This window comes from Homalodisca vitripennis, unplaced genomic scaffold, assembly GCF_021130785.1.
Source record: "Homalodisca vitripennis isolate AUS2020 unplaced genomic scaffold, UT_GWSS_2.1 ScUCBcl_5812;HRSCAF=12722, whole genome shotgun sequence".
Lineage (NCBI taxonomy): Eukaryota > Metazoa > Arthropoda > Insecta > Hemiptera > Cicadellidae > Homalodisca > Homalodisca vitripennis.
This window is the reverse complement of record NW_025782286.1, coordinates 1-70,218: the sequence shown is the minus strand read 5'-3', so window position 1 is coordinate 70,218 and position 70,218 is coordinate 1. Positions and strand designations below refer to the sequence as shown.

Here is a 70,218-nt window from a genome sequence, read left to right as displayed (position 1 = left end):
GTTGGGGTAATGTTTATATTTTTGGAGGATATCTGCTCCTTCATTAAAAACTTCTGCAATTACAATCAAGAATATAATATTGCAACAACAAATAATATATTCTCGTGATTCCTTTTAAATAAAAATTATTATTGGATGTGTCTAGCTTGTGCTGTACGGAGGTGAAATACTCTGAGGAAAGCAAAACGTTGTGAGAGTGCAAATTTAATGAAACCCTTTGTTAATAACTAATGCGGCAAGCTGGTGTTGTTTGTTGCCAGAACATGCACCAGACTTTACGTGTGGCCAGTTACATTTTAAATTACTTCTAAAATAATTACTGCTTTTACGGGATGTACAAATATGTTTCCATTTTAGTAAAATTATGTTCGAGATTATGTATTTATCATTAAGCTTTTTTTTATAGTTTTTGAAATCTTCACCACGGGTATTATTAACAATTCTTAGCTATTGACTTGATTGAACAATAAATCGATTTGAAACAGCCAATCGAACCAAATAGCAAGAATCAAAGATAAAATTATCAGTAAGAATTATATAGAGTTGACCGTATACTACCTAACAATACTTATCATCGTCTCCATGAAAACCGAAACAAGATTTTAAAATTTAGTTGAGTAGCTTAGTGTAACGTAAATTTTTAATTGGAATGCTGTCAAAGAGAGGATACAGCTAGTGGAAATTTAATCAGTCTTTAACTACAATCTGGATTTCTCAACGCTTCTTTAAACCTGGGACTCTGAACAAAGGTACTTCAGGTTCAAGCTAAACTATTCAAACTAGTTAATCAAATTCATATAATTATTGCCTCAGTCTTAGCAATAGTTTATTTATGGTAAAAATACTGTATAACATTGAGCTGCAAAGTAGGAAGAGTGTTGATCTGTGTATTGCAAATGACTATCAATCCACGTAAAACAAGTACTGTGGATAGTCCACAAGAAACTAGAAATTATAAGTGCTAACATGTGAATTATGCTATGATCATCTTAGCATTACTTCTTACTTATTTAAATTAATGACTTTAAAATAAAAAAATAAAAATATTAGTGATTAATATATAAACTTTTATCTTTCTGCAGTGCGTTAAAAAGCATAGCAAGATACGATTATCAGTTTTTGATACAGTAAAACTCGGTGTATATTATGATATTATACAGTACGGAACTCTAAAAGTGTTAACACAATAAATTGCTGAATACGACTATTATATCATTAATGAAAATTACTAATTAAATTTTGATTTATTCCAGGTATATTTTTATCAAAAAACTGTAAATGACAATGAAAAATTATCAAAATTTGTCAGTGATACATCTCATTCTGGATTTAAACGAGAACGAGGTTCTTACCCAGCTGTGGGAGGATCTGAACGTATTCTCATTTCAACTCACCCCCCCCATGATTAGCAACTTTATAGCGGTAATACTCCTAAAGTAATACAGAATCCATAAAACTTTTCACGAAGATTTACGGATGGTATTAACTTAGATACGAAATGTACTAAAAGTACGCATTTGAGATTTACTGGAGTTTAGTTAAGGATAAATATACACTAAAACGTAGAATGAGGAGATGTCCGATGAGCTAGAAAAATTTACACTAATTGTAAATCTGTACTTTATTAAAATATTTCTGTAAGTATAATGGTTTTTGCAAATCTTATAATTTACATCATAAGAAAATTTAAAATTGTATGTTGTTTTCCTAAATTGTTACAGGGTGATTCAATTGCAGGTCGCTCCACTCACATTAATATACACACACAACACATACACTACTGTAAGTAACACACTGCTTAGTGTGAAAGTCAATTTGGCTACAATAGCTATTTTAGAATAGCACGCTAATATTATTTGGTTAACTATACGTTTATATGAGAATAGCTTATAATCTTAATGTAATTACAATTAATCATGGCAATTATTAGTTCATGAGTTGTATTAATAGTATCTTTTCATCTTAATAGTTCATTTCCTTAGATAGCTATGACGTTTAGTATTGTACTTCTTTAAAAAAATGTGGTGACTGCTACAATATATTATGACGACATGTAAAGTAATAGTAAAATTACAGTGTTCCCAGTTTGTAAACAATTGTTATGAAATAAACTAAGAAGTTTAGATCTCTAAAACACGCGTTTAATCCATAACCTTGTTCGGACTATCGTCATATCTAAGTATTATAAAGGGTCGATAAATCTCATAACTGAGTGACAGAACACATCTTTTATAATTTTTACGCTTTCTTGTTGCTTTTGATCAGCACCGTCAAATATTCTATCAAGGTCAGTATTATTTACGGATATACATACTAAAGATCTGACAAAATATACTTTGTACCTAAAGATACTATTTATTCGGAGATACTAACTTACTAAAGCTCTGATCAAATATCTAAGTTTGAGTAAGTATATAGTATATATATATATATATAGTAAGTATATATATAGTAAGTTAGAGAAGAAAATATTCCAAAAGGAGTCAGATGTTATATATAGTAAAATTAAAGTTTGTTGTATGGTTGGTTCGAATGATTCCTGGACTTAAACAGTGAAATAAATATGATCTCATATTGAACTGTAATTTTAACTGAATATAGCTTTGCCTATCAATCAGGAGGATATTCCGAGAACAAATTAAGCTAGTGGCTTGTAGTTCGTGTCCTTAAGTGTACATCGTTCTCTCCTCAAAGAATTCTGTTACGGAAAAAATAATTATAATTTAAGTATATGTAATAATGTATATGTATATGTATAAGTAATATGTTTTCTATAATAATTTATAATTATTTTCTCAGGCAATACCTATTGTAATAATGTAAAAGTGACTATTTGTGACTAATCTATTTGTGACAAAATACTGCAAAAACACTTGGCCATTTAATGGACAAAAGTTCAATGAACTGTTTTGCAACAAATTCTGTGCTTTATAAAGTGTAGTGGTCTAGCTAATCCAAGAGAAAGTCCTCTTTAATACCGCATGAATTTATTGCATAGTAGTATTATTATTAGTTACTCCTAACGCATTAAATAATCAATAAAATACTAGAAATTATTCAAAAATAATGCTTCAATACTTTTTAGTTTGAAAAAATGTATTAATTTTAATTAATTCGTCATGTCAAGCACACTAATAATAATATCACTAGCAGAAAAATATAAGCCGTACTCTGCGTTGCACAAAGCCTGCACAAATACAAACAATGATTATGTATTAGTAGATATAACATATTGTCACCTAAAAAATACGGATTAATATACCGGGACCAGAAGTCACGTTTGAAGGACACATCACAGAAGCAGTAACAAATATGAGGAAGCCTATTATCAAGGATTATCTTAATGTTATTAAAACATGTGAACTTGTCAATCAGGATGTTTTGTCCAAGTCTATTTGTATTATATTTTAATGGCCTTCTTTTTATCAGATTAATCACCCAGAATTTTACTTTGTTTATGAATCTTTTATAATATTATCTTCCTAAATTATGAGCTAACTATGAAACTTTCAAGGATTTAAGTCTTACACCTAACTGAACTTTAGATAAATAAACCGCTGTTAAACAAAAAGTAATGCTATAGTATTATATGTAAGTTATGATTGACTGACAGTAACAAAGATAAACAATTCTAATCACATCCTGTACAATTCTCTGTGATTGTCACTGTGTGTGAGGTTACAAACTGAGTTAATAATATACAGCTCCTTAGTGTATATATTGACTCGACCTGGACTGAATGATTAATATAGAATACTTGTTTCAAAACCTAGAGGAATAAAATATATTTTACCAATACCTAACAATGTAATAAAATATTTAACAGTAGATGCAATAGATTTATAGATACCATTATCAAAATTAGTGGTTTATTACTAAACCAATAATGACACTTTTTATTACCCTTCAGCAATGAAACTAGTGAGTGTCGCTTATTTATTTGTTACCATTTACTTTTAAAATCTTCATTTCTATTTATACGAGTATAACAGTATGTGTTTCTTTACTTCCTTAGAAATAGTTTGGATATTAGGTTTAACGGCTGTATATAATACCTTGTGAGTAAGACATTCGCAATAGTTGTATAAGTTATAAATATCTATAACAATCAATTACGTTTGTAACCAAACAAATAAAATTATAAATGTCAAATAATTTGCAATATATTACGAAGTTTAAAGTGAAATATATTTTAAGTATCATACGATTTGTATGATACCTCAATCGAGAATTTTCAAAGGCGCCATTCGTAATACAATTTAAATTGTTACTTTGTCCTTTATATCTGCATTACATTACTTACCTTGCACTTTATTGCTCTTAATAGCACTCTAATTGACATACAGTATTACAATATTATGTAATACAGCCTTTAGCACTACATCCCTTAGTATGTAAAACATTGAGCTTACAACAGTACAAAACCTATGTTACGTGACATGTGGTGTAGCATACTCCTAACTTAAAAAACAATTTTAATGCAGAGGATTTTCTAAATTAACATATAGTCCTTTCAATAATGTCTTCGAATTCAAGTATATGGAACAAAATAAATTATCTACCAATATTTATCACAGTTCGCTTATGCCCAAGTTTAATAGTATGTTATGCAATTTTGAGTTGCACTACACATTCAGATCGTCTACAGCTGGATAATATCTTTGTTATTTTTCAATTCAAAACTTTGACCAGATCATACTATGATAGACTAGTTCAGTAAGTTTATCTGGCTTAATTTTACAATGTAAATTTTTATATAAATGTCGTACAACTCATATAAAAACATACGTGGTAGACCATAAATTAATTACATTGTTCAAAATCATATAGGCAGATCCACACTGCGTTTTTTAAATAAATTTAAAAAATAAAATTCAAAAAAGCAGTTTTGAAAAAGAATCTGGTTTACCATTGGATACAGTCCTTTTGGTTTTAGGCGTCAATAGCTTAGTTTCTGTAGAGAAAAAAAGAATTATTACATTGAAATTGTATTGTTTTCTCAGCAAACCCTAAAAAAGCAACGGTGCTGAAAGTAATTAATTGTGCCATCGTTTATTTTGGAATTATCCAAATCTAGACTTAATCTCGGTCCATTTTCCTACTATTAATTACTCTACATACAAATTTTGATTTTTATGTTCTATGATAATAATAAACGGGAAACATTTTAAAAAGGGAATTTATTTAAAAGAGATAGATAGTATGTTTCACATGGTACCTAGCAGTACTTCCAGAATAATGAGTACACGATTGTGAAATTAATAAAGACACAAGAGTACAGAATAATTCAATGGTACTGAGTCACTAAATGGTATTTGCTATGAATCCTTCACAAAGGAAAACTAGCAAATCTAATATATAAAAACCATATTAATTATATTAAGTAACTATAAAAAACGTAATTACGGAATTTAAGGTATAAATATTTTATATCAAGTTCCATTATAAACAATATTTTGCGGAGATTTAAAACTATTACTATTGTTTCTTATAGCATGTTGTGGTATATGTGCTATGTAGTGGTGTTTAATTTGTGGACCTTTCTCTCTCAGTATAGATTTTCTTGGATACATATTGAACAAATATGATGTATTCATAATTTCAGAGGATTTCTTCCTTATTTTACCAAGTATGAGTGCCTTATTATGTACATGAACAAAATTCTGAATCGGCTTCAAGATTATTATACGCTGTGCTATCACAAAATAGTATTGTTTGTGGTGTTTCTGTAAATAATCTGAAATCTTTGATACAGGAAAGGCCATTGTTATCTTCAATGCTAATGAAACCATGACAAATCTGGTCATGATGATGCCGACGCGATGGTCCATTTATTATAATTTCAAACATTTTCAAAATTTCTAGGTTATGGCTAGAATAGTAAATATTTTAAAGAACACATATTATGTGAATAGCGATCAACTCTATAGAATACGTTACCATGAATACGAAGTGACATTTATACAGAACGCTTAATAAATATTTTAATAATTTATAGTATATATTTTAATTATACACTAGAATAACGTTAGATTTGTAAAGTAACGGCTGAAAACAATAAATGATAAACAAATATTTAATATAAATACTGGTGTTTAACGTCCATTAAGGATGACGGCAAGTCCAAAATTATGGTAGTACTGTATCCATCTGCATTTCGTTGGAAATCTGGATTGCTGTCTACCCAGACGTTCCCCATCGAATGTGAAGACATTTTGACAGACATTTCATAGGAGCGGCCCAAAACGGGTGAGTAGAAGTCATATTCCAAGTTAAGTTCTTGTAGATAAAAACTTAATTTGTGACATACTCTGTCCCTGTCCTTGGTATTTAAGGGAAGTAAGATCAAGACATTTTACACATCTTCAAAATTATTATTATCAAAAAAATTATACAAGACATAAACTGTTGTCAAACACAGAGTACAATCATAATACAATCAATCGTCTTATTTTAAATGCAATAGCTAATGATTTTGAATTATTATGCAAATTAACACATAGCATTTTAACTCAGATAAGTAGGTACTAAAACGTTTCAGAATAAGATTAAATACTATTATAAATTAATGGTTCAATATTATGGATAATTTAATTAGCGATTATATTCTATTTTATAACACGTTATGTCTGAGAAGATGTCCAATAACAAGAAATGGGCACTGAAGAGGGAAATTAATTTTTTTTTTTTTGCGACTCTCCACATTGTTACCTCACCCAGGAAACAATATGGTGGCTAGCTCAGAAATGGGTCGGGGTCGGTGGTCCTAGAGGGTCTAGCACTTATACGGGAATGGTCTTTAGGGCGCCACCTCATTTGCAAGATACACACACAGGGGGAGAATGAGGAAACTATCCCTGACGCCGGAAGAAGATGAAATGTCCTTAGAGTTAGAGAAGTAAAGGAATATTATTCTCGGTCCGCTGTTGGGTCGGGAGGGTAAGGCCGGCTTTTACACAGTACTACTAAGATCAGGTCTAGGTCGACCCCATGGACCCTACCTACTGTATAACTTATAATCAATACTAGAGTTAAAACTGCCCAGTACACAACTAGTCTCAGCTCTTCATTAACATTGAAAGATTATTAATAATATCGATTGCTTGGATTAAAATGATCGAATGTTAATATATACAATCTGTGGTGCAAGTCAACACAATTCTGGTAACTGACGAGCAGAGAGGATTAATCAATGAGGCACCTGTTTCGATAATTTGAGCTTAATTTAATGCCAAGGCCATAGAAAGTAAAAGCCGCTCAATAAATACACACAAAAGAAATCACATGCATCAGGGGTTCATGCCCTAATAGACATAAACACAATATATATATATATATATATATATATATATATATATATATATATTATATATATATATATATCTATTGTTCATGCAAAATAAAAGTAAACCTTGCTAAATTAATGAGAACAGTTCGCTCAAGCAAAACAGAGCTATACCCTAATAATGAAGCTATAAATAAATATATTTTTCAAACAAATAGGCTCTAACTATGTTAAATGATAGGAGGTACTAGTTTGTTCAAGCAAAATAAATCTAGCCAATACATAGATAATTAGCGGTGGCCACCGAAAAATAATAAATAGGACACATATATCTTAAACAGAGAATAAATAGAACAATTATTAATACATGTTTAAAATGACAATATTATAGAATATGGAAAACAGCCAATATACTATTCAGCTTAGTTCATATAACTTCACTCTTAAAGTGGCAAATACTGAGTCTGTTTCTGTGTTCCACACAAATGAATAGTGGTCACCGATACGGTCGAAAGCTGTAATTAAGAGTTAGACTTATCGGTTGAAGTCTGATAAAGTCCGTCCTGGGCGATAATGGCGTGTCAAGGTAATCCAGGTGTGGAGACGATGCCGGCCGACCGGGATGCACGGGAACACGTCACAGCCAAACTTGTGTCGTCGACCAGAACCCTTAAACATTAATTCCTCATTCCTAATTAAACTATACCATTTAAGGACAACAATTAATCCTGAATTCAGTAATAACATAATTTGTTTGCCAGAAATAATGCAGGTACTACATTGGTAAGGCTTTAAAGCACCGTGCCAAGGACACTTAATCGTGAAACAGTAATATATTGAACATCGTGAAACAGGTTTATATACATAATATAAGTCAAGTTAATAATAAAATGGACTATTACTTGTTGAAATCTCTAAATTTGTAATACATAAGATTGAACATAAATTAATTTTCCTATACCAGTCGGCCTTAGTCCTGAATGTAATGAAGTTTGACATCAGGTTAATCGGTTGATTGCAAGATAACTATCGGGATAATTGATTCCTTAGATGTGGCAAAATTTATATATTGCACTGTTCTTACCTCAGAGTCCAAGAAAATCCTCGAAATAATTACAAGACGACGAGAAGACCTGAGGGTGGCAAACGATGATCCTCGAACTTCAACTTTTCTTCACAACGTGGTCCTTGCTCGTTAACGACTGTTGCGTACATCACGGTTGATAATAGCGCCATCTAGGTCAAGCTTGGCTACTGGGTCAATCTACGGATTTTTAGATTCGCCGGTAAGTGGAGAGCGGCAATATCCGACCATTTTCGCTAATCATTACCTTACGGTGTCGGACAATTACGGGCGCGCACCGCAACTGATTAGTTCTAAACGGGGTGATCAGTCCCGTTTCCGAGTGCAGATAAGGCCTATGATTGCGAAACGTAACATCATTCTTAGCAGAGTCTTCCTGGCCCCAGACAAACTGTTTTATTGTTTTACCAATCCAGGATCACTGTAATAGTTCCACTTCTGTCACGTTTCCCTAAGCTTTCTGAACTTGTCTAAACGCTTTTCCATATTTTACTGATTAACCTCGACTGAGTAAAACAATTGCTTTGCATTTATTACAAAAACTGTTTTATCGGTGGACCTATTTTGTTACTGTCCCTGGTAATTTAGATTCATAACACGATATTTGTTTGTATCATATGAATTTGTAATTCATATTTTTATGTATCTATATTCCCTAATTCTTCCTTAATCTAACTTTAAACTTTACACACACACACACACACACACACGCAATGTATATATTATACAGTTATATAAAACATAAAAATTAGTTATACAGACGTGCGCGGATGATTTAGTTAAAATTTAAATTTTGCTTCCTTATAATACTCATAATAATCTTGTGTGTTGTTTGTTATCATGTTGGCAACACGTGTTGAAATGTATAATTACTTCCGTCTGTAGGTGGAATTATTTTCGTCAACTAACTGATATCGGTTTTATCTTTCATTTGGGTTCTTTTTTTGATTTTTTTGCTGTGATATAAGTTACTTATGATTGTAATTTATGTGAATCTAGAACTTATATTTACTGAACATAACTATTTAGATAACTATTCTATAACAGGTCAAATGAGAAAGTAGGTACTAGGTATAAACTGTGCTTGTATTAAATCTATTTTTAAAAATTTCCACGGCATTGGACAGTTCAGCAATAAAAATTGTTCCACAAGGTAGAAAATGTGGCCATCGCTGTCCATTTGTGTTTTGCTTTTTACCTCTAAGGTGAACTATGTAGGTCACGAACATTTTGTTAAATAATAATTCAAACTACTCATGAAGTCCATCGGGGATCATACCTTGGGCCTTGGGTCATGGTATACGTGAACAGATTGAATAATGTTACTAAATAGAAAGGCTTTATTCAGTATGCTGACAATACAATATTTTTGTTACAAAAATAGCACAAGAGTTCGAAAGGAAATAATTCTTTCTTTTAGTATTGTACTGATATTACTTTTAAAAGTAACTATTAGAAATTCGATACTATCACTTATAGATGAAGGAAAGTAAAAGATTCAGTAGCTGTTATAGTTGATGATGTCCCCCCCCCCTACATCTCTCTCACTCACTCACTCTCTCTCTCTCTCTCTCTCTCGCCATTTCTTTTTTGTTGTGTATTTAGGCCTTGCAATAATATACTCACTCTCGTAAAAAATCAATTTTGCTTTCCGTCAAATATTCTGTTATTAATTGATACAACACTATACGTTTTTGTTTGTCTGATAAAGTTTCTTTGTTTACATTTATCGAAATACGAACTCAGATAGATTTTGTATTATTAAAAATATTTATAATAATAGGCATATTTTCTATATCATGCAAAAATAATTAGATTAAATGTTGTACAAGATGTAAATATATAAATACATTTATGATCGTGCGTTTTACATATATGTACGCAAAGTTTACGTACATATATCATTATTAATCAAAATAAATTTACTATTAAAACCCCAAATTATTAATCTATTTCTACTTTAAAAATTAACCGTGTTATAATGACAAAAACTATTTCTAAATAAAAATACTTAAAAATTCTATAAAATGTTGCAACATGACGGCCACACGAATCATTGCACCTAAATATCTATGAATGAGATATCTTGGTATCTGTGACCCTGAGACCACGGTTGAGCCTCTTATTTTGACTGTAAAATGTTTCAAAAGGGTAAGTCAATATATCACAATGTCTGAATGTTTATGTTTAACAGCAGCAATTCCTAAAGTTTAGACTGTATCAACTCATAGGTTAGTCGTATTACCTGTATGAGAGCAGATAAATACTATAACAATTATTGTATCGTATATTTATGTACATGTAATTACTGTATGGACTCCGGCCACTATTTTTAGTACTGTATTTCAATTTGTATTTAATCTCAGACTCTTTTGAATAGGAAGTTCTAAAAATCACATTACACCGATTCGGATTCAAGTTCCAAGTAACATGATTATGAAGTTCTATTTTCAATTATTTAGTTCATGTGAAATTCATAGGGCTGATGTTTGCTTGCAACAAGAAAGAAGCCCGCGTCATACAGACAGTTGAACCAAAGAAAACTTGTGACATCATTAGAATGTCAGTGTAGTTATCGAGTTTTTTTGTAGGAAATTATTGACACCACTCATTCGATTATTTAATTTCTTATTAGAATCAGGAATTTTTCCAGCTCACTTCTTGAAATATCAGGTTAGTTTTTTAAAAGAGCATGTGTGGTTAACCGGAAAACTATCGTTCCACTTTAATTCTACTTGTGTTTTCAGCAAAATGTTGAAAAGGCATATACCAAATACCATAGGCCTGCTTGAAAACCTTACATTCTTTAAACCACAACAGTGTTTATTTAAGTTACATCTAATTGATACAATTAATAACCTTGTTGATTTTTTAAAATAATTTGTAAAAATGTAAACATGTTTCAATTATTTATCTAGAAATTTTTAAGGCATTTGACTGTGTGGAGCAATAAAAACAAGTTGTAAAAATTAAGCTATAGCGTTCAATCACGTGGCTTGCTTTTACAACCAAAATGAAGCATGTTTACTAAATAAAACTGTCTAGTTTACAAACTTTCGTTAAATATACATTAAAATTACATTTAGAGTCCCTCAGGAATCAATTCTTAGGCCTTTACCATTCAAGGTAAACGACAACTGATTGCATGATGTTGTCTAAACTGAACACTTTATTTTTTATGCCGATAATGCTATACTTTTCTTTTAGTATTAAACTCAAACTAACTATTGAAAATCCAATAATATCATTTATTGCTTTAAGAGAATTAGGAATTTTAAGCACCTGCTTTATTTTAAGGTGTTCCCTCTGCACATTTATAGGGATGTACCTTGATTGAAGGCTGAGCTGAGACAGGTCATATTGATGATGTTTCCTTAGTGATATAATAGACATGAATAAACCACATAATCTCTAAAAATTTTCCTCAAAATTAAACTTTAAAATGTCATATTAAGGCGTTAACCATCCAAACTTAGCACTCAGATACTAGGAACCTTTGCAAAACACAAAATGGTAAGAGTCAATTTAACCTTAGAGCGTCATAAAAAGATCTTTCAGGGAGATTAGAATACTGATATTGCGCTGCCATTTTATTCCACACGTATCCTTCGTATTGTGGTGAAACTGACATATTACGATATTGTAGGCACAATTGACAGTTTTATTTATATCTTTTCAATTAATAATACAACATCCGTGTCTCTTTCTTGCCTTTATTCACGAGCTCCTTTCTTCTTAATGGCTTAAATGTGTCCCTTTGACCCCTTCTAATGACCAATTCTTTGTTTTTGTAAATAAGGTCTTCCAATAATCTGCTTTCTATTTCAACATAGCAAATATGCCATGCATAACTAATATTTTTAACATCAAAAATATTAGTTATTATATAACTAATAATATAACTATATACCATTATTATATTTTAACAACAACAAAAAATGTTATTCTATATTTATCCATTATTCCATTTTTCCATTTATTTATTTTTTAATATATTTTTTTCTTTATATTTTTTTGTTACTCCAATAAATTCTCATGTATATATGATATAGTTTATTTACTTATTGGAGGAAATAAGACGTTGGTTCGACATATACTTACAAAATCAACACGAAAAGTCAAATTGATTATCTGTCGTGGAAAAGCTCTGCATTAACAGGCATAATTGCTATATCACGAAATAAGAACATTTTTAAATGTTGTACATGATGTAAATATTTTCAGGCATATGTCATTATGTTTGAAAATATGGGTTGAATCCACATTAACAACCCACTACTTACTTCCGCAAGAATTTCACCCGTAATTAAATCGAATCCATGACGTTTTTTCAAACTATCATTTTCTTGTTTTGACTGTAGATGATCCAACAGAAATTTTAAAACCACAACAATATTATCTATACTAAGTATTATTTTAATAATTATTGACTTATTACTTTTTGATTTCTAATTTGAAAATATGTTGCAGCATACTATATTACCTATCTTCAATTCGAGATGACACAGTAACGTAAGTATTTGGGACATTTAAGGTGTAAATTTAATGCTATTCTGAAACTACAGTTTTAGTCGAATATAAAAACTATTACTACCCTCTTTTATAAGGTATTATAAATAAATCAGCATACTAATTTATGTCATATTTGTGATTCGAGAGTTTTGTTCTGATTATTTTCAGGTGGCTTCGGCCTGCGATGGCTTGACGTCCCCTCTTTGACATTTATTTATTATTTATTTATTTATTTATTTCATTTACGGCAATACACCATTTTACAAAATATCAATAATTAGCTCAGAAGAGGACTAGTAACTTAGAAGCAGCGTGCAACAATAATATATACGATAATAAATTAATAACAGTACATAACAATATAAATAACTAGGATAATAACAATGGACATAAACTATATAATACATTGTAACAATAACATAAATAATAAAATATAGATAACAGATAGATAACAGTAACGATAGCAAATATATAACATCGCAGCACTATGTGGACCCTTATTAAGTTGCTATCACAGCCAATATTCGTGCATAAAGCACGATGTGGCCCTTTAAAGGCACCACCCAGGCACTTATCACTTAGAACACACTGTCGATTTTCAGGCTCCAGTTGGTGAAGTTATAGCTGCCAGTACGTTTCTCCTGAAGTGACGAAAAGACGGATCAAAGAAGTCCACGTCAGAACACATACTGTTGCCCATTCTCATCAGCCTCGGGATCGTACCGTGGTAAAGGTAGTTGGTATGATGGTGACGTCTGGTGAACAGTTGGGAGCTCCGTGCTTGACTACGAGGTATATGAAGGTCTATTGCCTGAAGAATGGCTGGACATTCGATCATCCCATTCAAGATCTTAAAAAGGAAAACCATGTCCATTAAGGTTCTGCAAACTGACAGCGGTGGAAGGTGAAGAAAATTAGACATTGTCTCCAAATCGACATCGAGATACTGGTAACCTAGCTTCACACCAACAGTTCTGAACACACGCTTTTGAACAGATTCAAGCATTGAGATGTGTCCAACCTGGTAGGGGGACCAGACCACAGAAGAAAATTCGAGGACCGGACGGACCAGAACAGCATACAGGGTCCCGACTACAGTAGCAGAGAAACCACGACGACAGGTGCCATTATCACACAGGTGACATTATCACGTAACACTACTCCACGTGTGTTGGAAAATACACAAAGTTCGACTGATGATTGAATGGAAAAGTGTGAAAGTTTTCGTGCGTGTAGAACTAAATTTAACTAGAACAATAATTCCCTACCACACAACATATTAAGGTAACTAAATTTAACTGCTAATATTAGACTCATGTTTACATATTCCATGAATATACCCAATATTAAAAATATTTTATTTAATTAAGGTATATTTCTGTAATTACATTGGTTTTGGATACTCTATGATTTATTATGACACACTATTACAAGCTGTCTTTTCTGATTGGTACAGGGTGATGCGGCCAATGCGGCAGGAGGTCGCCCCACTCACACTAATACACACACGACACACACTAGGTAATGTATTGTTCTACTTAAAATATTTAAATCAATTTGGTTAAAACTCTTGTTTCAGAATGGCACACATGTATTAATTTGTTTAGTATATTCGTATAATTAAGATTATACTCATGTCGGTAGTAATAAATTGGGTAATTAGATTGTAATATAAATGTGAATCACTACCAAATATGAAACACATTGTATTCCATACTTCACTTATAAAAAATTAACCTGGTTGGTATATACTATTCCCTATTAATTTATTAAAGATGAAGGTATTGTAAAACTGCATTGATTAAATTTGAAGGTTTATCTAATTTCTATCTTACAGTAAAGATATTTACGTAATTTACTTTTAAAAAATTTGAACGGTCGCGATCTTTAAATTTGAAGGGATCACAAAACATAAATGGGTATATGTTGGAAAATATTGTTATTAGAAATATTGGCAAAAATGAGAATTTCCGCCATTTTAAAATGTTTAATTATTAACTCACTAACACTATGTGATACTGTGTTTGCAACATATTCAATCTGGATCTAATTACAAATACGGTACTTATTAGCTCTCGTTATATTGCATTTTTCTCAATTATATTCCATCCAGATGTGGATTTTAATAAATATGTGTATATGGAATCTACCTAACTGGTAACACAATTCAAACGTAATAATATTTAAAGCTAAGAAATAGTTTCTTCTGTTTATAAGAGTTCTTCCTGAATATCGAACTTATGGTTGTGACATTTTATTAAAATGAAACATAATAGGACTAAATTAAATTACACGAAAAACATAAAACCAGTATTTAAGACTTTTATTGTATCATGAGGCCTTTCGATAGTGAGGGTATCTTCTTCAGACACATCACAAAAGTAATAGTACTAGATACATTAATATTTCTTAGTCACAAAATCGTCCTCCTTACGTATCCTTGAGAAAGTATTTAAGGTCTCAAGTTAACCTTCAAAGTTAGGATGTTAATATGGCATTCTCTCTTAGGCTACATCAAAGTACAGTATGTGGATATAAGATATGCTCCGAGTACATAAAAATACTCGAATAGCAATATTTGTACATATTAACTTTCTAGGTTTGGACGAGTGGTTAAGGACAATGGCGCTGTTTATACATGGTGAGTATTTTTAATTATTACATAACATAATAAAATTGGTTTTTAGCGTCATTATTGGGAAAATATCAAGATATAACATAATTTCTGATATATAAATAATTATCTTCAATAGAATTTTAAAATAGAGTACATTGTAATAGGTTGCTATTTAACATGTTTGGCTTTTCGCATATTTTTATTTACGAAATTTTTTATGATTTTGATAAATTGATAGTTTTATTTTCATACAAAGTTTGTTCTAAGTATTGTATTGTGCTCATAATATTATATTAATTCATAAAAATACGAAGTATTTTTTATTATTCAGTTGAATATCATATATTTCAACAAAATATAAAACAAAATAAAGTCCAATGAAAAAATACATGATAAAATAACTACAAACAGTTATTATGTGATACACTTTTATTCTATTTTATATAAAGCTAAAGTGAATTATACATATTTATTTTTCAAATTGGTTTTATCGATATATTTTATACCGTACGGTTGACGGAGAGTTTTAAATGGGAAGGCACTCTCACTATTTGTTTATTTTTAAAACTAATTTTAAAAACTAGAAATAATAAAAATTAAATTAGAAAATCTGAAATGAGTAAATCATAAGTAAAGCCTCAACCATGTAATTTATAACCACGAAGTTATTCAGAAACACTGTTGTAAACGTCAAACTCTCATTAAGACATTTTTACTTATATGTTTAAGAAGTTTATTGATTTTGAGATTATACGGCCAAAGGACGTACATCTGTCTGTTTGTCCGCCCGTACGCCTGTTTGTAACAACTTTTGATATACAGCTGTATGTAGATTCCTTGTGCGTAGATTATTCGTTATCCAAGGAAGGACCTTATTGGTTATTGACATTCAGGTCAAAAGATCAAATAGTCCGTCTATCCGTTTATCTCTCTGTTTACCCGTCTGCATAACAACACAGAAAGTTCATAGAGACTTTAAAATAAAGACACGGGTTACTCTTCTCTTGAGAGAATCAAAAGGGAAAGGGCAGTGCGCGTGCACGATTGTTAGTTCTGAACACACTGTTATATGATTTAGCTCGGTTTCATTCTAGTTACTTCTAAACTAATACAAATTCACTAAGTATCAATAACACTTTTATAATACTATTGAAACGATAAATACTTTTAAGATTGAAAATGCTTATATCAGCTGTCATTATTCATGCATAGCTACTATCCTGAACAAAAATTGTATAACTATATTTACGATCAAAAAGACCACACACCGCCTGTTTGAGTATCCCTGCGTGCCTTAGAGTGACGTCATTCAAGGGATGTTTCTGCCCTATCTAGCATGAGAGTAACGTTGCGCTGTATCTTGTGGGGTTCTAAACCCTTTCTCGCCCTTGCTGTTGAGTATTAACGTTGGACATTCCGTTACGACCGTATAAAGATTGGGGTTATTTGTCACAAAACCCTGGATAGAATTCAAGGATGAAATTGTAATCAACTCTCCAAGTCGGTATAAGATATTTTTGATTAGTTATGCCTGACCTATGCTTAACCATTTAACTGTATTAAGAATAAAAACCAATGTTGCTCAAAGCGCTACAGGCGAAACTACCTTCGGCAGAGCACTAGTTTATCGTTTTAGTCGTTACTTTTCACTAGAGTAGTGTTGACGATTGGCGTCCATATCAGTTCAATATATCGTGAAAGCTCATCTTTACGAAATTAAAAACCTGTCTAAGTTCCCTAACCGGATGGTTTAAAAATAGAGCTTCCACTATATTATATTTTTTTTAACTGAAATTAAAACTAACGAACTGTTTAAACAGGTAAAAAGATTAAAACTCCTACAATCGAGTAAAATTTGTTTTATCTGGCTTAAAAGGCGTATCAACCTATGACACATGTAATGTTTTCCAAAAGATCATTATAAAGGGTAGTCCCAAAGTAGGAGAAAACTTTTGCCTAGCCTAACTGTTGGAAAATTCAATAATTCCACGCTGACTGACACATCGTTCAGCAACCTCTTCCCGGGAACGAAGTCTCTCACTAAGGTACTGCGGCTCCTTTAGAGACAGGACTTATTGGACCCTGCAAGTCAGTATCATGCAGAAGACTTCCATCGGAGGCAGGTAAACAGCCTCGCGATAAGTGGAATACTTGGTCAAAACGTGACTAGATGTACCTTATTTCAGTGTTCTACAACTTTAGAAACCTTCCCGTGGCTATTCTCGCATAGTGCATAGCGGTAATAAAATCTGACAAAATGACAGACTGCATGTGGTGTACTTTGGCGGGTTTCAGTAACAGTTTTCTAAACCTATAGAGTCCCTTAAACCTTCAATAGGATTGATAAATGACGTTGGCAACGTAATATATGAGCTCTTCGTTAAGCACTATGCCCAGCGTTTTGACCTTGTCACAAACAACCAGAGCACTTCAACCTATAATAACCTAGCCTTCAGTCATCACCTGCTCCTTATGCTGATTGAGGCAATGCTTCTCTTGTTAAGGATCTATATGCAAAACTAACATTTGCGGATGTACAATTTGAGGTTGTAGCCGACAGACTATTTCCGTGAGAAATAGGAATATTAAAGTCGTAAAACGTGAAAACGAGTGATATTGTGGTGGCCTTTAAAAAGGCCGTTTGTGGGAGCCGGGCGGGCGGCTTTGTGTCGCGCGCTGGCGGGCGACTTAGGCCTTCTTCTCGGTCTTCTTGGGCAGGAGCACGGCCTGGATGTTTGGCAGTACAACACCTCCCTGGGCGATGGTGACACCGGACAGGAGCTTGTTCAGCTCCTCGTCCATTCCTGATGGCCAGCTGAAGGTGACGGGGAATGATCCTGGTCTTCTTGTTGTCACGGGCCGCGTTACCGGCCAACTCGAGAACATAATTATGTCCAGATCAGAGTTCATATCATCAACCAACAGCAACAATTTTATATGAAATATGAAACTGACGACCGTCTGCATATAGATGGACTGTGCAATGTTATACACATTTTTATAGATTATATGGGTACCTATTTAAGAGAATATCCCCAAACAACTACCCTGAGGCACACCACGCCGCTTACGAAGGGGACATGCATTGTGACCTGCTGCACTTCACTCAGCTATGAGTTCACTAACCTGACAATGTTTATATCCAAATCCATAATAACTCATTTTAGCTGTCATAAATTTGTAACTGATCGAGTCAAACTTCTGGGAATTATCAAGCATGGTCAGTGAGCTATATCATTCCGTGTCTCTTGCATCATAAAGGACAGTGCATAAATTTAAAAGTGCAGTGCATGTGTCATAGTTTACTCCGAATTCCAGATAGCAGCTTCAGCATAATTTATGTATAATTCAGATAACTTAGAATATAAAAATCTATCTTTTTAAACAATTACTATCGTTTTCCTTGGACAAAGATCACATGTGAACCAAATTACAAAACCGTTATAAACCTTCCCTTATCGTACAGACGGACGGACGAATGGATAAACGTACTGACAGGCCTACAACTACATGGATGTTATAAAGCTCAATTGGCTTCTTATTAATGTTTATATTTCTGTAGGAAATCTACTATTTTTATTCAAATGTCTGCACTTAAAATCAAGAATATATTTTTGCGACAACAAATTATATATTCTCGTAATGCCTTTAAAATAAAAATTATTATTGGAGTCTTCCAATTTGTGATAGTTTTTAAGACAATACTATGATTCTGTATAATATCCTTATTTCACGCAGTTTTATCATTCTCTTACATCACATATTTTTTATATAACTATAATTCTCTGGATTCCACCACGAAAAGCTAGTGTTTTTTTGCTTTCAATTCCAGTGTATATTTTAATATATGTTTATTTCAAGTGTAGTTTGTGTTTTTGGTATTACATTTTAACAAGCGCGAAAACATAACCTTCTATTAAATTGCCCACTATTATATGTCAATACATGCAAAGCAAAAACAATAACAGTATTACTGTTACTTTGCATATTTACATATGTCCTCGAAAAAATCCTAACGACCTAAGTACGGCCAGTGCCAAATTAAACGTACTTGTCGTTGGCTGAAATCCAGAACGCTCACCTTTATAATAAATTGAGTATAAGGTATAGTATAAAGATAAAACATTTCTGATGTGAACCTCTACAAAATAAATTTGTACGGCCTCCTCTGAATTACAAGCAAACTAATATAGGCTTTAGTTTTGGACTATTATTATAACACTGACCTAAAACCATGAATATGATCTTGAACTTTAGTTAATTTATTTTTATACAGATCACTTTGGTTTTTTTGTAAATATGAAGTAATTACATTCCTGCACAACAAGGCTGACGTTTTCCTCATTTTCAACTTCGTGTTTAAGGAAATACATAAGGCCGTTTACTTATTATTTTGCAAATTACCTGAACAATTTTATGATGCCAGTACAAGAGCAGTATGAGTAAATGTTTATAAATTTCACGAAATTAGCCCACAATTCTTCTATCTCATTTCCAAACTTAATAATACTATAGCTGAACATTAATAGCTATACTCGTTTATGAAACTATCAGTAGAAATACTCACAATCTCAAATTTACTCTTGTACTGGTCAGCTTACTTAATTTTTCTTTAAGCTTTCTTCTATATTGACTGATTTCTGCACGTCATTATTTTTAGAGCAAAATGCGAGTCTACTCGGCTTTCTGATTTGTAATTAAAAATAAATTCAATTATACGAATATAGCTCACATTTTAATAACATCCATTCAACTACAACCATTAACACGTTCGCTGCGGCAAGAGCGGCCAATGATGTACCCGATATGCGGCAAAATTCAAACTTGCGATTTTCGTTGAATTGGCGTTATTTTGGTTTGATGCGCTATAAAATAATGATATTCGATTATATTACGTTCTTATGCGTTCGTAATCATCGGGACTGTCCGGACAGTGGCCCGCATTTTTGGCATGGCATCATTTATGTTAACATATGACGGGCTATATAAAATTTAACTATAACTAACCAAATGTGTTGTGTGATGTCCAAAAGTAGCAAGAATACTTCAATCGACTTTGATATGCATCATGTTCCGTTGCTAGACAACGCTACTGTCCGGACAGTAATCCCGCACATAGCGTAAAACACCCACAGAGCCCGCGGTGCAGATCGCCGCCGCGTGCTGTCCGCACAGTAAAACAAATAAAAGTATAGTTTGAATGAATTTACTAAGGAGACAATAGCCTACATACTGTATACAAAAAAGCAAAATATGTGTATACTATGTACAAGAAAAATATTAACACCACACATATAGATAAAATCGCAATACCGGTAAAAGATTACCTTACTTTTAATTTAGTAGTAATAACCTATCCAATTTGTAAACAAGCCTAGCTGCTGATACGTCTACTCACGAAAACAATAACACAAGGGAAAAGAAATTAGGAACACGTGTTTTATTGTTTTCCTACTGGTTCATAATAGCAATAAACATGTGAAATTTCAGCTGTTTCGCTGGCACTGTCGGGACAGTAGGTCCGCATTTCCAGTACGAACTGACGTATCAGAAAGTAAGTATACTTCATCTAGAACAAGCTTGAAAAGTTTCCGACAATTCCTGCAAGATCGCAGCACGTGACAAGCGAAACGAATAAGCAATGCATTGTGTGTATCGGCACTGTCCGGACAGTGCCTCGCAGTTTTGGCGAGGGTCACGGGACTGTCCGGACAGTGGCCCGCAGCGAACGTGTTAAAACTTAAAATGGTTTTTATACTTGTTTACAAAAATCATATGTTTTATTTAGAGATGAAAATTTAAATTCAAATAATACAGTTTTAACGTTTTTAAAACGGTATTTAACAGGTGAAATCGTGTGATAAAGTCATCTAGTGTTACAGTGCGCATGTGCGTGGAGATAGAATATATACGGTGAACTGTTAACACACGCTTATATAGGTAGGAGGTGGCTTGACTTGATTGGTCGGTCACTATTCGACCAATCAGAGTGTACGTATCCGTTAACATTGATAATTCTCCCGGTTTCTAGTTAATACGGTGAAATAGAGTTGTCAACGACGGTTTACTTACAATTGTCGATACCTGGACAGGTTGTAAATTTGAAAATAAAAAGGAATAACGTAGAAAATGCATATAAAACAGACAGGTGAGTGGATATACTGCTGCAGCTGTAGCGCCAGAGAGTTGTCTGTTAACAAGTGTAAATCTGCTCGGTCTAGCGAACCTGATTGCGATTGCTTGATTCATACCACTGTAATGTGATCCAAGTCAGTGTACTTTAAGTTTAAAATGGGCATTTTCCAGTATGTTCCCGCATTCTCTATTTTTAATTTATATAAGTTAGATTACGTTTATTAGATTAAGTTTACGAGTTTATTAATTTCCGTTTGAAAAAAAAAAAAAACACAAATTAGTAATGAAACACGTTTTAAAACAGTATAGCCTACTATTCTGAATTTAACAAAATTTTCAGAATTTGTCAGATCACGCGATGCTTGCCCGCTGCGCAGCGCTTCGCGCTGCTTGCTCTTTTAGAAAAAAAATTTACTCGAGCTTGCAAACTCCAAGCTCAGATCAAGCGGCGCGCGTTTATCACTGAATATTTTAATCCACGTTTTTATCCGTTTACAACTAATTACGTTAAATTTAATTAGCGTGGATAAACAGCAAATTTACATATTTACTTCGTTACAATCACCGAATATTCGCTGATTCTTCTATTTTTCAAATTTTACTAAACGACCTTTAAAATTATTGAACTATGCCACGTATAAAGTATATTTTATAACTGAAATAAGTGATTTTTTATTTGTTGCAAATCACTATGACTACAAACTAAATGTAAACTGTTAACATATACCAGTGAATATCGCAATATGTGGGGTTGACAGTGCTTGTAATTAACAAAATTTATCACTATCAACTTACTAATTCTATGCGAACATTTGGAATTTATACCACACTTTGAATATAGAATAATAATTATTGTAAACTGAATCATTGTTGTTTTTTGCTATAATATATAAACAATACTACACTGTTAACTGAACTGTTAACATAGTTCCAGTGAAAATCGCGAGCGGTCGGAGGTTGACAGAAGTTCGTAATACAGGAAAAGAATAGAAAATCAATCTGCTCTTTATAATAATACCGAAAGAACAATAGCAAACAGTTTTAATTTGTAAACACAGTGAATTCGCTGTAGTAAGTAGGATTAATATATATAAATATAAATGATATTTGCAAATAAAATTGATGATAATGTAAACGATTACTGTAACAAAATAAAAGAAAAAAGTTTAATAAAAATCAATGTACAAGTGATTGGTTTTCTAGCCACAGAAATATGCTGTAAAACGACTAAATTAGAGAGAAAAGGTTATAGATTTCGTGTTTAAAACTAATTATAAAATGACAAAGACGGTGAATTTTAAGTTAAGATTGTATAATAGACAATAAAGAGAAGTGATATTTTTTATTTTATACAGTTAATTAGAGTGAAAACAACTATTTAAAGTGTACAGTTAAATGTGTTAATTATTAATATAAATAAATATATATATATATATATATTTTTGAAGACCAGTAATTAGTTATAAATAGATATAAAATTTACGCACACTGTTTAGTATTTGAATAAACTGTTAAGATTCGATAACATCAATTGGCAAAAAGTGTTATATATTCGTGTACATTATTAAATTTTTATGTAATTTGTGATGGTAATAATGACAGTTTTACTATTAATTAGCATAGTAATTACTAGATACATGTCGGAAATATACGGACAAGAGTGAGAAATAGGAATATTAAAGTCGTAAAAACGTGGAAAACGAGTGATATTGTGGTGGCCTTTAAAAAGGCCGTTTGTGGGTGAGCCGGGCGGGCGGCTTTGTGTCGCGCGCTGGCGGGCGACTTAGGCCTTCTTCTCGGTCTTCTTGGGCAGGAGCACGGCCTGGATGTTTGGCAGTACACCTCCCTGGGCGATGGTGACACCGGACAGGAGCTTGTTCAGCTCCTCGTCATTCCTGATGGCCAGCTGAAGGTGACGGGGAATGATCCTGGTCTTCTTGTTGTCACGGGCCGCGTTACCGGCCAACTCGAGAACCTCGGCGGCGAGATACTCCATGACGGCGGCCAGGTAGACCGGAGCTCCGGCACCCACTCGCTCGGCGTAGTTGCCCTTGCGGAGCAGACGGTGGATCCTGCCGACCGGGAACTGTAGACCGGCCCTGGACGAGCGGGGACTTTGCCTTTCCCTTCACTTTACCGCCTTTGCCTCGTCCTGACATGTTGCGCTGTACTCGGTTGCGGGGGATACAGATAGAAGCCGTGGTACAAGTACAAGTCGCTGTGGACTGTGGGGGCTGGATCCCCCACTTCTCTCAAGGCCCTCTGCCGGTTTGGCTTTTGCCTTGTGTCGCAAGGGTCGAAGCCCTAGTAGCCTTCGCTACCTGTCAGTGGGGTGAATGTCGTGTTGTAGTCGTAGTCGTTCTATGTCGTCAGTCGTCCATTGGAAGACGCAGTTGGGGGACCTCCTGGGCTCGAAGCTCACGGATGTGATCCCACGGAGAGGAATCTGCTGCTTCTTCGAGGCTCGATGTCAGGCCTTCCACGAAGCTCCTGATGGTAGGAACGTTGGACGAAGCCCTGACCACGGTGTTCCTCACGAACCAGGGCGACCCAGTGGCCCGCCGGAGACAAACGCTCTGGACAGCGAGCAGCTGCCTCCGAGCGGTCTTGCAGGTGAGGTTGTACCATGCTGGGGCCGCATAAGTGAGCACTGGTCGTATCAGAGCCGTGTAGAGCAGGACTTTCGTCCTGGTCGGTAGCTTCGTGGAGTTGAGCAGTGGGCCGATGCTGCCGATGCCCTTCCTTGCTTGACCGCAGATCCTCTTGACGTGGGGAGTGAAGGTCAGCTTGGAGTCCAGGAGTACCCCCAGGTACTTGACTGTCGTCTTCCATGGTATGTCGCCACCGTTGAGTGTCAGGTGACGGCCGTCCGCTTGTCTCCTTGTCCTCGTGAAGTTTATGGCTTCACATTTGTCAACGTTGACCTTAATCCTCCACTTGGTCAACCAGGGCTCCAGTAGGTGCAGCTGCCGCTGGATGTAGAATCCAGCCATCCTCAGGTTGGCAGACGTGGCCGTGAGGAGCGCATCGTCCGCGTACAGGGACAGCTGCACTCTCGGAGCGACCGGAAAGTCGTTAGTGTACCACAGGTACAGGATCGGGCCGAGGACCGATCCCTGTGGCACACCAGATGTCACTGGGCGGGTCGTGGAGGTGGATCGGGCAACGCTGACGGAGAAGGTCCGGAGGTGGAGATAGCTGCGGAGCAGCCTGAAGATCCTGCCAGGCAACGGTGACGATGTCAACTTGAAGAGCAGTCCCTCGTGCCACACCTTGTCGAAGGCTTTGCTCACGTCTATCAGGACCGAAGTGGAGTGGTGCTTCCTCCCTACAGCTCCGGTGATGTTGTTCAGGACTCTGCGGAGCTGAAGGGTGGTGGAGTGGCCGGTGCGGAAGCCGAATTGTTCTGTCCTGATAGACGCGAAGAACTCCTCGGGAAATCTCGCTAGGACGATCTTCTCCAGGATTTTGGAGAGCACAGGCAGGAGGGAGATCGGCCTGTGGTTCTCCGGGAAGAGAGGGTCCTTGCCGGGCTTGGGTATCACGATCACCTTGGCATCCTTCCAGGTGGTCGGGAAGTGGGCCAGGCGAAGGCATGAGTTGAAGATGCAGGTGATCGTGACGATCACCCAAGCCGGCAGGTTCTTCAACGCTGGAGTTCCCAAGGAGTCCGGGCCAGGGGCCTTCTTCGGGCGAAGGCGGCGAATGTGGTCTTGCACTTCAAGTGTAGTCACAGTGGGCAGTGGGTCGTCTTCGTCGGGTTGGTATCCCTCCAGGAAGTCTTCGATGGTCTCACAGGTGTCCTCGTCGTAGACATCCGCGTGTGGGGAGAATTGGTCTTCCATGGTGTCGGCGAAGGCCTCCGCTCGATCTTCAGGGGAGTAGACAATGCCACGCTGGCCATGGAGTGGCCGGTTGGTCTTCTTCTCCCCTCGGAGGGCCCTGGAGATTTTCCAGATGCCGCCGACACCACCGTCAGCTTGATGTTCCACGAAGTCATCCCACGCAGCCGCTCTGTGTTCCGCCAGGAGACGAGAGCACTTCCTGGCCTGGCGGTTGAAGGTCTGCTTGGCGTGGGGACAACGGGACTGCTGATACTCCCTTCGCAGTCTGCGTCGAAGACGTATCTCCTCTCTCAGCTCCTCGGGCAGAGGTGGAGTGAAGTCGGTCCGGGAGAGAGGGGATGACGAGGCCGTCATAGCTTCCTGGAGGGTGGTGGTCAAGTCGAGTACCTGTCGGTCTAGCTGGTCCGGTGACTCGGCAGGAGTTGGTGGTGGCCGATGTCGGTCGGCGAGGTGGTTTGCATAGTGGTGCCAGTTGATCTTGTTGGGACGAGTAGGAGGATAGGATGGAGCTCCGTCGTCCGGGAAGTCAAAAACAACTGGCACGTGGTCTGATGAGAGATCAGACACTGCAAACACCTCGATGTGTCCGTCCAGCGAGCCAGCTAGACCGATATCCAGTATGTCCGGGAGGTGTCGCCCATTGTAGTTGTAGTGGGTGGGCTCCTCGGGTGTCAGTAGTCGGATGTGGAGTCGGTTTTCCAGGAGACGGTGGAGGTCTCTGCCGGTGGAATTGGTGTTCCGGCATCCCCAGTCCAGGTGTTTGGCGTTCAGGTCCCCGGCAACAAGTGCAGGGGAGCCAGGTCGCAGCAGGGCATCGAGGCAGCGTGGCTGGATGATCCGCTGAGGCGGATTATACACGGAGGCGATCTCCAGTTCAGTTCCACTGTACTGGACGGCAACCCGAGTGATCTCGATTCCTGGGGCAGGGACTGCTGCCAGGAGTCGGTGAGTCACTCGTCGATGTACTAGGATCGCCGAGCCTCCGCTGGGTCGGATGTTCTGGAGCTGCCTGTCGGTGCGGTACACCTGGTAGTTGGGGATGCTGAAGCGGTCTGTCGTCCTGAAGTGGGTCTCCTGGAGAAGAGCGACGTCCACATCCATTTCCGTCAGTAGTTGGCTGAGTTCCAGCCGCTTATCTGCCAGCCCGTCGGCGTTCCAGCTGACAACTCTCAGCTTACCCATGCATGGTGGCGGACAACATGTCCATGAGGCGTGACATCATCGCCACCATGCTGGTCAGCTGGGAGAGAAACTGTGATATCCCTGCCTTGAGTTCCTCGGGAATACGGGCAGCAGGCTGAGAGGTCGGCATGTTGTTTTGTGTGGGCGGCTGGGCCTGAGGTTCTGCGCTAGCAGCCATCTTTGGCAGTTCCAAGCGAGGTTTCGGAGTGGGCCTGGGTAGGGCTGGTCTCCTCTCAGGTCTCACAGGGGCTGGTACGGCTTCTTTCCTCGGGCTCTCTGATCGTGTAAGGTCTCGCGGCTCGGAGATGGAGGTTTTCGCGGCAGGACGAGCTCTCCGATTTTCCGGCTTCCGAGCAGGTCGGTGTCGGCGACGTCGAACCACCTCGAAGTCCTCGTCTTCTCGGCTGTCAGTGGAGGGCTCTGCGATGTCGTCAGCAGGGGCAGCAGGGGCAGTGTCAGGAGCTTCCCGGGGCTTTGGAGGCTCGGCCCTGGAAGGTTCAGGCCTCCGAGTCCTCTTTGCAGCGGCAGCATAGGAGAGCTGTCTCTCACTCTTAAAGCTTGAGCAACCCCTGTAGTTTGCCGCATGAGCCTCTCCACAGTTGCAGCATCTCGCCGGGGTCGTGGATTCTTTCGGGCAGAGGCTTGAAGGGTGGCCATCACCACAGCGGACACACCGAAGTTCCCGATGGCAGTGACTCGAGCCGTGTCCAAATCCTTGGCAGCGGTGGCACTGGACTGGTCCACTAGGCCTGGAGTATTTCCGGACCTCCAGTCTACAGAAAAAGAGTGATCTCACATTGTAAACATCAGTTGGAGGCCGGAGTCCATCGCCTCCACGGAGTGTGATGAGCCACAGGCTGGTCGGTTTTCCTCGCCTTGTTTTTAGGAGTTTCGCCTCCATAATGCCGAGGTTTTCTCCTTGGAAGGCCTCCGTTATTTCCTCAGGCGACAGGGTGGTTGGTAGCCCCTTTATGACCACCTTAAGCAGGCGCTCGGTGGTCATAGCAAAAGTGTGGAATTTCAGGTTTTGTTCCTGCAGATATCTCTGCAGTTGCCGGAAGTGGGCCACGGTGCTCGTCTTCAGCCGTAGCGTCCGAGCGGTGCAGACAGCCTCCAGGTCGCCCCCAACCAGCTGTTTGATGGTCACAGCATGGCTGCCCCATCCTTTGGGGACGTCCATGATGATGGGAGGAATGCGGGGGCCTCGCTCAACCTCCATGTCTTCGCTGGCAGCGGTGTCCGTCCGTCGGCTCTTCGGCGGAAGAGTGGGAGCTGGGGCCGCTTGCCGCTTCCGCAGACCCGCGGCGGGACGGCCTGATGAGCCGGAATTGGCCCCAGGGGTAGCTGGCTCAATGGCCTGGGCCACTGGGGTTGAGATCCCCGGTGTTGTAGAGTGGCCTTTAGAAAGGCCTTTTTGGGCCTCAGACCGGCGCAGGTTCCCCTGGCACTTAGTCGCTGCACCCTGGCAGCTTTCCGGGGTAGTCCGGACTTCACCCGGGCCCTGACAAGTCCCGGGTGGAATATGTGTGCTGGCCTGAGCAGCAGTGCGGTGCTGGGATCCCGCGGCCCGGTCGGCTGACCGGGGCGGGCTCACCTGGCACATCGCAAGACAGGACTCCGGTAAATACCGGACTTCACCCGGGCCCTGATCTCCCGTCCCGGGTGGATTGGTGTTGCTGGGACGTCCAGCGGTGTGTTGGCCTTGTAAAAGGCCTTTTGGGCAGACAGCGCCGGGGCCCGCTTGGCAAGCCGCGCGGGACCCCAGTAGTGTCGCCAGCGGCTCCGGTAAACCGGCTCCGCCATCTGAGACCGCCGAGGCAGATCCCTCTTCATCCATCTTCATCCGTGGTCGCTCTAGTAGAGTTGTTGACTCGTCCACGTCTCGGAGCAGAATGAGAAGCCGTGGCCTGAAATTCGGGGTTACCTCGAATTTGGGCGTCGCGCGAGCGCGGCCAATCGCGTTCGAGCTGCCACCCTATTGGTCGCGCTCGCGCGACGCCAGATATCCAGCTTAGAGCCTTTTTTAGAATTTTGGCCTATACTCCCGGTACAAACCAGCGACTCAGGATGCCACCGAAAGCGAGCGGAAAAGCCGTCAAGAAGGCCGGCAAGGCCCAGAAGAACATCACCAAGGGCGATAAGAAGAAGAAGCGCAGGAGGAAGGAGAGTTATGCCATCTACATCTACAAGGTGCTGAAACAGGTCCACCCCGACACCGGCGTCTCCAGCAAGGCCATGTCCATCATGAACAGCTTCGTGAACGACATATTCGAGCGCATAGCCGCCGAAGCTTCCCGCCTGGCCCACTACAACAAGCGGTCGACCATCACGTCGCGGGAGATCCAGACCGCCGTCAGGCTCCTGTTGCCCGGCGAGTTGGCCAAGCACGCCGTGAGCGAGGGTACCAAGGCCGTGACCAAGTACACCAGCTCCAAGTAAGCCGGCCAGGCCAGCGCCCCGCAACGAGCGAGCCCGCTCCGCACAAACGGCCTTTCTAAAGGCCACCAATAACTCGTTCGTTTTCGCTTATTTTACCGCTTATAGTTGTAAAACCGATGTAAAACTGGTTGTTTCAAGTCGCTCTCGACTATATTTTCTATCGAAAATACCAAATTTATGACTTTGTGCTTGTCATAAATATTTTATTCCAGGAATTTTACAATTCCTTTTTTTTTCCTTTTTTCTTTTTAAACATAGTCCGATTTCACTGTAAAATTGTATAATTTTCTGTTTATTTATTTATTTTTCAATTTTTTTTTTCACAAACATTGAGTTTACAATAAAAAAAAAAAAAAAAAAAAAAAAAAAATACGTCAATTGCAATTCGATCGAAAACCATAGTTTCTGTCATGTTTTATACACATGACTTCTAATATTAACCAAGAACCGTTGAACTCTGATTAAACATAACTTGTAATTTTCGCTTATTTTACCGCTTTTAGTTGTGTAAACATTGGAATTGTGTTATTATGTTGGCTAAAACAAGCAACTCTCGACTTGTTTTATATTGAAATTACCTATTTAAGTTATGTTTAAATACAATCTTTAAACTTTAAACATTAAATTTACAAATACGGTAATCGCCCAATTGATCTGATCGTTCGTTATTCATAGTATTCGTAATGTTTTATATACACTTCAATATAAGAGCCGAAAGTTACTCTTGAAAATTTATATTTTATCGAAATACCACTAGTTGTAAGTACAGGTCGATTTAGATTACAACAAGATATACGTTAAATACAGTTTTAACGTTTTAAAACGGTATTTAACAGGTGAAATCGTGTGATAAAGTCATCTAGTGTACAGTGCGCATGTGCGTGGAGATAGAATATATACGGTGAACTGTTAACACACGCTTATATAGGTAGGAGGTGGCTTGACTTGATTGGTCGGTCACTATTCGACCAATCAGAGTGTACGTATCCGTTAACATTGATAATTCTCCCGGTTTCTAGTTAATACGGTGAAATAGAGTTGTCAACGACGGTTTACTTACAATTGTCGATACCTGGACAGGTTGTAAATTTGAAAATAAAAAGGAATAACGTAGAAAATACATATAAAACAGACAGGTGAGTGGATATACTGCAGATCCGAGTCCTGTAGCTGTAGCGCCAGAGAGTTGTCTGTTAACAAGTGTAAATCTGCTCGGTCTAGCGAACCTGATTGCGATTGCTTGATTCATACCACTGTAATGTGATCCAAGTCAGTGTACTTTAAGTTTAAAATGGGCATTTTCCAGTATGTTCCCGCATTCTCTATTTTAATTTATATAAGTTAGATTACGTTTATTAGATTAAGTTTACGAGTTTATTAATTTCCGTACGAAAAAAAAAAAAAAAAACACAAATTAGTAATGAAACACGTTTAAAACAGTATAGCCTACTATTCTGAATTTAACAAAATTTTCAGAATTTGTCAGATCACGCGATGCTTGCCCGCTGCGCAGCGCTTCGCGCTGCTTGCTCTTTTAGAAAAAAAATTTACTCGAGCTTGCAAACTCCAAGCTCAGATCAAGCGGCGCGCGTTTATCACTGATATTTAATCCACGTTTTTATCCGTTTACAACTAATTACGTTAAATTTAATTAGCGTGGATAACAGCAAATTTACATATTTACTTCGTTACAATCACCGAATATTCGCTGATTCTTCTATTTTTCAAATTTACTAAACGACCTTTAAAATTATTGAACTATACCACGTATAAAGTATATTTATAACTGAATAAGTGATTTTTATTTGTTGCAAATCACTATGACTACAAACTAAATGTAAACTGTTAACATATACCAGTGAATATCGCAATATGTGGGGTTGACAGTGCTTGTAATTAACAAAATTTATCACTATCAACTTACTATTCTATGCGACATTTGGAATTTATATCACACTTTGAATATAAAATAATAATTATTGTAAACTGAATCATTGTTGTTTTTTGCTATAATATATAAACAATACTACACTGTTAACTGAACTGTTAACATAGTTCCAGTGAAAATCGCGAGCGGTCGGAGGTTGACAGAAGTTCGTAATACAGGAAAAGAATAGAAAATCAATCTGCTCTTTATAATAATACCGAAAGAACAATAGCAAACAGTTTTAATTTGTAAACACAGTGAATTCGCTGTAGTAAGTAGGATTAATATATATAAATATAAATGATATTTGCAAATAAAATTGATGATAATGTAAACGATTACTGTAACAAAATAAAAGAAAAAAAAAAGTTTAATAATAAATCAATGTACAAGTGATTGGTTTTCTAGCCACAGAAATATGCTGTAAAACGACTAAATTAGAGAGAAAAGGTTTAGATTTCGTGTTTAAAACTAATTATAAAATGACAAAGACGGTGAATTTAAGTTAAGATTGTATAATAGACAATAAAGAGAAGTGATATTTTTTATTTTATACAGTTAATTAGAGTGAAAACAACTATTTAAAGTGTACAGTTAAATGTGTTAATTATTAATATAAATAAATATATATATATATATATATTTTGAAGACCAGTAATTAGTTATAAATAGATATAAAATTTACGCACACTGTTTAGTATTTGAATAAACTGTTATTATTCGATAACATCAATTGGCAAAAAGTGTTATATATTCGTGTACATTATTAAATTTTTATGTAATTTGTGATGGTAATAATGACAGTTTTACTATTAATTAGCATAGTAATTACTAGATACATGTCGGAAATATACGACAAGAGTGAGAAATAGGATTATTAAAGTCGTAAAACGTGAAAACGAGTGATATTGTGGTGGCCTTTAAAAAGGCCGTTTGTGGGAGCCGGGCGGGCGGCTTTGTGTCGCGCGCTGGCGGGCGACTTAGGCCTTCTTCTCGGTCTTCTTGGGCAGGAGCACGGCCTGGATGTTTGGCAGTACACCTCCCTGGGCGATGGTGACACCGGACAGGAGCTTGTTCAGCTCCTCGTCATTCCTGATGGCCAGCTGAAGGTGACGGGGAATGATCCTGGTCTTCTTGTTGTCACGGGCCGCGTTACCGGCCAACTCGAGAACCTCGGCGGCGAGATACTCCATGACGGCGGCCAGGTAGACCGGAGCTCCGGCACCCACTCGCTCGGCGTAGTTGCCCTTGCGGAGCAGACGGTGGATCCTGCCGACCGGGAACTGTAGACCGGCCCTGGACGAGCGGGACTTTGCCTTTCCCTTCACTTTACCGCCTTTGCCTCGTCCTGACATGTTGCGCTGTACTCGGTTGCGGGGATACAGATAGAAGCCGTGGCCTGAAATTCGGGGTTACCTCGAATTTGGGCGTCGCGCGAGCGCGGCCAATCGCGTTCGAGCTGCCACCCTATTGGTCGCGCTCGCGCGACGCCAGATATCCAGCTTAGAGCCTTTTTTAGAATTTTGGCCTATACTCCCGGTACAAACCAGCGACTCAGGATGCCACCGAAAGCGAGCGGAAAAGCCGTCAAGAAGGCCGGCAAGGCCCAGAAGAACATCACCAAGGGCGATAAGAAGAAGAAGCGCAGGAGGAAGGAGAGTTATGCCATCTACATCTACAAGGTACTGAAACAGGTCCACCCCGACACCGGCGTCTCCAGCAAGGCCATGTCCATCATGAACAGCTTCGTGAACGACATATTCGAGCGCATAGCCGCCGAAGCTTCCCGCCTGGCCCACTACAACAAGCGGTCGACCATCACGTCGCGGGAGATCCAGACCGCCGTCAGGCTCCTGTTGCCCGGCGAGTTGGCCAAGCACGCCGTGAGCGAGGGTACCAAGGCCGTGACCAAGTACACCAGCTCCAAGTAAGCCGGCCAGCGCCGCAACGAGCGAGCCCGCTCCGCACAAACGGCCTTTCTAAAGGCCACCAATAACTCGTTCGTTTTCGCTTATTTTACCGCTTATAGTTGTAAAACCGATGTAAAACTGGTTGTTTCAAGTCGCTCTCGACTATATTTTCTATCGAAAATACCAAATTTATGACTTTGTGCTTGTCATAAATATTTTATTCCAGGAATTTTACAATTCCTTTTTTTCTTTTTAAACATAGTCCGATTTCACTGTAAAATTGTATAATTTTCTGTTTATTTATTTATTTATTTTTCAAACAAACACTTGAGTTTACAATAAAAAAAAAAAAAAAAAAAAAAAAATACGTCAATTGCAATTCGATCGAAAACCATAGTTTCTGTCATGTTTTATACACATGACTTCTAATATTAACCAAGAACCGTTGAACTCTGATTAAACATAACTTGTAATTTTCGCTTATTTTACCGCTTTTAGTTGTGTAAACATTGGAATTGTGTTATTATGTTGGCTAAAACAAGCAACTCTCGACTTGTTTTATATTGAAATTACCTATTTAAGTTATGTTTAAATACAATCTTTAAACTTTAAACATTAAATTTACAAATACGGTAATCGCCCAATTGATCTGATCGTTCGTTATTCATAGTATTCGTAATGTTTTATATACACTTCAATATAAGAGCCGAAAGTTACTCTTGAAAATTTATATTTTATCGAAATACCACTAGTTGTAAGTACAGGTCGATTTAGATTACAACAAGATATACGTTAAATACAGTTTTAACGTTTTAAAACGGTATTTAACAGGTGAAATCGTGTGATAAAGTCATCTAGTGTACAGTGCGCATGTGCGTGGAGATAGAATATATACGGTGAACTGTTAACACACGCTTATATAGGTAGGAGGTGGCTTGACTTGATTGGTCGGTCACTATTCGACCAATCAGAGTGTACGTATCCGTTAACATTGATAATTCTCCCGGTTTCTAGTTAATACGGTGAAATAGAGTTGTCAACGACGGTTTACTTACAATTGTCGATACCTGGACAGGTTGTAAATTTGAAAATAAAAAGGAATAACGTAGAAAATACATATAAAACAGACAGGTGAGTGGATATACTGCTGTAGCTGTAGCGCCAGAGAGTTGTCTGTTAACAAGTGTAAATCTGCTCGGTCTAGCGAACCTGATTGCGATTGCTTGATTCATACCACTGTAATGTGATCCAAGTCAGTGTACTTTAAGTTTAAAATGGGCATTTTCCAGTATGTTCCCGCATTCTCTATTTTAATTTATATAAGTTAGATTACGTTTATTAGATTAAGTTTACGAGTTTATTAATTTCCGTTTGAAAAAAAAAAAAAAACACAAATTAGTAATGAAACACGTTTAAAACAGTATAGCCTACTATTCTGAATTTAACAAAATTTTCAGAATTTGTCAGATCACGCGATGCTTGCCCGCTGCGCAGCGCTTCGCGCTGCTTGCTCTTTTAGAAAAAAAATTTACTCGAGCTTGCAAACTCCAAGCTCAGATCAAGCGGCGCGCGTTTATCACTGATATTTAATCCACGTTTTTATCCGTTTACAACTAATTACGTTAAATTTAATTAGCGTGGATAACAGCAAATTTACATATTTACTTCGTTACAATCACCGAATATTCGCTGATTCTTCTATTTTTCAAATTTACTAAACGACCTTTAAAATTATTGAACTATGCCACGTATAAAGTATATTTATAACTGAATAAGTGATTTTTATTTGTTGCAAATCACTATGACTACAAACTAAATGTAAACTGTTAACATATACCAGTGAATATCGCAATATGTGGGGTTGACAGTGCTTGTAATTAACAAAATTTATCACTATCAACTTACTATTCTATGCGACATTTGGAATTTATATCACACTTTGAATATAAAATAATAATTATTGTAAACTGAATCATTGTTGTTTTTTGCTATAATATATAAACAATACTACACTGTTAACTGAACTGTTAACATAGTTCCAGTGAAAATCGCGAGCGGTCGGAGGTTGACAGAAGTTCGTAATACAGGAAAAGAATAGAAAATCAATCTGCTCTTTATAATAATACCGAAAGAACAATAGCAAACAGTTTTAATTTGTAAACACAGTGAATTCGCTGTAGTAAGTAGGATTAATATATATAAATATAAATGATATTTGCAAATAAAATTGATGATAATGTAAACGATTACTGTAACAAAATAAAAGAAAAAGTTTAATAATAAATCAATGTACAAGTGATTGGTTTTCTAGCCACAGAAATATGCTGTAAAACGACTAAATTAGAGAGAAAAGGTTTAGATTTCGTGTTTAAAACTAATTATAAAATGACAAAGACGGTGAATTTAAGTTAAGATTGTATAATAGACAATAAAGAGAAGTGATATTTTTTATTTTATACAGTTAATTAGAGTGAAAACAACTATTTAAAGTGTACAGTTAAATGTGTTAATTATTAATATAAATAAATATATATATATATATATATATATATATATATATTTTGAAGACCAGTAATTAGTTATAAATAGATATAAAATTTACGCACACTGTTTAGTATTTGAATAAACTGTTATTATTCGATAACATCAATTGGCAAAAAGTGTTATATATTCGTGTACATTATTAAATTTTTATGTAATTTGTGATGGTAATAATGACAGTTTTACTATTAATTAGCATAGTAATTACTAGATACATGTCGGAAATATACGACAAGAGTGAGAAATAGGATTATTAAAGTCGTAAAACGTGAAAACGAGTGATATTGTGGTGGCCTTTAAAAAGGCCGTTTGTGGGAGCCGGGCGGGCGGCTTTGTGTCGCGCGCTGGCGGGCGACTTAGGCCTTCTTCTCGGTCTTCTTGGGCAGGAGCACGGCCTGGATGTTTGGCAGTACACCTCCCTGGGCGATGGTGACACCGGACAGGAGCTTGTTCAGCTCCTCGTCATTCCTGATGGCCAGCTGAAGGTGACGGGGAATGATCCTGGTCTTCTTGTTGTCACGGGCCGCGTTACCGGCCAACTCGAGAACCTCGGCGGCGAGATACTCCATGACGGCGGCCAGGTAGACCGGAGCTCCGGCACCCACTCGCTCGGCGTAGTTGCCCTTGCGGAGCAGACGGTGGATCCTGCCGACCGGGAACTGTAGACCGGCCCTGGACGAGCGGGACTTTGCCTTTCCCTTCACTTTACCGCCTTTGCCTCGTCCTGACATGTTGCGCTGTACTCGGTTGCGGGGATACAGATAGAAGCCGTGGCCTGAAATTCGGGGTTACCTCGAATTTGGGCGTCGCGCGAGCGCGGCCAATCGCGTTCGAGCTGCCACCCTATTGGTCGCGCTCGCGCGACGCCAGATATCCAGCTTAGAGCCTTTTTTAGAATTTTGGCCTATACTCCCGGTACAAACCAGCGACTCAGGATGCCACCGAAAGCGAGCGGAAAAGCCGTCAAGAAGGCCGGCAAGGCCCAGAAGAACATCACCAAGGGCGATAAGAAGAAGAAGCGCAGGAGGAAGGAGAGTTATGCCATCTACATCTACAAGGTACTGAAACAGGTCCACCCCGACACCGGCGTCTCCAGCAAGGCCATGTCCATCATGAACAGCTTCGTGAACGACATATTCGAGCGCATAGCCGCCGAAGCTTCCCGCCTGGCCCACTACAACAAGCGGTCGACCATCACGTCGCGGGAGATCCAGACCGCCGTCAGGCTCCTGTTGCCCGGCGAGTTGGCCAAGCACGCCGTGAGCGAGGGTACCAAGGCCGTGACCAAGTACACCAGCTCCAAGTAAGCCGGCCAGCGCCGCAACGAGCGAGCCCGCTCCGCACAAACGGCCTTTCTAAAGGCCACCAATAACTCGTTCGTTTTCGCTTATTTTACCGCTTATAGTTGTAAAACCGATGTAAAACTGGTTGTTTCAAGTCGCTCTCGACTATATTTTCTATCGAAAATACCAAATTTATGACTTTGTGCTTGTCATAAATATTTTATTCCAGGAATTTTACAATTCCTTTTTTTTTTTTTTCTTTTTAAACATAGTCCGATTTCACTGTAAAATTGTATAATTTTCTGTTTATTTATTTTTTTTTTTTCAAACAAACATTGAGTTTACAATAAAAAAAAAAAAAAAAAAAAAAAAAAAAAAAATACGTCAATTGCAATTCGATCGAAAACCATAGTTTCTGTCATGTTTTATACACATGACTTCTAATATTAACCAAGAACCGTTGAACTCTGATTAAACATAACTTGTAATTTTCGCTTATTTTACCGCTTTTAGTTGTGTAAACATTGGAATTGTGTTATTATGTTGGCTAAAACAAGCAACTCTCGACTTGTTTTATATTGAAATTACCTGTTTAAGTTATGTTTAAATACAATCTTTAAACTTTAAACATTAAATTTACAAATACGGTAATCGCCCAATTGATCTGATCGTTCGTTATTCATAGTATTCGTAATGTTTTATATACACTTCAATATAAGAGCCGAAAGTTACTCTTGAAAATTTATATTTTATCGAAATACCACTAGTTGTAAGTACAGGTCGATTTAGATTACAACAAGATATACGTTAAATACAGTTTTAACGTTTTAAAACGGTATTTAACAGGTGAAATCGTGTGATAAAGTCATCTAGTGTACAGTGCGCATGTGCGTGGAGATAGAATATATACGGTGAACTGTTAACACACGCTTATATAGGTAGGAGGTGGCTTGACTTGATTGGTCGGTCACTATTCGACCAATCAGAGTGTACGTATCCGTTAACATTGATAATTCTCCCGGTTTCTAGTTAATACGGTGAAATAGAGTTGTCAACGACGGTTTACTTACAATTGTCGATACCTGGACAGGTTGTAAATTTGAAAATAAAAAGGAATAACGTAGAAAATACATATAAAACAGACAGGTGAGTGGATATACTGCAGATCCGAGTCCTGTAGCTGTAGCGCCAGAGAGTTGTCTGTTAACAAGTGTAAATCTGCTCGGTCTAGCGAACCTGATTGCGATTGCTTGATTCATACCACTGTAATGTGATCCAAGTCAGTGTACTTTAAGTTTAAAATGGGCATTTTCCAGTATGTTCCCGCATTCTCTATTTTAATTTATATAAGTTAGATTACGTTTATTAGATTAAGTTTACGAGTTTATTAATTTCCGTACGAAAAAAAAAAAAAAACACAAATTAGTAATGAAACACGTTTAAAACAGTATAGCCTACTATTCTGAATTTAACAAAATTTTCAGAATTTGTCAGATCACGCGATGCTTGCCCGCTGCGCAGCGCTTCGCGCTGCTTGCTCTTTTAGAAAAAAAATTTACTCGAGCTTGCAAACTCCAAGCTCAGATCAAGCGGCGCGCGTTTATCACTGATATTTAATCCACGTTTTTATCCGTTTACAACTAATTACGTTAAATTTAATTAGCGTGGATAACAGCAAATTTACATATTTACTTCGTTACAATCACCGAATATTCGCTGATTCTTCTATTTTTCAAATTTACTAAACGACCTTTAAAATTATTGAACTATGCCACGTATAAAGTATATTTATAACTGAATAAGTGATTTTTATTTGTTGCAAATCACTATGACTACAAACTAAATGTAAACTGTTAACATATACCAGTGAATATCGCAATATGTGGGGTTGACAGTGCTTGTAATTAACAAAATTTATCACTATCAACTTACTATTCTATGCGACATTTGGAATTTATATCACACTTTGAATATAAAATAATAATTATTGTAAACTGAATCATTGTTGTTTTTTGCTATAATATATAAACAATACTACACTGTTAACTGAACTGTTAACATAGTTCCAGTGAAAATCGCGAGCGGTCGGAGGTTGACAGAAGTTCGTAATACAGGAAAAGAATAGAAAATCAATCTGCTCTTTATAATAATACCGAAAGAACAATAGCAAACAGTTTTAATTTGTAAACACAGTGAATTCGCTGTAGTAAGTAGGATTAATATATATAAATATAAATGATATTTGCAAATAAAATTGATGATAATGTAAACGATTACTGTAACAAAATAAAAGAAAAAGTTTAATAATAAATCAATGTACAAGTGATTGGTTTTCTAGCCACAGAAATATGCTGTAAAACGACTAAATTAGAGAGAAAAGGTTTAGATTTCGTGTTTAAAACTAATTATAAAATGACAAAGACGGTGAATTTAAGTTAAGATTGTATAATAGACAATAAAGAGAAGTGATATTTTTTATTTTATACAGTTAATTAGAGTGAAAACAACTATTTAAAGTGTACAGTTAAATGTGTTAATTATTAATATAAATAAATATATATATATATATATATATTTTGAAGACCAGTAATTAGTTATAAATAGATATAAAATTTACGCACACTGTTTAGTATTTGAATAAACTGTTATTATTCGATAACATCAATTGGCAAAAAGTGTTATATATTCGTGTACATTATTAAATTTTTATGTAATTTGTGATGGTAATAATGACAGTTTTACTATTAATTAGCATAGTAATTACTAGATACATGTCGGAAATATACGACAAGAGTGAGAAATAGGATTATTAAAGTCGTAAAACGTGAAAACGAGTGATATTGTGGTGGCCTTTAAAAAGGCCGTTTGTGGGAGCCGGGCGGGCGGCTTTGTGTCGCGCGCTGGCGGGCGACTTAGGCCTTCTTCTCGGTCTTCTTGGGCAGGAGCACGGCCTGGATGTTTGGCAGTACACCTCCCTGGGCGATGGTGACACCGGACAGGAGCTTGTTCAGCTCCTCGTCATTCCTGATGGCCAGCTGAAGGTGACGGGGAATGATCCTGGTCTTCTTGTTGTCACGGGCCGCGTTACCGGCCAACTCGAGAACCTCGGCGGCGAGATACTCCATGACGGCGGCCAGGTAGACCGGAGCTCCGGCACCCACTCGCTCGGCGTAGTTGCCCTTGCGGAGCAGACGGTGGATCCTGCCGACCGGGAACTGTAGACCGGCCCTGGACGAGCGGGACTTTGCCTTTCCCTTCACTTTACCGCCTTTGCCTCGTCCTGACATGTTGCGCTGTACTCGGTTGCGGGGATACAGATAGAAGCCGTGGCCTGAAATTCGGGGTTACCTCGAATTTGGGCGTCGCGCGAGCGCGGCCAATCGCGTTCGAGCTGCCACCCTATTGGTCGCGCTCGCGCGACGCCAGATATCCAGCTTAGAGCCTTTTTTAGAATTTTGGCCTATACTCCCGGTACAAACCAGCGACTCAGGATGCCACCGAAAGCGAGCGGAAAAGCCGTCAAGAAGGCCGGCAAGGCCCAGAAGAACATCACCAAGGGCGACAAGAAGAAGAAGCGCAGGAGGAAGGAGAGTTATGCCATCTACATCTACAAGGTGCTGAAACAGGTCCACCCCGACACCGGCGTCTCCAGCAAGGCCATGTCCATCATGAACAGCTTCGTGAACGACATATTCGAGCGCATAGCCGCCGAAGCTTCCCGCCTGGCCCACTACAACAAGCGGTCGACCATCACGTCGCGGGAGATCCAGACCGCCGTCAGGCTCCTGTTGCCCGGCGAGTTGGCCAAGCACGCCGTGAGCGAGGGTACCAAGGCCGTGACCAAGTACACCAGCTCCAAGTAAGCCGGCCGGCAGCGCCAGCCGCAACGAGCGAGCCCGCTCCGCACAAACGGCCTTTCTAAAGGCCACCAATAACTCGTTCGTTTTCGCTTATTTTACCGCTTATAGTTGTAAAACCGATGTAAAACTGGTTGTTTCAAGTCGCTCTCGACTATATTTTCTATCGAAAATACCAAATTTATGACTTTGTGCTTGTCATAAATATTTTATTCCAGGAATTTTACAATTCCTTTTTTCTTTTTTTTTAAACATAGTCCGATTTCACTGTAAAATTGTATAATTTTCTGTTTATTTATTTATTTTTTTAAAACAAACATTGAGTTTACAATAAAAAAAAAAAAAAAAAAAAAAAAAATACGTCAATTGCAATTCGATCGAAAACCATAGTTTCTGTCATGTTTTATACACATGACTTCTAATATTAACCAAGAACCGTTGAACTCTGATTAAACATAACTTGTAATTTTCGCTTATTTTACCGCTTTTAGTTGTGTAAACATTGGAATTGTGTTATTATGTTGGCTAAAACAAGCAACTCTCGACTTGTTTTATATTGAAATTACCTATTTAAGTTATGTTTAAATACAATCTTTAAACTTTAAACATTAAATTTACAAATACGGTAATCGCCCAATTGATCTGATCGTTCGTTATTCATAGTATTCGTAATGTTTTATATACACTTCAATATAAGAGCCGAAAGTTACTCTTGAAAATTTATATTTTATCGAAATACCACTAGTTGTAAGTACAGGTCGATTTAGATTACAACAAGATATACGTTAAATACAGTTTTAACGTTTTAAAACGGTATTTAACAGGTGAAATCGTGTGATAAAGTCATCTAGTGTACAGTGCGCATGTGCGTGGAGATAGAATATATACGGTGAACTGTTAACACACGCTTATATAGGTAGGAGGTGGCTTGACTTGATTGGTCGGTCACTATTCGACCAATCAGAGTGTACGTATCCGTTAACATTGATAATTCTCCCGGTTTCTAGTTAATACGGTGAAATAGAGTTGTCAACGACGGTTTACTTACAATTGTCGATACCTGGACAGGTTGTAAATTTGAAAATAAAAAGGAATAACGTAGAAAATACATATAAAACAGACATGTGAGGTTAGTGGATATACTGCAGATCCGAGTCCTGTAGCTGTAGCGCCAGAGAGTTGTCTGTTAACAAGTGTAAATCTGCTCGGTCTAGCGAACCTGATTGCGATTGCTTGATTCATACCACTGTAATGTGATCCAAGTCAGTGTACTTTAAGTTTAAAATGGGCATTTTCCAGTATGTTCCCGCATTCTCTATTTTAATTTATATAAGTTAGATTACGTTTATTAGATTAAGTTTACGAGTTTATTAATTTCCGTACGAAAAAAAAAAAAAACACAAATTAGTAATGAAACACGTTTAAAACAGTATAGCCTACTATTCTGAATTTAACAAAATTTTCAGAATTTGTCAGATCACGCGATGCTTGCCCGCTGCGCAGCGCTTCGCGCTGCTTGCTCTTTTAGAAAAAAAATTTACTCGAGCTTGCAAACTCCAAGCCCAGATCAAGCGGCGCGCGTTTATCACTGATATTTAATCCACGTTTTTATCCGTTTACAACTAATTACGTTAAATTTAATTAGCGTGGATAACAGCAAATTTACATATTTACTTCGTTACAATCACCGAATATTCGCTGATTCTTCTATTTTTCAAATTTACTAAACGACCTTTAAAATTATTGAACTATACACGTATAAAGTATATTTATAACTGAATAAGTGATTTTTATTTGTTGCAAATCACTATGACTACAAACTAAATGTAAACTGTTAACATATTCCAGTGAATATCGCAATATGTGGGGTTGACAGTGCTTGTAATTAACAAAATTTATCACTATCAACTTACTATTCTATGCGACATTTGGAATTTATATCACACTTTGAATATAAAATAATAATTATTGTAAACTGAATCATTGTTGTTTTTTGCTATAATATATAAACAATACTACACTGTTAACTGAACTGTTAACATAGTTCCAGTGAAAATCGCGAGCGGTCGGAGGTTGACAGAAGTTCGTAATACAGGAAAAGAATAGAAAATCAATCTGCTCTTTATAATAATACCGAAAGAACAATAGCAAACAGTTTTAATTTGTAAACACAGTGAATTCGCTGTAGTAAGTAGGATTAATATATATAAATATAAATGATATTTGCAAATAAAATTGATGATAATGTAAACGATTACTGTAACAAAATAAAAGAAAAAGTTTAATAATAAATCAATGTACAAGTGATTGGTTTTCTAGCCACAGAAATATGCTGTAAAACGACTAAATTAGAGAGAAAAGGTTTAGATTTCGTGTTTAAAACTAATTATAAAATGACAAAGACGGTGAATTTAAGTTAAGATTGTATAATAGACAATAAAGAGAAGTGATATTTTTTATTTTATACAGTTAATTAGAGTGAAAACAACTATTTAAAGTGTACAGTTAAATGTGTTAATTATTAATATAAATAAATATATATATATATATATATATATATATATATATTTTGAAGACCAGTAATTAGTTATAAATAGATATAAATTTACGCACACTGTTTAGTATTTGAATAAACTGTTATTATTCGATAACATCAATTGGCAAAAAGTGTTATATATTCGTGTACATTATTAAATTTTTATGTAATTTGTGATGGTAATAATGACAGTTTTACTATTAATTAGCATAGTAATTACTAGATACATGTCGGAAATATACGACAAGAGTGAGAAATAGGATTATTAAAGTCGTAAAACGTGAAAACGAGTGATATTGTGGTGGCCTTTAAAAAGGCCGTTTGTGGGAGCCGGGCGGGCGGCTTTGTGTCGCGCGCTGGCGGGCGACTTAGGCCTTCTTCTCGGTCTTCTTGGGCAGGAGCACGGCCTGGATGTTTGGCAGTACACCTCCCTGGGCGATGGTGACACCGGACAGGAGCTTGTTCAGCTCCTCGTCATTCCTGATGGCCAGCTGAAGGTGACGGGGAATGATCCTGGTCTTCTTGTTGTCACGGGCCGCGTTACCGGCCAACTCGAGAACCTCGGCGGCGAGATACTCCATGACGGCGGCCAGGTAGACCGGAGCTCCGGCACCCACTCGCTCGGCGTAGTTGCCCTTGCGGAGCAGACGGTGGATCCTGCCGACCGGGAACTGTAGACCGGCCCTGGACGAGCGGGACTTTGCCTTTCCCTTCACTTTACCGCCTTTGCCTCGTCCTGACATGTTGCGCTGTACTCGGTTGCGGGGATACAGATAGAAAGCCGTTTTTTTTTTTTTTTTTTTTTTTTTTTTTTTTTTTTTTTTTTTTTTTTTTGTTAAGCAGAGGGAACCTTCAAAAGGTACTGGCGTCCCAGTTATGTGGGATTTTTACCCACTAAACCACTCTGCTGCCACGTCCTGTCGTGGCCGTACAGCACCTGGACCCTAGGTCCACTGACTGTAGAGGAAGCTCTGAAAACATAACTATTAATTTGGCCTAATTAGATTGTTGTGTTCTGAAACAAAAAATTTTGTTAGTGTGATTTTGCTGGTTACGTCCCAGGATTGGGATCGCGGCTTCATCCTTGGGATGAGTATTCTTTTACGGAGGGTCGTCCAGAATTGTGGCCGGTCGTCGTCTGTAGTCGTCTGGTCCGGCGTACGGCTCTGCGATGGCTGCGATGTGGGGATGTTCCGATGCTGCAACTGCCTCGAAGAATTTTTCTGAAGTTATCCTCGCGAAGACGTCTAGAGTTGGGTTCTGTAACGAATTCCTTATTGTTTCGTTGCGGACGAACCATGGTTGGCGAGTGATGGAGCGAGGGCCTTGGATTGGATGGTTTTCCAGGGCTTTTCGGTTTGAGCGGCTGCAGTTTGACCACCAAGCTGTGCAAGCATACATCATTAGTGATCTGACAACAGCTAGAAGATGGAGACTTTTGCACCCATTGGTAGGGGGTGATCTACGGTTAATTAGAGGACCTATTGATCCTGCGATCCGCTTGGCCTCTAAACTGCTTTTCCTTTTCGCGTGAGGACCGAAGTTTAATCTGGAATCAAGCGTAACACCAAGATATTTAGCTTGTTCCTTCCAAGCAATCGGCTCGTCATCAAGTGTCACAGGCGGCGGGAGTCTTCGCGCGGCATCCTACGGCGCTTTCTGAAACAAACAGCTGTGCTCTTGTCAGTGTTTATGCGGATACGCCATTTCTCTAGCCAGGGGGAGAGAAGATCCATTTGCTGTTGCATGACGTCAGCGGCACGCATCGGTTGAAAGCTCCTGCACAGAAACATGGCATCATCGGCATACAGAGATAGCGTTACTCTGGGGACCAGTGGCATTGTCATTAGTGTAAACGAGGTACAGCACTGGTCCCAGGACGCTGCCCTTGGGGGGACGCCTGCTTCGATCGCTCTCTCTGAGGACAGCTCTCCATCTACACAAATGCGGAATGAGCGGCCAGTCAGATAGGACGGATGAGGTGTGTTATGCAGGGGGGCACCGGTGAGTTTGCCAGCTTGTAGAGCAGGCCCTCATGCCAGACCTTGTCAAATGCTTTGCTGACGTCCAGGAACACTGCAACAGAGCACAGATTTAAAATTGGCGTTGTCCACCAGCATGTTGACAACACGTACCAGCTGTTGGGGTTGTCGAGTGGTCGCGCCTGAAGCCAAACTGTTCAGGTCGGATAAAGCCGTCCAGGAAAGGAGCAATGCGGCGATAGGAGGAGTCTCTCAAAAATTTTTGAGATGGACGAAAGGAGTGAGATGGGGCGGAAGTTTTTGTGGGAATAGTCCTGGATTTCCCGGGCTTGGGAATAAGGATGACTTTAGCGACCTTCCAGCTGGTGGGAAAGTGTTGTAGTCGAATAGCGTCGTTGAACACTGTAACCAAGCACATTAACAGGGCTATAGGAGCTGCAAGGAGTGCCCTGGATCCAACTCCATCTAGTCCGGGGGCTTTGCGCGGTTTCGATTTCTTGATGGTGGCTTGTAGCTCATCAAGAGTAATCGGCTCTATCTCGATGTCGGGAGCTGTAACAAAAAAATTGTTTAGTGTTGCTCTCGACGTGTTCGCAGTGGTCGTCGTCATAAATATCCGCATTCGGGCTGAATTGCTCCTCCATCGTATCTGCAAAAGCTTCGGCCTTGTCAGTAGCAGAGTAAACAAGTCCTTGTTGACCGTGCAGGGGCTGGTGCGTGGATTTCTCGCTCCTCAGGATTTTTGCAGTCTTCCAGGCACTGCCATCCTCTATGCTCAAGACTAGAAAGGTATGAGTTCCAGGTCTCTGTCCTGTATCATACAACATCTGTTTGACAATGCTGCACTGCACGTTGAAGGCCCGTTTGGTAGCCGGATGTCGCGTTCTCTGCCATATTCGACGAAGACGCCTCCTTTTGTCTACAGCCATCCTAATGATGGCAGGCAAAGGCCGACCCTGGTGTTTTTTGGACGTCCAGGTCGTGAGGCCGCCGCCAGAGCATCCGTGACTGCTGAGTTCAAGTCTGAAACATATGATGTCTAGGGCATTTTGGATTAGTGGCTGTTCGCTGGGGGCTGCAGTTGCTCGCTCAGGATACGGCTGTACACCTCCCAGTTAGTTCTGATTGAGGTGCCCATTGAAGGAATCCTTGAAGCTGGAGTCGTCGCTAGAACTGCTATGACGGGTACATGGTCAGACGATAAGTCATCTGCCACTCGCACTTCCACATGATGCTGTAGTTCCTTAAACAGAAACACATCTATGACATCAGGAAGTGCGTTGAGCCTCGTCGGATAGTGCGTAGGGTCCACAGGCGCGGCTACAATCGTGTCACCTCTATCTAAAACTAGTTGTGAAGTCTTCGGCCCTTGGTGTTCATCCGCCTGCTATGCCATGACTGGTGCTTGGCATTGAGGTCACCACCTATTTATTACAGTGTTCCCGCTGCCGAGCAAGATGTCAAGCTCGTCAGGGCGGAGGACAGCGACGGCGCGGAGTAAGCTGCGAACACACATACCTGAGGAGCCACCAGCATTGACGGCAATGCCGGTGGACTCGAGGTCATTAGTAGCGGCGTGGACCTTGGCGGTGCACAACTCTCCTGTGAACCAAGATAGCTGTTCCTCCCCCGGGATTCCTTTGGGCCACGTGGCGGTCTATCGGTCCGGTAGGTTTGGTAACCTGGAACATTGAATACAGTGGCGGGTTGCAGGTGTGTTTCCGTTAGAAGTAATAAGTCGACGTTCGTGATCAGCTGCAAATAGATGGAGTTCGTTTCTCCGCGTCGCTACGCCGTTCGCGTTCCAGGTGACAATTTTTAGGCGTCTATCCATTGGAGAGGAGTTCCTGGAATGACATTAATATGGCAGCAAGCAACTCGCTAGGAGTTTTTTTTGCTGTCGGATACTATTGAAATTAGGGAGGTTATCCACTTAAGGACAGCGTCGTGGGACAGGAAGCCCTTTGGCTGTGAGGTAGGCTCGCAGTTGGGATTCCTGTCCTTTGATTCCGCCGAGGTGTTGGTTGTGGTTGCCGCTGGGGTTTGTTCCTCCATTGGTTCCACCACTTTCTCTTTCTCCTGCGAGTGAACTGTAACAGAGACTTGCTTGTTAGTTATGCTACGGCGGTTTGAGCGGGCCCTCGGCCTTCTCTGCTGAGTAGCGGTGGTTGAGGCTGAGGCAGCTGAGGCAGGTGGGGCTGCGGCTTCCGGCTCTGTGGCTGCTGCCTTTGCGGCTCTCTGCTTTCTGGGAGCAGGAGCAGGAGCAATTGTAGTGTTTGTGTGGGCCGGAGCTACGGGTGCTGCAGCTGGTGTCTGTTGTGGAATGGGTTGGTCCGGACGGAGCCTGGGGGCGGCTAGTACATCGGCATAATCTGCGGGCAGAAACATTAACAGGTGGTGGGGCACGTGCTGCCCAGTGACCGGTCGCGCAGCAGTGGCGGTGCCCGAGCGCCGCTGCGGCGCCTCGCGGCGGTGCAGCGCGCCCAGGGCCCGTTTATGCGCTCCGCAGCCCCTGTAGCTCGCGGGGTGCTCTCCACCACAAATTAGTGCATTTGCACCTGCTGTCTTTTGGCAAGGTGCAATTTGTTACGTTGTGGCTCCTCCACATCTGACACAGCGTGCTGGGAGGTGGCAGTTCCTCGAGCTGTGATTGAACTGCTGGCAGTTGTAGCACTGCGCAGTCCTCTCCTCGGCGTGAACTGGTCCACCGATACTCTTACTCCCAGTAGTGCTGTGAGCTGCCATATTTTCGCCCCAGCTACTGTTTTCCTGAAACGCACATAGAAGCTGTTGGTTTGATGGCGACCAGCCTGGTCGCGGCGTTGGAGGGGTGCGACATGTGTAGGAGTGTACCCCTGGTCGCGGAAGATCCTCCGCTATGTCCTCAGGTGACGTCCATGCCGGAAGTCCCCTGATTAACTGTCTTCAGCTCTTGTTCTTCCTTCAGACTGAAGGTGTGGAAGGCGAGCTTGGCGTCCAGAAGTTCGCGTTGTGCCGTTTCTAAAACAGAACTCGCTTTTACATAAAATGTGCAGTCGGGTGCCCACATATTTCGCCTCAAAATTGCAGCCAGCACTTTTAAGGCGGCGTAAGAGGGATGTCCAGGCAGTCACTCCTTGAATGATGATCGGCGGTATGCCGCGGCTGGCGGCGCTCTCCAACAGTATTTCCAGAATGTTTTGCGCTGGGACAAAATTTTCATGTTGAAGATTCAGATGACGTGGAGGCCCGTCTCCCTCGTTTTCTTGGTTGGACGGACTGCCACGATTCATCTCCGTTGGACGGGTCGGCGGTAGTTAGCTCGGTGGCGGCATGTGGCTCGGATTCCACTTCCATCCTGCAAACAATACAACAAAGGGGCCCGACTGGCTGGGGAAGTCCCGCCAGGCAGGGCGGCGGCGTTACAAAGGCTCTATTGAGAGCGCGGGGTCGCAGGCGCGCTGGTTATTGATCGGTGTCGGCGGGCCGGGAGTACCGTTAGGCCTGTACCGTTAGTTTCCGGCCTCGCGGAGCACGTGGTCGTCTGAGCACGTGGTCACCTAATCTGCTTGGTTAACAAGTACCTTAGAACTTATCTAATATGATAGTTTATGTATGCTAGGTACACAGGTATCAAAACATTTTAGTACATTGCAAACAAATCACAGTGTTTTAAATTTTAATAAAATTTGCGAGTACAGTGAGCAACAGTTTTAATTGAATTTAGTACAGCGACTTATTTACCAGCTGTGACACAGTAGCTGTTGAACCTTTTATCTAGTTTGTTTATATAAATTCAGTAACTCTAGTGGAAACTGTATTAAAGTTCCTAAAAGGGATTATTATAAATTTACTGAGGTGTCAAAACAATAATAATCTATTAAAAACTATTAAAAACTAATTTGTATGTATAAATCAGAACAAAATTATTGTTCAAACGTATCAAATAATGCAAATAATGCACTAAGATTTATTACACGATGTATTGTTGATTATTTACTATTAGAATTTGCTTTAAAACAGCAGAACTTACATCTGCAAAGACACAAATTCCTAGTTAATAATGAATTGTAGAGAACAAGTCAAAAACAATACAAACTAGTATGCAAAAGTGTAAAAGTAATTTTTTGTACTAGCAAATATTAAAATGAAGCTGCTTGTTTTACTAAGATACATTTTGGTTTACTGCGGAGTTATCCTGCATAAACACAAGTTTTCAATTTAATGTGGACTTTGACCTGTAGAACAAATCAAACACCTTAATGGTCAGTACAGGTGTGATGTGTTAATTAAAAGTAACTAATACTATTAGATCTCACCACCCGAAGAACGGCAAAATGTGGTATCCAATATCAAATAGGCACTTCACAACACAGAGTTTTAATTAGTGTCACTAGAGACAAACTAGGCACGCACAAAAACAAAGCACAGCACAAACTGAGCGGAAACAAAGCAAGAACGGAGCGACAGCGCGGCACGTCCGAGCAGTACGGCGGGTGAAACGGCATGAAGCCGTGGCCTGAAATTCGGGGTTACCTCGAATTTGGGCGTCGCGCGAGCGCGGCCAATCGCGTTCGAGCTGCCACCCTATTGGTCGCGCTCGCGCGACGCCAGATATCCAGCTTAGAGCCTTTTTTAGAATTTGGGCCTATACTCACTCTCGTCTCACCCGCCGTACTGCCTCGGACGTGCCGCGCTTTCGCTCCGCTCAGTTCGTGCCTTGTTTGTGGTTTACTCACAGTGTTGTTTAAAAATTGTGCCTATTTCCTAGTGACACCATGTGTTAGTGTGGCGCTGTGCTGTTTTTTGGATTAACCATTCATCGCTGCCCTGCTATTTGTGAGTTTCTAACATTAGTACTTTACAAACTAACAATTTTTCCCAACTATTATATTTATTTTAGACTTTTGTTCTGCCTGCCCTTAACTATTCCCTTTTATAAGGAGAAGTTTAGTGTTTGTCCCACATGGAACTCTGTCGGAACTAAATCCTATTTGCACACTATAAACAATTATCAAATAGTGTTACTAAACTTGTTATTTACGTAGTGTAATAACACCAGACTTGCCTTTTGGCGGAACGCAACGTGTTTATTTATCATTCTCATTAATTAACATATTTATTATTGTAGTCTTGTTATTAATACACATATGAATTGTTAACAATGTTAGCTAAGTTTTTTGTACAGTGTAGTAGTTTGTAAGATAACCAATACACCAACTGTAAGTGTGCAAAACATTCTTGGTCGCCACGTGGTCCGGAGCCAGCGGAAGCTAACGGTACTTGTAACGGTACTCCCGCCCGCCCGCCCAACAACCGATCAATACTCGGCGCCTACACGCGCCGCTGCCCTGCCTGTGTGTTAGTTTAGTAAACTTGTTTTTACACAAATATCTCAACACAGTGAATCAGTTTGCCTGCATCCGAGACATTAGCCGAAATTAATCATGGACTAAATAATTTCCTAAATGCAGCAAGAAACTCTATTATCATAACATAATTGTTAAATAGAATTGTAATTATTATTAATATTATATTATTATAGTGTAATAGCATAGGACTTGTCCTTTGGCTAAGCGCCTCGTGTTTACTTATTGATATTCTTTATTTATTTATTACTCTTAATACTCAACATATTATATTATAGTATTCTAGTAATTTTATTCCGCTTAAGAATTGTTAACAGTGATGTTAAGTTTGTGTGTATATACAATAGTTTGTAAGATCAACCCATTATAACTGTTAGGTATTATATCAATTGTTAGTGTGTAAGCATTCTTTGTCGCCACGTGGTCCGTAGCTAGCGGAAGCTAACGGTACCTGTGGCGGGGCTCCCGCCCGCCCACCCACCCACCGATCAATAATCAGCGCCTACCAACACCGCTGCCCTGCCTGGCGGGACTAACTACACTACTCCGAGATGGAAGTAGAACCCCACCCCAGTGAAGACGCGCCGGCCACCTCCGATCCGCACAACGGTGAAGACGAACAATGGCAGGCCGTGCACACCAGGAAGAGAGGGAGACGCGCCTCAAACGCCTCCAGCTCATCAAACGCCTGCACAATTCCACAGGCACGAGAACCTGCTGTCGGCGAGCGCCGCAAACAAAGGATCCCTCCTTTAGTTGTCCAAGGCGTAACCGCGTGGACGCCGCTTTTTTCGCCGGCTAAGGGACGCTGGCTGCCAATTTGAAGCTAAATATATATGTAGGCACCCGCCCTACATATCCTGTGCTCCAGCGAGCTATGCTTCAGGACCGCGCAGAGGGAACTGCTGGACTCCAAGCTGTCCTTCCACACCTTCAGTCCTACGAGAGGAGCAGGAACTGAAGACAGTTGTCAGGGGGCTGCCTGCCTGGACCGCCACTGAGGACATTGCAGATGAGCTCCGCGACCTAGGTTTTCACTCCAACCCACGTCGCTCCACTCCAGCGCCGTGACCAGGCTGGTCGCCACCAAACGAATAGTTTTCTACATTCGTTTCAAGAAGACTGGCAGCTGGACTCAGATCTGGCAGCTGACTCAACTGTTGGGCGTCAGAAATCACTGTGAGGCCAATTCGCGCCAAGGCAAGGACTGCCGCAGTGTTTCAACTGCCAACAATTTAACCACAGTTCCAGGAACTGTCACCTACCAGCACGCTGCGTCAGGTGTGGAGGAGGCCATGAGGTCAAGTCCTGCACGCTGCCTAAGGAGAACCGGTGCAAATGTGCCAACTGTGGAGGCGACCACCACCCTGCGAGCTACAGGGGCTGCGCGGCGCACAAACGCGCCCTGGGCGCGCTACACCGCCGAGAGGCACCACAAACGCCAACAGAGAGGTCCAGCTCCACGCCCGACCGCAGGAAAACCGCAGATCCGCCCTACAAACCACATCGCAGGCCGTAGGTACGCGGATGTGCTAGCCAGCCCGCGGCTCCGCCCTGACACGCCGGCACCTCAAAACCGAGCAATGCAGCACCCGAATCTCGGGCAGAGCCATCAATCCCCGCCGCACAGAGCTCAACTGCCGCCAATCCCCCCCCCAAGCTACTGCAGCTCCTGAAGCCCCAGCTGCACCTGCAGCCCCAGCTGCACCTACAGCACCCCTGGATATGGCCATCCCCCAAGCCCCCAAACCGCAGAGGAGGAGAAATAGAGGTAGTTTTCCGGCCGCCGTAAGCCATCAAGCAGCCGTGTAAACCGCGATGAAGAGGAGAAGGCCGAAGAGGCAGAAGAGCGGACAAGGGAAACCCAGCCTGCACCTGCAGATAGACACCACACTGCATACCAACCTACTCAACGGAGCAGCACTGCTGATGAGACACCTAATCAGCCGGGATACTTGTCCCACGCGGCAGTGTTCAAGTGGATATCGACATTAGTCCACAATCGTGACCGACACCAGCAAAACACCCAATGAGCTGCTTGCAGCCATTCTTGTCTCATTCCAGGAACTCCTGGTCCCATGGATAGACACTTAAGACTGGTTGTCTGGAATGCGAATGGAGTGATGTCCCCGAAAAAATGAACTCCACTTGTTTGCCACCGACCACGACGTGGATGTGCTGCTCCTAACGGAAACACACCTTCAGCCCGGCTCTGTGTTCAACATTCCAGGCTACCAAACATACCGGACGGACAGGCCACCGCGTGGAAGAAGAAACCCTGGCGGAGGCACTGCCATCCTGGTCCACCGGAGAGTTGTGCACAGACCCATCAACCGTCGCCACTACTGACCTCGAGTCCACAGGAATAGCGGTGAATGCAAGTGGAAGCCGAGATACACATCTTCTCTGCTTACTGCGCTCCGAACGCAGTGCTTCGCCCGGCTGAGCTAGACGCCCTGTTTGGCTATGGAGAACTCTGTCATCATTGGCGGGGACTTAAATGCCAAGCACGCGTCGTGGCACAGCAGAAGGCCAAACACCAAGGGACGACGCCTTCGAGACTACGTGGATCAGCGGGAGGATACGCAGGTTGGTAAGCACCTGTAGACCCCACGTATTACCCACCGCGACTCAACGCCCTCCCTGACGTGCTGGACCTCTTCCTGTTCAAGGAACTCCAACATCAGGTGGACTTTAAGCGTAGCCAACGACCTGTCATCTGACCACCTACCCCGTACTGGCGACAATAGCCACATCCCCAGTCTCAAAAACTCCACCCACTGGCTTGTCAGTTAGGACGGACTGGGAACGCTACAGTGGCCTCCTGAGCGAACGACTCCAGCCCCCACCCCCAGCAGCGACGCCCCAACGAGCTTGAACGTCTATGTTTCAGAATTGCACACCGCAATCTCGGACAGCTTGGTGGAAGCGTCCTCGACCTGGTCGCCCCCCGCACACCAGATCAGCACTGCCTGCCATCATCCGAGCCGCGGTGGACAAACGAAGACGCCTGCGACGCATCTGGCAACTAACCCCGGCAGCCAGTTGCTAAACGAGCCTTCAACGCCCAGTGGTAACATCGTCAAGCGGATGCTGTTCGACTACAGGACCGAGACGTGGAACTCCTATCTCTCTGGCCTGGAGTTGGAGGACGGCAGCGCTTGGAAAACGGCGAAGATCTTGCGCAGCGAGAAACCGACCAACCAGCCCCTCCACGGACAGCGAGGCCTGGCCTATTCCGCCATGGACAAAGCAGAGGCCCTTTGCTGACACCATGGAGGAACAGTTCAGGCCAAACGCAGACATCTACAATGAGGACCACTGCGAGCACGTGGAGGAAACTCTTGAACACTACTTCAGTATGGAGCCTGAGGAGGAGCTGGAGCAGTTCACCCTGGAGGAAGTAGAGGCGTTCATCAAAAAATCCAAACCGAGGAAAGCTCCCCGGACTGGATAGAATTTGGTAACAGAGCCCTACTCGCTGCCCCTGCAATCACTGCTGAATTGCCTGGTTAGTAAGTTCAACAGCGCCGTCCGATTGCATCACTTCCCGGCTAGCTGGAAGGTGGCCAAAGTCATTCTCATTCCCAAACCTGGAAAATCCCGCCTGTTCCCACAGAACTTCCGCCCCATATCACTCCTCCCCACTATCTCTAAGCTCTTCGAGAAGCTTCTCCTTTCCAGATTAGTTCCCTACCTAAATGACTTCATCCGGCCAGAGCAGTTCGGATTCAGGAGAGATCATTCGACGACTCAACAACTAGTTCGCGTTGTGAACATGCTGGCTGACAACACATGAACTACAACCTGTGCTCAGTTGCAGTATTTCTAGATGTCAGCAGAGCGTTCGAACAGAGTATGGGCACGAAGGGGCTCCTGTACAAACTTGCAGATTCACCAGTTCCCCCCACCATGGTACATCTCCTCCGCTCCTACCTCACAGGAAGGACCTTCCGCCATCGCCGTGGACGGCGAACTTTCTACAGAAAGGACGATCGAGGCGGGCGTGCCACAGGGTCAAGCGTACTAGGACCAGTGCTTTATCTCGTTTACACCAACGACATGCCACTGGTACCTAGGGTAACGTTGTCCTTGTACGCAGACGACGCCATGTTCCTCTGCAGGAGCTTTCAGCCGACACGAGCCGCTGACGTCATGCAGCAGCAGATGGACCTTCTCTCTCTCCGTGGCTGGAAAAGTGGCGCATTTCCATAAACACTGAGAAGAGTTCAGCTGTCTGCTTCAGAAAGCGTAAGAAGAATTGCCGAAGAGACTCCCGCCACCCGTGACTCTGGATGACGATCCAATTGCAATGGAAACCCCATGCCAAATACCTAGGAGTTATTCTAGACTCTAAACTAAATTTCGGACCCCACGCTAAGAAAAAAGCCGAGGAGGCGAAGAAAATTGCTGGGTCAATAGGCCCACTAACAAACCGTCGCTCGCCCCCTCCCTATGAGCGTCAAGACCACAATTTTTTTTCGCTGTGGTTAGATCGGTTTATGATGTATGCCTCCACAGCTTGGTGGACCAACTGCAGCCGATCTAACCGCAAGTCACTTCAGACCATCCAAAACAAGGCCCTCCGATCTATCACCCGGCAACCATGGTTTGTGCGGAACGAAACCATAAGGAAATCCCTAGAAGTCCCGACGTTGGAGGTGTTTGCGAGAGCATCGGCCGAGAAGTTTCTTCCAGACAGCTGCAGCGTCGAATCATCAACATATAGCTGCAATCACAGCGCCGTACGATGGTCCGGACGACTACAGGCGGCGCCCCATCAACCATCCTGGACGACCCACCGTAGCAAATTCATCTACAGGAGAGAGCCTGCGATCCCAACTTGTGACGCAGTTTGTTAAAATTCAATACTTTTTCTTTTAAATTATTAATTTGTTTTCGTAACAGTGATTCCTAATTAGGCGACTCTAATAAAAAATTTTAAGTTTCAGCGCTTCATTCTACAGCCAGTGAACCTAGAGTTCAGGTGCTGTACGGCCACGAAGGACGTGGCAGCAGAGTGGTTTAGTGCGGTAAGAATCCCACATAACCGGGAACGCCGGTACCTTTTGAAGGTTTCCCTCTGCTTAACAAAAAAAAAAAAAAAAAAAAAAAAATTTTGGCCTATACTCCCGGTACAAACCAGCGACTCAGGATGCCACCGAAAGCGAGCGGAAAAGCCGTCAAGAAGGCCGGCAAGGCCCAGAAGAACATCACCAAGGGCGACAAGAAGAAGAAGCGCAGGAGGAAGGAGAGTTATGCCATCTACATCTACAAGGTGCTGAAACAGGTCCACCCCGACACCGGCGTCTCCAGCAAGGCCATGTCCATCATGAACAGCTTCGTGAACGACATATTCGAGCGCATAGCCGCCGAAGCTTCCCGCCTGGCCCACTACAACAAGCGGTCGACCATCACGTCGCGGGAGATCCAGACCGCCGTCAGGCTCCTGTTGCCCGGCGAGTTGGCCAAGCACGCCGTGAGCGAGGGTACCAAGGCCGTGACCAAGTACACCAGCTCCAAGTAAGCCGGCCGGCAGGCCAGCGCCGCAACGAGCGAGCCCGCTCCGCACAAACGGCCTTTCTAAAGGCCACCAATAACTCTTTCGTTTTCGCTTATTTTACCGCTTATAGTTGTAAAACCGATGTAAAACTGGTTGTTTCAAGTCGCTCTCGACTATATTTTCTATCGAAAATACCAAATTTATGACTTTGTGCTTGTCATAAATATTTTATTCCAGGAATTTTACAATTCCTTTTTTTCTTTTTAAACATAGTCCGATTTCACTGTAAAATTGTATAATTTTCTGTTTATTTATTTATTTTTCAAACAAACACTGAGTTTACAATAAAAAAAAAAAAAAAAAAAAAAAAAATACGTCAATTGCAATTCGATCGAAAACCATAGTTTCTGTCATGTTTTATACACATGACTTCTAATATTAACCAAGAACCGTTGAACTCTGATTAAACATAACTTGTAATTTTCGCTTATTTTACCGCTTTTAGTTGTGTAAACATTGGAATTCTGTTATTATGTTGGCTAAAACAAGCAACTCTCGACTTGTTTTATATTGAAATTACCTATTTAAGTTATGTTTAAATACAATCTTTAAACAAACATTAAATTTACAAATACGGTAATCGCCCAATTGATCTGATCGTTCGTTATTCATAGTATTCGTAATGTTTTATATACACTTCAATATAAGAGCCGAAAGTTACTCTTGAAAATTTATATTTTATCGAAATACCACTAGTTGTAAGTACAGGTCGATTTAGATTACAACAAGATATACGTTAAATACAGTTTTAACGTTTTAAAACGGTATTTAAACAGGTGAAATCGTGTGATAAAGTCATCTAGTGTACAGTGCGCATGTGCGTGGAGATAGAATATATAGAGTGAACTGTTAACACACGCTTATATAGGTAGGAGGTGGCTTGACTTGATTGGTCGGTCACTATTCGACCAATCAGAGTGTACGTATCCGTTAACATTGATAATTCTCCCGGTTTCTAGTTAATACGGTGAAATAGAGTTGTCAACGACGGTTTACTTACAATTGTCGATACCTGGACAGGTTGTAAATTTGAAAATAAAAAGGAATAACGTAGAAAATACATATAAAACAGACAGGTGAGGTTAGTGGATATACTGCAGATCCGAGTCCTGTAGCTGTAGCGCCAGAGAGTTGTCTGTTAACAAGTGTAAATCTGCTCGGTCTAGCGAACCTGATTGCGATTGCTTGATTCATACCACTGTAATGTGATCCAAGTCAGTGTACTTTAAGTTTAAAATGGGTATTTTCCAGTATGTTCCCGCATTCTCTATTTTAATTTATATAAGTTAGATTACGTTTATTAGATTAAGTTTACGAGTTTATTAATTTCCGTACGAAAAAAAAAAAAACACAAATTAGTAATGAAACACGTTTAAAACAGTATAGCCTACTATTCTGAATTTAACAAAATTTTCAGAATTTGTCAGATCACGCGATGCTTGCCCGCTGCGCAGCGCTTCGCGCTGCTTGCTCTTTTAGAAAAAAAATTTACTCGAGCTTGCAAACTCCAAGCCCAGATCAAGCGGCGCGCGTTTATCACTGATATTTAATCCACGTTTTTATCCGTTTACAACTAATTACGTTAAATTTAATTAGCGTGGATAACAGCAAATTTACATATTTACTTCGTTACAATCACCGAATATTCGCTGATTCTTCTATTTTTCAAATTTACTAAACGACCTTTAAAATTATTGAACTATACACGTATAAAGTATATTTATAACTGAATAAGTGATTTTTATTTGTTGCAAATCACTATGACTACAAACTAAATGTAAACTGTTAACATATTCCAGTGAATATCGCAATATGTGGGGTTGACAGTGCTTGTAATTAACAAAATTTATCACTATCAACTTACTATTCTATGCGACATTTGGAATTTATATCACACTTTGAATATAAAATAATAATTATTGTAAACTGAATCATTGTTGTGTTTTGCTATAATATATAAACAATACTACACTGTTAACTGAACTGTTAACATAGTTCCAGTGAAAATCGCGAGCGGTCGGAGGTTGACAGAAGTTCGTAATACAGGAAAAGAATAGAAAATCAATCTGCTCTTTATAATAATACCGAAAGAACAATAGCAAACAGTTTTAATTTGTAAACACAGTGAATTCGCTGTAGTAAGTAGGATTAATATATATAAATATAAATGATATTTGCAAATAAAATTGATGATAATGTAAACGATTACTGTAACAAAATAAAAGAAAAAGTTTAATAATAAATCAATGTACAAGTGATTGGTTTTCTAGCCACAGAAATATGCTGTAAAACGACTAAATTAGAGAGAAAAGGTTTAGATTTCGTGTTTAAAACTAATTATAAAATGACAAAGACGGTGAATTTAAGTTAAGATTGTATAATAGACAATAAAGAGAAGTGATATTTTTTATTTTATACAGTTAATTAGAGTGAAAACAACTATTTAAAGTGTACAGTTAAATGTGTTAATTATTAATATAAATAAATATATATATATATATATATTTTGAAGACCAGTAATTAGTTATAAATAGATATAAATTTACGCACACTGTTTAGTATTTGAATAAACTGTTATTATTCGATAACATCAATTGGCAAAAAGTGTTATATATTCGTGTACATTATTAAATTTTTATGTAATTTGTGATGGTAATAATGACAGTTTTACTATTAATTAGCATAGTAATTACTAGATACATGTCGGAAATATACGACAAGAGTGAGAAATAGGATTATTAAAGTCGTAAAACGTGAAAACGAGTGATATTGTGGTGGCCTTTAAAAAGGCCGTTTGTGGGAGCCGGGCGGGCGGCTTTGTGTCGCGCGCTGGCGGGCGACTTAGGCCTTCTTCTCGGTCTTCTTGGGCAGGAGCACGGCCTGGATGTTTGGCAGTACACCTCCCTGGGCGATGGTGACACCGGACAGGAGCTTGTTCAGCTCCTCGTCATTCCTGATGGCCAGCTGAAGGTGACGGGGAATGATCCTGGTCTTCTTGTTGTCACGGGCCGCGTTACCGGCCAACTCGAGAACCTCGGCGGCGAGATACTCCATGACGGCGGCCAGGTAGACCGGAGCTCCGGCACCCACTCGCTCGGCGTAGTTGCCCTTGCGGAGCAGACGGTGGATCCTGCCGACCGGGAACTGTAGACCGGCCCTGGACGAGCGGGACTTTGCCTTTCCCTTCACTTTACCGCCTTTGCCTCGTCCTGACATGTTGCGCTGTACTCGGTTGCGGGGATACAGATAGAAGCCGTGGCCTGAAATTCGGGGTTACCTCGAATTTGGGCGTCGCGCGAGCGCGGCCAATCGCGTTCGAGCTGCCACCCTATTGGTCGCGCTCGCGCGACGCCAGATATCCAGCTTAGAGCCTTTTTTAGAATTTTGGCCTATACTCCCGGTACAAACCAGCGACTCAGGATGCCACCGAAAGCGAGCGGAAAAGCCGTCAAGAAGGCCGGCAAGGCCCAGAAGAACATCACCAAGGGCGACAAGAAGAAGAAGCGCAGGAGGAAGGAGAGTTATGCCATCTACATCTACAAGGTGCTGAAACAGGTCCACCCCGACACCGGCGTCTCCAGCAAGGCCATGTCCATCATGAACAGCTTCGTGAACGACATATTCGAGCGCATAGCCGCCGAAGCTTCCCGCCTGGCCCACTACAACAAGCGGTCGACCATCACGTCGCGGGAGATCCAGACCGCCGTCAGGCTCCTGTTGCCCGGCGAGTTGGCCAAGCACGCCGTGAGCGAGGGTACCAAGGCCGTGACCAAGTACACCAGCTCCAAGTAAGCCGGCCAGGCCAGCGCCGCAACGAGCGAGCCCGCTCCGCACAAACGGCCTTTCTAAAGGCCACCAATAACTCTTTCGTTTTCGCTTATTTTACCGCTTATAGTTGTAAAACCGATGTAAAACTGGTTGTTTCAAGTCGCTCTCGACTATATTTTCTATCGAAAATACCAAATTTATGACTTTGTGCTTGTCATAAATATTTTATTCCAGGAATTTTACAATTCCTTTTTTTCTTTTTAAAACATAGTCCGATTTCACTGTAAAATTGTATAATTTTCTGTTTATTTATTTATTTTCAAACAAACATTGAGTTTACAATAAAAAAAAAAAAAAAAAAAAAAAAAATACGTCAATTGCAATTCGATCGAAAACCATAGTTTCTGTCATGTTTTATACACATGACTTCTAATATTAACCAAGAACCGTTGAACTCTGATTAAACATAACTTGTAATTTTCGCTTATTTTACCGCTTTTAGTTGTGTAAACATTGGAATTGTGTTATTATGTTGGCTAAAACAAGCAACTCTCGACTTGTTTTATATTGAAATTACCTATTTAAGTTATGTTTAAATACAATCTTTAAACAAACATTAAATTTACAAATACGGTAATCGCCCAATTGATCTGATCGTTCGTTATTCATAGTATTCGTAATGTTTTATATACACTTCAATATAAGAGCCGAAAGTTACTCTTGAAAATTTATATTTTATCGAAATACCACTAGTTGTAAGTACAGGTCGATTTAGATTACAACAAGATATACGTTAAATACAGTTTTAACGTTTTAAAACGGTATTTAACAGGTGAAATCGTGTGATAAAGTCATCTAGTGTACAGTGCGCATGTGCGTGGAGATAGAATATATAGAGTGAACTGTTAACACACGCTTATATAGGTAGGAGGTGGCTTGACTTGATTGGTCGGTCACTATTCGACCAATCAGAGTGTACGTATCCGTTAACATTGATAATTCTCCCGGTTTCTAGTTAATACGGTGAAATAGAGTTGTCAACGACGGTTTACTTACAATTGTCGATACCTGGACAGGTTGTAAATTTGAAAATAAAAAGGAATAACGTAGAAAATACATATAAAACAGACAGGTGAGTGGATATACTGCAGATCCGAGTCCTGTAGCTGTAGCGCCAGAGAGTTGTCTGTTAACAAGTGTAAATCTGCTCGGTCTAGCGAACCTGATTGCGATTGCTTGATTCATACCACTGTAATGTGATCCAAGTCAGTGTACTTTAAGTTTAAAATGGGCATTTTCCAGTATGTTCCCGCATTCTCTATTTTAATTTATATAAGTTAGATTACGTTTATTAGATTAAGTTTACGAGTTTATTAATTTCCGTACGAAAAAAAAAAAAAACACAAATTAGTAATGAAACACGTTTAAAACAGTATAGCCTACTATTCTGAATTTAACAAAATTTTCAGAATTTGTCAGATCACGCGATGCTTGCCCGCTGCGCAGCGCTTCGCGCTGCTTGCTCTTTTAGAAAAAAAATTTACTCGAGCTTGCAAACTCCAAGCCCAGATCAAGCGGCGCGCGTTTATCACTGATATTTAATCCACGTTTTTATCCGTTTACAACTAATTACGTTAAATTTAATTAGCGTGGATAACAGCAAATTTACATATTTACTTCGTTACAATCACCGAATATTCGCTGATTCTTCTATTTTTCAAATTTACTAAACGACCTTTAAAATTATTGAACTATACACGTATAAAGTATATTTATAACTGAATAAGTGATTTTTATTTGTTGCAAATCACTATGACTACAAACTAAATGTAAACTGTTAACATATTCCAGTGAATATCGCAATATGTGGGGTTGACAGTGCTTGTAATTAACAAAATTTATCTATCAACTTACTATTCTATGCGACATTTGGAATTTATATCACACTTTGAATATAAAATAATAATTATTGTAAACTGAATCATTGTTGTGTTTTGCTATAATATATAAACAATACTACACTGTTAACTGAACTGTTAACATAGTTCCAGTGAAAATCGCGAGCGGTCGGAGGTTGACAGAAGTTCGTAATACAGGAAAAGAATAGAAAATCAATCTGCTCTTTATAATAATACCGAAAGAACAATAGCAAACAGTTTTAATTTGTAAACACAGTGAATTCGCTGTAGTAAGTAGGATTAATATATATAAATATAAATGATATTTGCAAATAAAATTGATGATAATGTAAACGATTACTGTAACAAAATAAAAGAAAAAGTTTAATAATAAATCAATGTACAAGTGATTGGTTTTCTAGCCACAGAAATATGCTGTAAAACGACTAAATTAGAGAGAAAAGGTTTAGATTTCGTGTTTAAAACTAATTTAAAATGACAAAGACGGTGAATTTAAGTTAAGATTGTATAATAGACAATAAAGAGAAGTGATATTTTTTATTTTATACAGTTAATTAGAGTGAAAACAACTATTTAAAGTGTACAGTTAAATGTGTTAATTATTAATATAAATAAATATATATATATATATATATTTTGAAGACCAGTAATTAGTTATAAATAGATATAAATTTACGCACACTGTTTAGTATTTGAATAAACTGTTATTATTCGATAACATCAATTGGCAAAAAGTGTTATATATTCGTGTACATTATTAAATTTTTATGTAATTTGTGATGGTAATAATGACAGTTTTACTATTAATTAGCATAGTAATTACTAGATACATGTCGGAAATATACGACAAGAGTGAGAAATAGGATTATTAAAGTCGTAAAACGTGAAAACGAGTGATATTGTGGTGGCCTTTAAAAAGGCCGTTTGTGGGAGCCGGGCGGGCGGCTTTGTGTCGCGCGCTGGCGGGCGACTTAGGCCTTCTTCTCGGTCTTCTTGGGCAGGAGCACGGCCTGGATGTTTGGCAGTACACCTCCCTGGGCGATGGTGACACCGGACAGGAGCTTGTTCAGCTCCTCGTCATTCCTGATGGCCAGCTGAAGGTGACGGGGAATGATCCTGGTCTTCTTGTTGTCACGGGCCGCGTTACCGGCCAACTCGAGAACCTCGGCGGCGAGATACTCCATGACGGCGGCCAGGTAGACCGGAGCTCCGGCACCCACTCGCTCGGCGTAGTTGCCCTTGCGGAGCAGACGGTGGATCCTGCCGACCGGGAACTGTAGACCGGCCCTGGACGAGCGGGACTTTGCCTTTCCCTTCACTTTACCGCCTTTGCCTCGTCCTGACATGTTGCGCTGTACTCGGTTGCGGGGATACAGATAGAAGCCGTGGCCTGAAATTCGGGGTTACCTCGAATTTGGGCGTCGCGCGAGCGCGGCCAATCGCGTTCGAGCTGCCACCCTATTGGTCGCGCTCGCGCGACGCCAGATATCCAGCTTAGAGCCTTTTTTAGAATTTTGGCCTATACTCCCGGTACAAACCAGCGACTCAGGATGCCACCGAAAGCGAGCGGAAAAGCCGTCAAGAAGGCCGGCAAGGCCCAGAAGAACATCACCAAGGGCGATAAGAAGAAGAAGCGCAGGAGGAAGGAGAGTTATGCCATCTACATCTACAAGGTGCTGAAACAGGTCCACCCCGACACCGGCGTCTCCAGCAAGGCCATGTCCATCATGAACAGCTTCGTGAACGACATATTCGAGCGCATAGCCGCCGAAGCTTCCCGCCTGGCCCACTACAACAAGCGGTCGACCATCACGTCGCGGGAGATCCAGACCGCCGTCAGGCTCCTGTTGCCCGGCGAGTTGGCCAAGCACGCCGTGAGCGAGGGTACCAAGGCCGTGACCAAGTACACCAGCTCCAAGTAAGCCGGCCAGGCCAGCGCCGCAACGAGCGAGCCCGCTCCGCACAAACGGCCTTTCTAAAGGCCACCAATAACTCTTTCGTTTTCGCTTATTTTACCGCTTATAGTTGTAAAACCGATGTAAAACTGGTTGTTTCAAGTCGCTCTCGACTATATTTTCTATCGAAAATACCAAATTTATGACTTTGTGCTTGTCATAAATATTTTATTCCAGGAATTTTATTCCATGAATTTTACAATTCCTTTTTTTCTTTTTTAAAACATAGTCCGATTTCACTGTAAAATTGTATAATTTTCTGTTTATTTATTTATTTTTTTTCAAACAAACACTTGAGTTTACAATAAAAAAAAAAAAAAAAAAAAAAAAATACGTCAATTGCAATTCGATCGAAAACCATAGTTTCTGTCATGTTTTATACACATGACTTCTAATATTAACCAAGAACCGCGTTGAACTCTGATTAAACATAACTTGTAATTTTCGCTTATTTTACCGCTTTTAGTTGTGTAAACATTGGAATTGTGTTATTATGTTGGCTAAAACAAGCAACTCTCGACTTGTTTTATATTGAAATTACCTATTTAAGTTATGTTTAAATACAATCTTTAAACAAACATTAAATTTACAAATACGGTAATCGCCCAATTGATCTGATCGTTCGTTATTCATAGTATTCGTAATGTTTTATATACACTTCAATATAAGAGCCGAAAGTTACTCTTGAAAATTTATATTTTATCGAAATACCACTAGTTGTAAGTACAGGTCGATTTAGATTACAACAAGATATACGTTAAATACAGTTTTAACGTTTTAAAACGGTATTTAAACAGGTGAAATCGTGTGATAAAGTCATCTAGTGTACAGTGCGCATGTGCGTGGAGATAGAATATATAGAGTGAACTGTTAACACACGCTTATATAGGTAGGAGGTGGCTTGACTTGATTGGTCGGTCACTATTCGACCAATCAGAGTGTACGTATCCGTTAACATTGATAATTCTCCCGGTTTCTAGTTAATACGGTGAAATAGAGTTGTCAACGACGGTTTACTTACAATTGTCGATACCTGGACAGGTTGTAAATTTGAAAATAAAAAGGAATAACGTAGAAAATACATATAAAACAGACAGGTGAGTGGATATACTGCAGATCCGAGTCCTGTAGCTGTAGCGCCAGAGAGTTGTCTGTTAACAAGTGTAAATCTGCTCGGTCTAGCGAACCTGATTGCGATTGCTTGATTCATACCACTGTAATGTGATCCAAGTCAGTGTACTTTAAGTTTAAAATGGGCATTTTCCAGTATGTTCCCGCATTCTCTATTTTAATTTATATAAGTTAGATTACGTTTATTAGATTAAGTTTACGAGTTTATTAATTTCCGTACGAAAAAAAAAAAAAAAACACAAATTAGTAATGAAACACGTTTAAAACAGTATAGCCTACTATTCTGAATTTAACAAAATTTTCAGAATTTGTCAGATCACGCGATGCTTGCCCGCTGCGCAGCGCTTCGCGCTGCTTGCTCTTTTAGAAAAAAAATTTACTCGAGCTTGCAAACTCCAAGCCCAGATCAAGCGGCGCGCGTTTATCACTGATATTTAATCCACGTTTTTATCCGTTTACAACTAATTACGTTAAATTTAATTAGCGTGGATAACAGCAAATTTACATATTTACTTCGTTACAATCACCGAATATTCGCTGATTCTTCTATTTTTCAAATTTACTAAACGACCTTTAAAATTATTGAACTATACACGTATAAAGTATATTTATAACTGAATAAGTGATTTTTATTTGTTGCAAATCACTATGACTACAAACTAAATGTAAACTGTTAACATATTCCAGTGAATATCGCAATATGTGGGGTTGACAGTGCTTGTAATTAACAAAATTTATCACTATCAACTTACTATTCTATGCGACATTTGGAATTTATATCACACTTTGAATATAAAATAATAATTATTGTAAACTGAATCATTGTTGTGTTTTGCTATAATATATAAACAATACTACACTGTTAACTGAACTGTTAACATAGTTCCAGTGAAAATCGCGAGCGGTCGGAGGTTGACAGAAGTTCGTAATACAGGAAAAGAATAGAAAATCAATCTGCTCTTTATAATAATACCGAAAGAACAATAGCAAACAGTTTTAATTTGTAAACACAGTGAATTCGCTGTAGTAAGTAGGATTAATATATATATAAATATAAATGATATTTGCAAATAAAATTGATGATAATGTAAACGATTACTGTAACAAAATAAAAGAAAAAGTTTAATAATAAATCAATGTACAAGTGATTGGTTTTCTAGCCACAGAAATATGCTGTAAAACGACTAAATTAGAGAGAAAAGGTTTAGATTTCGTGTTTAAAACTAATTATAAAATGACAAAGACGGTGAATTTAAGTTAAGATTGTATAATAGACAATAAAGAGAAGTGATATTTTTTATTTTATACGGTTAATTAGAGTGAAAACAACTATTTAAAGTGTACAGTTAAATGTGTTAATTATTAATATAAATAAATATATATATATATATATATATATATATATATATATATTTTGAAGACCAGTAATTAGTTATAAATAGATATAAAATTTACGCACACTGTTTAGTATTTGAATAAACTGTTATTATTCGATAACATCAATTGGCAAAAAGTGTTATATATTCGTGTACATTATTAAATTTTTATGTAATTTGTGATGGTAATAATGACAGTTTTACTATTAATTAGCATAGTAATTACTAGATACATGTCGGAAATATACGACAAGAGTGAGAAATAGGATTATTAAAGTCGTAAACTGTGAAAACGAGTGATATTGTGGTGGCCTTTAAAAAGGCCGTTTGTGGGAGCCGGGCGGGCGGCTTTGTGTCGCGCGCTGGCGGGCGACTTAGGCCTTCTTCTCGGTCTTCTTGGGCAGGAGCACGGCCTGGATGTTTGGCAGTACACCTCCCTGGGCGATGGTGACACCGGACAGGAGCTTGTTCAGCTCCTCGTCATTCCTGATGGCCAGCTGAAGGTGACGGGGAATGATCCTGGTCTTCTTGTTGTCACGGGCCGCGTTACCGGCCAACTCGAGAACCTCGGCGGCGAGATACTCCATGACGGCGGCCAGGTAGACCGGAGCTCCGGCACCCACTCGCTCGGCGTAGTTGCCCTTGCGGAGCAGACGGTGGATCCTGCCGACCGGGAACTGTAGACCGGCCCTGGACGAGCGGGACTTTGCCTTTCCCTTCACTTTACCGCCTTTGCCTCGTCCTGACATGTTGCGCTGTACTCGGTTGCGGGGATACAGATAGAAGCCGTGGTCAGGTCAGGTCGCTGTGACTGTGGGGGGGTGGATCCCCCACTTCTCTCAAGGCCTCTGCCGGTTAGGCTTTTACCTTGTGTCGCAAGGGTCGAAGCCCTAGTAGCCTTCGCTACCTGTCAGTGGGGTGAATGTCGTGTTGTAGTCGTAGTCGTTCTATGTCGTCAGTCGTCCATTGGAAGACGCAGTTGGGGGACCTCCTGGGCTCGAAGCTCACGGATGTGATCCCACGGAGAGGAATCTGCTGCTTCTTCGAGGCTCGATGTCAGGCCTTCCACGAAGCTCCTGATGGTAGGAACGTTGGACGAAGCCCTGACCACGGTGTTCCTCACGAACCAGGGCGACCCAGTGGCCCGCCGGAGACAAACGCTCTGGACAGCGAGCAGCTGCCTCCGAGCGGTCTTGCAGGTGAGGTTGTACCATGCTGGGGCCGCATAAGTGAGCACTGGTCGTATCAGAGCCGTGTAGAGCAGGACTTTCGTCCTGGTCGGTAGCTTCGTGGAGTTGAGCAGTGGGCCGATGCTGCCGATGCCCTTCCTTGCTTGACCGCAGATCCTCTTGACGTGGGGAGTGAAGGTCAGCTTGGAGTCCAGGAGTACCCCCAGGTACTTGACTGTCGTCTTCCATGGTATGTCGCCACCGTTGAGTGTCAGGTGACGGCCGTCCGCTTGTCTCCTTGTCCTCGTGAAGTTTATGGCTTCACATTTGTCAACGTTGACCTTAATCCTCCACTTGGTCAACCAGGGCTCCAGTAGGTGCAGCTGCCGCTGGATGTAGAATCCAGCCATCCTCAGGTTGGCAGACGTGGCCGTGAGGAGCGCATCGTCCGCGTACAGGGACAGCTGCACTCTCGGAGCGACCGGAAAGTCGTTAGTGTACCACAGGTACAGGATCGGGCCGAGGACCGATCCCTGTGGCACACCAGATGTCACTGGGCGGGTCGTGGAGGTGGATCGGGCAACGCTGACGGAGAAGGTCCGGAGGTGGAGATAGCTGCGGAGCAGCCTGAAGATCCTGCCAGGCAACGGTGACGATGTCAACTTGAAGAGCAGTCCCTCGTGCCACACCTTGTCGAAGGCTTTGCTCACGTCTATCAGGACCGAAGTGGAGTGGTGCTTCCTCCCTACAGCTCCAGTGATGTTGTTCAGGACTCTGCGGAGCTGAAGGGTGGTGGAGTGGCCGGTGCGGAAGCCGAATTGTTCTGTCCTGATAGACGCGAAGAACTCCTCGGGAAATCTCGCTAGGACGATCTTCTCCAGGATTTTGGAGAGCACAGGCAGGAGGGAGATCGGCCTGTGGTTCTCCGGGAAGAGAGGGTCCTTGCCGGGCTTGGGTATCACGATCACCTTGGCATCCTTCCAGGTGGTCGGGAAGTGGGCCAGGCGAAGGCATGAGTTGAAGATGCAGGTGATCGTGACGATCACCCAAGCCGGCAGGTTCTTCAACGCTGGAGTTCCCAAGGAGTCCGGGCCAGGGGCCTTCTTCGGGCGAAGGCGGCGAATGTGGTCCTGCACTTCAAGTGTAGTCACAGTGGGCAGTGGGTCGTCTTCGTCGGGTTGGTATCCCTCCAGGAAGTCTTCGATGGTCTCACAGGTGTCCTCGTCGTAGACATCCGCGTGTGGGGAGAATTGGTCTTCCATGGTGTCGGCGAAGGCCTCCGCTCGATCTCCAGGGGAGTAGACAATGCCACGCTGGCCATGGAGTGGCCGGTTGGTCTTCTTCTCCCCTCGGAGGGCCCTGGAGATTTTCCAGATGCCGCCGACACCACCGTCAGCTTGATGTTCCACGAAGTCATCCCACGCAGCCGCTCTGTGTTCCGCCAGGAGACGAGAGCACTTCCTGGCCTGGCGGTTGAAGGTCTGCTTGGCGTGGGGACAACGGGACTGCTGATACTCCCTTCGCAGTCTGCGTCGAAGACGTATCTCCTCTCTCAGCTCCTCAGGCAGAGGTGGAGTGAAGTCGGTCCGGGAGAGAGGGGATGACGAGGCCGTCATAGCTTCCTGGAGGGTGGTGGTCAAGTCGAGTACCTGTCGGTCTAGCTGGTCCGGTGACTCGGCAGGAGTTGGTGGTGGCCGATGTCGGTCGGCGAGGTGGTTTGCATAGTGGTGCCAGTTGATCTTGTTGGGACGAGTAGGAGGATAGGATGGAGCTCCGTCGTCCGGGAAGTCAAAAACAACTGGCACGTGGTCTGATGAGAGATCAGACACTGCAAACACCTCGATGTGTCCGTCCAGCGAGCCAGCTAGACCGATATCCAGTATGTCCGGGAGGTGTCGCCCATTGTAGTTGTAGTGGGTGGGCTCCTCGGGTGTCAGTAGTCGGATGTGGAGTCGGTTTTCCAGGAGACGGTGGAGGTCTCTGCCGGTGGAATTGGTGTTCCGGCATCCCCAGTCCAGGTGTTTGGCGTTCAGGTCCCCGGCAACAAGTGCAGGGGAGCCAGGTCGCAGCAGGGCATCGAGGCAGCGTGGCTGGATGATCCGCTGAGGCGGATTATACACGGAGGCGATCTCCAGTTCAGTTCCACTGTACTGGACGGCAACCCGAGTGATCTCGATTCCTGGGGCAGGGACTGCTGCCAGGAGTCGGTGAGTCACTCGTCGATGTACTAGGATCGCCGAGCCTCCGCTGGGTCGGATGTTCTGGAGCTGCCTGTCGGTGCGGTACACCTGGTAGTTGGGGATGCTGAAGCGGTCTGTCGTCCTGAAGTGGGTCTCCTGGAGAAGAGCGACGTCCACATCCATTTCCGTCAGTAGTTGGCTGAGTTCCAGCCGCTTATCTGCCAGCCCGTCGGCGTTCCAGCTAACAACTCTCAGCTTACCCATGCATGGTGGCGGACAACATGTCCATGAGGCGTGACATCATCGCCACCATGCTGGTCAGCTGGGAGAGAAACTGTGATATCCCTGCCTTGAGTTCCTCGGGAATACGGGCAGCAGGCTGAGAGGTCGGCATGTTGTTTTGTGTGGGCGGCTGGGGCTGAGGTTCTGCGCTAGCAGCCATCTTTGGCAGTTCCAAGCGAGGTTTCGGAGTGGGCCTGGGTAGGGCTGGTCTCCTCTCAGGTCTCACAGGGGCTGGTACGGCTTCTTTCCTCGGGCTCTCTGATCGTGTAAGGTCTCGCGGCTCGGAGATGGAGGTTTTCGCGGCAGGACGAGCTCTCCGATTTTCCGGCTTCCGAGCAGGTCGGTGTCGGCGACGTCGAACCACCTCGAAGTCCTCGTCTTCTCGGCTGTCA

The 70,218-nt window shown here is 40.8% G+C and overlaps 15 protein-coding genes across 15 annotated transcripts; 7 read left to right on the top strand and 8 right to left on the bottom strand.

The window, feature by feature from the left end:
• Positions 1-23,381: 23,381 nt before the first annotated feature.
• Positions 23,382-23,792, bottom strand: LOC124373685 (histone H2A-like). Its single transcript, XM_046832035.1, is given in 2 exon segments — positions 23,382-23,743; positions 23,745-23,792. Coding segments are annotated over 2 exon segments (375 nt in total). The 3' UTR covers positions 23,382-23,416.
• A 4,935-nt stretch (positions 23,793-28,727) lies between these two features.
• On the top strand, positions 28,728-29,099 carry LOC124373683 (histone H2B). The gene has a single exon (XM_046832033.1). It carries the CDS (start codon positions 28,728-28,730, stop codon positions 29,097-29,099), a length of 372 nt encoding a protein of 123 aa, XP_046687989.1.
• Positions 29,100-32,006: 2,907 nt separating this feature from the next.
• On the bottom strand, positions 32,007-32,381 carry LOC124373682 (histone H2A). Its single transcript, XM_046832031.1, has one exon. It carries the CDS (start codon positions 32,379-32,381, stop codon positions 32,007-32,009), a length of 375 nt encoding a protein of 124 aa, XP_046687987.1.
• A 204-nt stretch (positions 32,382-32,585) lies between these two features.
• Positions 32,586-32,957, top strand: LOC124373681 (histone H2B). The gene has a single exon (XM_046832030.1). It carries the CDS (start codon positions 32,586-32,588, stop codon positions 32,955-32,957), a length of 372 nt encoding a protein of 123 aa, XP_046687986.1.
• A 2,876-nt stretch (positions 32,958-35,833) lies between these two features.
• Positions 35,834-36,208, bottom strand: LOC124373680 (histone H2A). Its single transcript, XM_046832029.1, has one exon. The coding sequence runs from the start codon at positions 36,206-36,208 to the stop codon at positions 35,834-35,836; it is 375 nt and encodes a 124-aa protein (XP_046687985.1).
• Positions 36,209-36,412: 204 nt separating this feature from the next.
• On the top strand, positions 36,413-36,784 carry LOC124373678 (histone H2B). Its single transcript, XM_046832028.1, has one exon. It carries the CDS (start codon positions 36,413-36,415, stop codon positions 36,782-36,784), a length of 372 nt encoding a protein of 123 aa, XP_046687984.1.
• A 2,888-nt stretch (positions 36,785-39,672) lies between these two features.
• On the bottom strand, positions 39,673-40,047 carry LOC124373677 (histone H2A). Its single transcript, XM_046832027.1, has one exon. It carries the CDS (start codon positions 40,045-40,047, stop codon positions 39,673-39,675), a length of 375 nt encoding a protein of 124 aa, XP_046687983.1.
• Positions 40,048-40,211: 164 nt separating this feature from the next.
• Positions 40,212-40,656, top strand: LOC124373686 (histone H2B). Its single transcript, XM_046832036.1, has one exon. It carries the CDS (start codon positions 40,252-40,254, stop codon positions 40,621-40,623), a length of 372 nt encoding a protein of 123 aa, XP_046687992.1. The 5' UTR covers positions 40,212-40,251; the 3' UTR covers positions 40,624-40,656.
• A 2,798-nt stretch (positions 40,657-43,454) lies between these two features.
• LOC124373684 (histone H2A) lies at positions 43,455-43,916 on the bottom strand. The gene has a single exon (XM_046832034.1). It carries the CDS (start codon positions 43,894-43,896, stop codon positions 43,522-43,524), a length of 375 nt encoding a protein of 124 aa, XP_046687990.1. The 5' UTR covers positions 43,897-43,916; the 3' UTR covers positions 43,455-43,521.
• An 11,699-nt stretch (positions 43,917-55,615) lies between these two features.
• LOC124373689 (histone H2B) lies at positions 55,616-56,028 on the top strand. Its single transcript, XM_046832039.1, has one exon. The coding sequence runs from the start codon at positions 55,639-55,641 to the stop codon at positions 56,008-56,010; it is 372 nt and encodes a 123-aa protein (XP_046687995.1). The 5' UTR covers positions 55,616-55,638; the 3' UTR covers positions 56,011-56,028.
• Positions 56,029-58,818: 2,790 nt separating this feature from the next.
• LOC124373687 (histone H2A) lies at positions 58,819-59,282 on the bottom strand. Its single transcript, XM_046832037.1, has one exon. It carries the CDS (start codon positions 59,260-59,262, stop codon positions 58,888-58,890), a length of 375 nt encoding a protein of 124 aa, XP_046687993.1. The 5' UTR covers positions 59,263-59,282; the 3' UTR covers positions 58,819-58,887.
• Positions 59,283-59,426: 144 nt separating this feature from the next.
• Positions 59,427-59,846, top strand: LOC124373688 (histone H2B). Its single transcript, XM_046832038.1, has one exon. The coding sequence runs from the start codon at positions 59,467-59,469 to the stop codon at positions 59,836-59,838; it is 372 nt and encodes a 123-aa protein (XP_046687994.1). The 5' UTR covers positions 59,427-59,466; the 3' UTR covers positions 59,839-59,846.
• A 2,789-nt stretch (positions 59,847-62,635) lies between these two features.
• LOC124373692 (histone H2A) lies at positions 62,636-63,099 on the bottom strand. The gene has a single exon (XM_046832040.1). The coding sequence runs from the start codon at positions 63,077-63,079 to the stop codon at positions 62,705-62,707; it is 375 nt and encodes a 124-aa protein (XP_046687996.1). The 5' UTR covers positions 63,080-63,099; the 3' UTR covers positions 62,636-62,704.
• Positions 63,100-63,246: 147 nt separating this feature from the next.
• Positions 63,247-63,682, top strand: LOC124373693 (histone H2B). The gene has a single exon (XM_046832041.1). It carries the CDS (start codon positions 63,284-63,286, stop codon positions 63,653-63,655), a length of 372 nt encoding a protein of 123 aa, XP_046687997.1. The 5' UTR covers positions 63,247-63,283; the 3' UTR covers positions 63,656-63,682.
• Positions 63,683-66,502: 2,820 nt separating this feature from the next.
• LOC124373676 (histone H2A) lies at positions 66,503-66,964 on the bottom strand. Its single transcript, XM_046832026.1, has one exon. It carries the CDS (start codon positions 66,942-66,944, stop codon positions 66,570-66,572), a length of 375 nt encoding a protein of 124 aa, XP_046687982.1. The 5' UTR covers positions 66,945-66,964; the 3' UTR covers positions 66,503-66,569.
• Between the last annotated feature and the right edge of the window lie 3,254 nt (positions 66,965-70,218).

What these genes read in the sequence shown, in the direction of transcription:
- LOC124373683 (XM_046832033.1), top strand. Translation starts at nt 28,728, where the DNA reads ATGCCACCGAAAGCGAGCGGAAAAGCCGTCAAGAAGGCCGGCAAGGCC.
- LOC124373682 (XM_046832031.1), bottom strand. Translation starts at nt 32,381, where the DNA reads ATGTCAGGACGAGGCAAAGGCGGTAAAGTGAAGGGAAAGGCAAAGTCC.
- LOC124373681 (XM_046832030.1), top strand. Translation starts at nt 32,586, where the DNA reads ATGCCACCGAAAGCGAGCGGAAAAGCCGTCAAGAAGGCCGGCAAGGCC.
- LOC124373680 (XM_046832029.1), bottom strand. Translation starts at nt 36,208, where the DNA reads ATGTCAGGACGAGGCAAAGGCGGTAAAGTGAAGGGAAAGGCAAAGTCC.
- LOC124373678 (XM_046832028.1), top strand. Translation starts at nt 36,413, where the DNA reads ATGCCACCGAAAGCGAGCGGAAAAGCCGTCAAGAAGGCCGGCAAGGCC.
- LOC124373677 (XM_046832027.1), bottom strand. Translation starts at nt 40,047, where the DNA reads ATGTCAGGACGAGGCAAAGGCGGTAAAGTGAAGGGAAAGGCAAAGTCC.
- LOC124373686 (XM_046832036.1), top strand. Translation starts at nt 40,252, where the DNA reads ATGCCACCGAAAGCGAGCGGAAAAGCCGTCAAGAAGGCCGGCAAGGCC.
- LOC124373684 (XM_046832034.1), bottom strand. Translation starts at nt 43,896, where the DNA reads ATGTCAGGACGAGGCAAAGGCGGTAAAGTGAAGGGAAAGGCAAAGTCC.
- LOC124373689 (XM_046832039.1), top strand. Translation starts at nt 55,639, where the DNA reads ATGCCACCGAAAGCGAGCGGAAAAGCCGTCAAGAAGGCCGGCAAGGCC.
- LOC124373687 (XM_046832037.1), bottom strand. Translation starts at nt 59,262, where the DNA reads ATGTCAGGACGAGGCAAAGGCGGTAAAGTGAAGGGAAAGGCAAAGTCC.
- LOC124373688 (XM_046832038.1), top strand. Translation starts at nt 59,467, where the DNA reads ATGCCACCGAAAGCGAGCGGAAAAGCCGTCAAGAAGGCCGGCAAGGCC.
- LOC124373692 (XM_046832040.1), bottom strand. Translation starts at nt 63,079, where the DNA reads ATGTCAGGACGAGGCAAAGGCGGTAAAGTGAAGGGAAAGGCAAAGTCC.
- LOC124373693 (XM_046832041.1), top strand. Translation starts at nt 63,284, where the DNA reads ATGCCACCGAAAGCGAGCGGAAAAGCCGTCAAGAAGGCCGGCAAGGCC.
- LOC124373676 (XM_046832026.1), bottom strand. Translation starts at nt 66,944, where the DNA reads ATGTCAGGACGAGGCAAAGGCGGTAAAGTGAAGGGAAAGGCAAAGTCC.